Raw genomic sequence first — 72089 nt, forward strand, 5'->3', positions numbered from 1 at the left:
TGCTCTCTTTTCTCATAAAGAATTCGTTCTAATTCTCTTTCCCTTTTTTTTCCATTTTAATAATCGTTGAGCATGTAACTGTTTTTCTCTAGTAGAATCCATGACCCCCCACAGGCAGGGAGCTGGCTCTGACTGTAGAATGAGCTGAAAGTAGGAGAAAAGCTGTATTTATACAGTGGATGACGTCACAATGCATAGGTAAGCATATTTTTTGCACACGGCCCTAAACAAACTTGACTCGCTGCCAAGTATTACCTGTATAGTCATAAAAAAAAAACGTAGGTCTATCGTATTTTTTGCACAGGGCTCTTACAATGATGCAACAGGTATAAAAGTCGCTGCCAAAATCGTAGTAGCAGCGTATATGTATAATGTTGTAAACACACGTATTTAGTGGGATTATATGTACTGAATTGAACCGGCTATCCCCCACAGACCCCCCCTAATCTGCACTTTACCTATCCCCTCCAGGGGCTGCACTGGCTTGACCCAGCTATCCCTCAGCCCCAAGCTGCACTCAGTTGACCCAATCTCCCCCAGCCCCAAAAGTGCACTCAGTTGACCCAGTATAGGTAAGTCAGCATATTTTTTGCACACACTGCACCTCTTGAAACAAACTTGAATCACAGGGGCCTATTGTGAAGTGCGCATATTTTTTGACCCGCCTATCCCCCCACAGGGGCTGCACTCTCTTGACCCGGCTATCCCCACAGGGGCTGCACTCTCTTGAACCGCCTATCCCCAGCCCCAAAGTGCACTCAGTTCATTGACCCGCCTATCCAGACCCTTATACTACTCCCCCAGCCCCAAAAGGTGAAAGCCTTATACTACTAAGGTGAAAGCAAAATTTAATACATTTAATAATATTTTGATCGATGGGCTATTCTCTTTATAATTCGTTCCGTAACAAAAAACATTTTAGATCAAGTAGAACACAAGGCTTGGTGTAAAGATCTGATTTAGTTTGCGATGTAAATTTAAATACCTGTAGCTATCCTATCACACACAAATTAGTATTATTTTTATTCAATAATGAATCTTTAATAAAGAATTATATCAGCAAATAAATTAAACGAATTAAATACCCCCGTTTCCCCCACTTTCACTGCAATTTAAAAAAATGACTTGAGAAAACTCTATGACCGGGCGAAAATGCATGAGGAATGGTGTCTCGTTTTTCAAATATAATTTTGAGCCGTAGTGTATGCCGGTCCATCAACTTGAAATCTTCTTTTTCTAGGTTTATCACTGTGCGATGAATTTATTTTGTTGTAATATATCATTCACGATTTCTACGGGAAAATTAGTTAAATGAAAAAGAACATTTAACAGATGGGCAAAAGCTCCGGGCGGAATAAAGAGCGTTGCACTTGTTATTTATACTACTTTTTACTGTAACACTGTAACACAAATTGTACGAAACAGCTTTTAACACAATTGTATGTTTTATGATGGGGGGGGGGGGGTACTCTCCTTAACAAAGTACTTATTCGGAAATTCTTATCAAAGACATTTTGAAATTGATGTGGTTTTTATTTTTTCCCGCCAAATGTGTAAAATTTCACTGTTTATATTAACTTAAACTATATTGAAATCATTGTCAGTTTGCATACAAAGAGAATATTCAGATATAACAAGAGATTATAGTTTAAGAGAAATTCCGTTTTGTGGGTGTTGAGAGATAGCCTTGTCAATAGAAGACATTGTTTACAAAATAAAAAAAGAGCTTAAAGTTTAAAGAGAAATTCCGTTTTGTGGGTGTTGGGAGAAAGCCTTGTCAATAGACGTTATTGTTTACAAAATTAAAAAAAAAATTTTTAAGAGAGGGGAGGCCAGTATATTGAATACTTGATAAATAAAAGATTTTTACATGGGTTTAAATTAAACACAATTTTAACTTTATCAGCTATATTTTGTACATAAAATACTTACAAACTCATTCAATAACTAGATTCTTACTGGTTTAAAAGTCCTTGTGGTATTTTTTAAATATTAAGGCATTAATTTTATTAATTGCAGTTATTTATCTTTTTTCGATACGGGAAAATTTATAGAAAAATGTTGAAAAAGTGAACATCTGTGCTAATTAATACCCTATAGGGAAAAAAAGTATGAAATTAGATTAATCAAAATCCATAATTCATTTAATTGTGTCTATCTATCTTAATTTTGTGATCATGTTTGCGTGTCTGTTTATATTGCAGATATATTAAATGGTAAGCACATTGCATCCTGTCTGTCTATCTGTCTGTATCAGACAGGAGGAGAATCACCGGGACTCAGCTCGAAAAATAAGGTCACAGTGGTCTACTTTTGAATTTGATTTGTATTCTTTGTGATATTGCTTTCAAGAACTGAGTTCATTAATCAAAAACGCGCTATTAATATTATCAAGTTTTTTTTTATAATTTATGCAAAATGGGGCCCAAGACATCTTGAACCAAAGTAGGTCACAATGAGCTATCAAATATCTAAAAATTAGCTGCTATTCATTTTTAGAATGCTTCAAGTGCATATTTTGGGCATTGTGAAGCATAGGTCTTTGACATATTGTCAATCGATATGCATGTAGTTTGAACCATGAAAACCTTTTACCAAAATATATGTTTTCATGTTAAATTGATATTAATACTGTACTACATAATATAGAAAAAAATATGCATGCCTCAAAGAATACAATGGGTTTCTTACAGTTTGAATTCTACTGAACAGCAAGGGCTATTTGTTGAACTAAAGCTGCAGGATTCATTTGACCTTCAGAGGAAGTAGTTCTTTAAATCCAAAAATTGCTTAAACTGCAGAAGAAGCAATCCTATAAAATCCAACGGTTTCGACAGCAGAATAAGAGATCCTATGAAATGGAGCAATCCTATTAACTACAGCATAAGGCATGCAACATATTTATTGAAGCATGCAAGTAAATTATGTTAATATGCAAATACATTATGTTAACAGGAAATTATGCATCCTTAAGAATAGTTTTTGGCCGCAGTGCGGCATTACATTTCTACAATAGAATTTATCTTGAAAAATCTTCATCTCAAGAAATATGGAATCAAAATTTTACATTAAATATTTCGTAAAAAACTTTTAAAATCTTCTCAAAAGCCACTACACCAGAAAAATTGAAAGGCGAATTCATCCAGGGGTAGTGTACATTATTTTCTTATTCAAATCAAGACCCTTAGTGGTAATGTTTATAATGTGGAAAAATCTGGTGAAGAACAGCAGGGCCAAAGTGACTCAGCTAAACGTTGTGGTCCTTGGGCCACTTGTTTTCTTTACTTGTGTCCCTGATGCATAATTTGCTCAGTTCCTTGTTTTACTAATTATCAGTGGTCTGAAGAGTTGTATATTAATTGTTCTACAAATACCCAGAATAAAGTGTTTGCTCAATAATTCTCCAACATATGTTGCCCTGATGTGATGACAGACAATGCATTTTAGCTTTAGTTAACAAAGTTAATTGCCCAGATTATGGGTGAATGTCCAAAAGTTCCTTCACAACGTGAGTGATAGAGTAATTGTTCAAAATTCTCCCAACAATTCCCATAAACATGATTTTCAATATATACGTACATAGTAAAAAAATTGGCAAAATATCAGGCCTAGGGGTATCAGTTGTATTGTTATCATCATACATTTCTATCTGTTGTGTTTTCATTGTGACATCATCCAAAGTCTTCCACAGAACAATTATAAATTACTATGTAGTAAAACCTTTCCACTCGTAATGTTTAAGTTGTTTTTCCCAATTAAAGTAAAAAAAAAATCAAAATAATTTTTTAAAATAATTTTATTGCATTTTTTTTTATTTCAACATTTGTAAACATAATCACAAAAAAAAAAAAATAATAAATATTAATAAAAAGAATTTTCATGACACATGTACAAGTATACATGCATAACGTAACAAGTAATTTTAACACCCTATAAAACTATAACAATAAAAATAAAAAATAAAATTACAATAATAAAATACATATAATTCTAATCTGAACATTTTTCATTAAATACTATAATAATACATATGTTAAAATAAAGGACATCACTGGAGATCTGAACTCAGTTCCGTAAACTCTATCACAATAGAAATATATACAAATAATTTTGACAACAAAGGAACACACACATATATAAAACATAATATGTATAATGATTAATATTAATTGATAAGACCAGACTTACTTCAAAATATTGTTTATTTGCCCTCTCTCTACCCTGCATAAAAAGTTTGCTAACTGTAAAGATGGAGAAAAAATTCCACATAAAATATTAACATCAATGCAGATCTTTCTTATTTTCTCAGAATCTATTATCAGGGATGGATATAAAATTGTTTCCAGGAGGTTAAAAATGCTTTGAGTAAGACCATTTTTAGCCAGTCGCTAAAAGTTGGTATAAAGGTGGGACAAAAAAATATCCACATAAAATTTCAAAATCAATGCTGATCTTTCTTAATTTCTTAGAATCTGTTGTCAGGGATGCATTAAAAAAATGTTTCCAGGAGGTTACAAATTTTTTTGAGTCGGGCCATTTTTAGTCAGTGGGGAGAGGGCAACCGAGCAATTTTTTGAACATGGCCCTAAAAAAACAGCACAACAAATAACAGGAGGTAGTAGTCCACAAGGCTCACCTTAATATCTTCATCAGTCTCACACAAAAAGAATCTTGTACAGTTATTAATTAGTGTCCAAATCATGGCCATCATACAATAGAGAATTCTTCTGCTAAAAATCATTAACTTTACTCATTCTAAACTTCATCATAAAACGCATTGCTTCAGAGTAAAAAAAAAACAAATTGTATCATATTTTTGGATCTCTAATAAGGATAAAGTACCTTGTTGACTAAACAATGTCTTTGTCAGTTTGAGTTGTCTGCCAAGGCAATAACCTAGAAAAAAATTCCTGAAATTTGAAATGCCAACAACAGATTTAAAAAAAGACTGCCTTTGGCCTCCTGATCAAATGCTTTTTCTGTTTTTATTCTATTCTTGCTAGAGAACTTGATTATTTGACATCTGGTGATGCCCTTTGACAAATGTAAATGTTATTTCTGTGCAGAGTACAAATTTCAACTGTTTGTCTACTGCAAAGTTAAGGATAAAACAAAAATTTTACAGTTCTGAAATAATACCAGTGACCTTGATCTTGCACAAACAACCTTGCAGTTAAATACTGGTCATTACAGGAGACATTGAACTATATAATATATGATCTTGAATGTAGCCTTTTTGTATTAAGTATTTTTAACTGGTTGTCAACAGCAAAGTTATGTTTGTATTTCGTATATTGTATTGGTGATAAGAAAATACACATTTTCTTTTTTTCATCTTGTGCTTCTAGCACCTGATAGTTCCCTTTCAAAATTACTGGAATTTTAGCCGATAAAACGGATATCTTTTGGCCTTTTGGCATCTTTTAGAATTATAATTATGCTATAGCACAAACCAAAATTTCTAAATTCAATTTAGCTTAACTCCTTCCTGGTCATTTTCTTTATTAAATTTTTGATTTTTGTTCACATATACGCACACATAAATATATATTTATATGTTGATATTCAAAAATGTATGTACTTATCTGTTTGCTAATAATTATGTTTAATGCCAAGGTTATTATTCCTGTATGCTTTTAACTTTGTACAGTACTATTGCTAATTTTTTAAAACCTTATCTAAAATTTAATTTTAATCGGTATAAGCGGCAATTTTATACGATTTTTCAAGCTAAATAAAAACAATATAGCAAAACTAGATTATTTAACCCCCCCCCCCTTCCTTGTATCATTTTAAAGCTAATTTTATACACTTACACACCTTCCAAATATGTATTTGACCCCCCTTCTCATTTTAATTTATATTTAAATTATGTTCAGAAGTTATTGAACAAAATCACCCCCCCCCCCTTTTTTTGTTCCTATTTGCAATTTTCCTCACCTCATCTTCATTTTCTCTTTATATTATTTTAACATTTAACTACACGTATGGTCGGCCACCAAAAATGATTGTAGCAACACGGTGGTTTATTTATTTATTCATCATTTATTTATTTTTAGAAAATAATTAGTAGATGTACAACGTATGTCTACACAATCATACGGAGGCCTGTTCTCCTTATGAGAGCAGAGAATTGAGGCTGGAAGCACTAGGTGAAAAAAAGGAAATGTGTGTTTTCTTATCACCAATACAATATACTAAATACGAACTTAATTATATGATTTTGAATGTAGCCTTCTGTGTTAAGTATTTTTAACTGGTTGTCAACAGCAAAGTTATGGATAAGACAAAAATACTCAGTTTTCCTACAAATGATCTTGATCTTGCAGAAATGATCTAGATTTATGATCACATAGTGTCACGTAATAAAGTGTCTTTGGTCTATAATTAGGTCAAAATGAATCTTTGACATATCAGCAGGTCGAAAATAGTCTTTGATCTATGACCAAGACAAAAAAAATCTTTAATAACATGAGTAGGACAAAATTAATCTTTGAAAACATAAGCAGGAAAATAGGATTCTTTGATATCTAAGCCGATCAAATGGAATCATTGATATATGAGCAATATTTTTAATGAAATTTAAGACGTATAATTGAGATTGAGCGTATCTAGCACTGCTCACTTTAGTACAACAAAATATATTTCTTATATTTTTTTTTCTTACATGTTAGTGATTCTAAATTAGTTTGCCTTTTATTATATTTACTTTTCCTTATGTTACCTCTACCAGATTGTTGACTATGTTCACTTTTTTAATGTTTGAATTATGAATGTCGATGAGAGATTTATTTGCAAGTCAGAATGAATGTGAGCAGATAAATTATAAACCTGAGCACTTTGGTGTAAAGAAAAGCAAAAATTCGTTAAAGGTCAAAAAGTTTAAAAGAAATACATAAAAAGTCCTCCTTTAGGAACAATTGAGCTAAAATGTCTTGTCTAAAATGTTAAATGATTTGTGATTCTTTGGTTTTACAATTTTGATTTAATCAGCTGTTATTTTGTTGAAATATAATGACTTCAAATAAAAACGTAGGACCAGTGTCTGTTTATTGAAGGGCTCATTTAAAGAAATAAAAATCTTTTCTATATCCTATCTAAAAAAAGCATTCTTTATTCAAATTATTTGCTGCATGCAAATACCAAAAGGACAAGATCCAAAATCTGAAGAACTTGTAGTTTTGCTTAATGCATTTGTACTGTTAATCACAATATCTTCACAAGAATTTCATTTTCATATGATTACATGAGATTCCTAGCAATTTTTTTTTCTTGCCTTTATCAAAGGTAATATGCAACAATAATAAAAAAAAATGGACTTAAAAATTACCTTTCGCTTATAAATAAAAAAAGTAGATAATAAAAAACATGAAAATTAGCCGTGGCTTTAAATTGGCAATATACATTAAATTACACATCTCACACTAAAGAAATAAGAGTCCAATCATGAACATGATCACCTGTACTTTGTTGAACAATCCAGTCTTCGTCTCCAAGAAAAAAAAAACAAATAGAGACATGTCCAAAATTGCACTGATGTCCAATATTGCACTGATGTTCAATACTGCACTGATATCCAATATTGCACTGATCCCAAATATCGCACTAACACTAACATCCAATATTCTACTTTATGAACTTGGTTTTTCCTCTGTCCCAACATTGCCCTCATTGATCATTGAAAAGTACCTTTAATAATTGTGAAATTATTTGATTAGTTTTTCATCCATATCATTTTTTATCAAGTTGTATCTAATATTTACAGGTATAAAATATTGTTTTTCAAATTGCGTTTGTGTGTTTTTAAAATTCTGGCAATACTTTTTAAACCTGTAACATTGAACATAATTATCCAATATTCCAATGAACTTAAGTCACAGGCAGCTGTGTCTAAGTATAGACTTTTAATGTTTCTCTTTTCAAAGCTAGAACAATAATCTAAGATTTATCCTCAGATTTTCAACTGTAAGTCTAACAACCTGGGGACAGGGTCAAAACACAGCTAGTAAAAAGGTACCTTTTTGATGACTCGAATGTTCCATGCTAATTTTCAGGCAATTTTTTTAAATACACAGTTGACTCTTGACTTCTTATTGATAATACGTTAGCAATATATGTTAGGCCACTTTTTTTATTAGTTGTTTTTCAAGATCGCCGACTTAAAATTTGAGAAATTGAAAAAAAAATAAAATTTTTATTAGGCTTTTTTTTAACAATTGAAATTGTCGCCAAAAAATACGAAGCTAAACTTTGGGGAAAAATTTGTCACATGCTGCAAAAATGGTGACGACCATGGAAAGGAGCATGTCATCAATACAGTGTTTCCAAAAACCATTTGTCCTACAGGCAAAACTGATAGAAAATCGAAATGTCTGAGATCAAATTACACATACATCTTGTACCTCCCGGTACCGTCCATATGACCGACTGGGTTGAAGACTTGTCCTGATTAATTAATTGTCCTCTGATCTAATGTTATGTCTTCAATAAATGAAAATTTTTAATGCAGTATGCTTCTATTCTTCGTAAATATCCACAATCTTATCTATTTTGCAATTCTGCTTGACTTGTTTACTTCCAAAAATGATCGTTTTTTCTCTATTCCGAATTTCCTCCATTCCTCTGTTAATGGTAAATACATGCAGTATATAGGTCATGAAGTGCAATTCCCACTGAGAAAACATGATAATGATTTAAATCTATTAATTTTATTTTGAATTTCTATCAAAACTGCTATTTAAATATGATTCAATTTTACAAGTGAGAATTAAACTTTTGAAATTTATTTAATTGCCATATTTATATAAATAATGGTAGTTGCAATCAACTAAATTTTTTTCATCAAAAATTAAATTAATTGAATAACGTAAATATTTTTCACATTAACAGGGAACCATTCCAAGTTAAATTAGATCAGGATTATAACGATAAATCACAACATCAAATCAAAAATTAAAATTATTAAACTATATTTAACTAAGGAGAACATACATCTTTTGTTTAAAATATAATGATGTTAAACTAAAGTAGAATGACATACAAAAGGCAGTTTAATTTGCATGTAGAAGTTTTTGAAATATTTAATACTAGTGTACTCTAAAGTACTTTATCGTAATCTGTTTAGTACGACAATTTTTCAACTGTCTTTTTTTTTTTTTTTTACGACCGACCGACCTTATTTTAAAAAAAAAAAGTCTTGAAAAACAACTAATAAAAAAAAAATGGCCTTAGCAATATATAAGTTGATAGGGGATGCTTACTCCTCAAAGTCACCTGATCCCACCTCTGTTTTTTCAAGAGGTCCGCTTTGTGCCCTGTCCATGATTTTATTTTCTTTCCTGAATTTATGAAATTTATCTTTATTTAAGGATATACGATCATCAGCCAGGAAGGATAACTCTTTAATTTATTATTTAATTCAAAAAGTCTTCAAATGAAGCTTGAAATTGAAATTTTTTCATGCAACAATTTTCATTTTATGCCTCTACATATGATTCAATGTTCTTTGAAGTTTTAACAAACGGTATTTAAAAAGTTGACATTTGTACCTAATAAAATTAGGTAAAATTGCATATTTTAAAAAAATCGGATTTCTTTTAATTTAGCCTTAGTTACCAATGTTTATAAGCATGATTTGAAATTAGAAGTGATTTACGGTGTTTTCTTTAAAAGGAAACACTTCATACACTATGCATTATGAAACGATGGAAGTAAGTAGGAGAAAGTAAAGTACCAAATAAGTGTAAAATTCTAATGCCTGGATACCTATAATTTTTTTTCCCTAAAATGTATTACTTGATCAATTATCAATTTAAAAATATGCAGTAGGTAGTTTAAATCGCATTTCCTGAAAAATTATTTGAGATTTCTAATTTTCCCAATATAATATGATTAAATTTAAAGATGGAGTTAAAAGAATCACTGTGGGTAAAACAATTTAATTTGAGAATTTAGAGACATCTTTGTGAGCATTTTCAATGACTCAATGCCTGATTTTCAGAACCTGAGGATCGGATAACCTTAATATCTTCACCTTTTACATTTGAAACTTAGATCTGCAAGTCAAGAATTTGACTCTTTTTGTGAACATAGTAAGTCATGTTAAATGAAATATTTCGAGCCAAATATAACTTTTTTTTCCTTTAAGTTTTTAAAACATAATATAACTTAAAGATACCCAGTTTCTCAAGTGATATATAAATGTTTATTTTACAAAAATACAAAGAAATCCCTCATTAAAAAATTCAAGAGAAAATTACCATCGAGCCCCTGAAGAAAAAAGTTATTTACAAAAAGAGGGTCAAAACTACAGGTGATTCCAGTATAAATCTCCTCCTCTACACCCTGTCTCTATCCTTATCCTACCTGTTCCCCTATTACATTTGGGTTGGTGTAGTATGGTGGATCTATTTCCTGTCCAGTCACCTGCATGGCACTGTCACTTTGGTTAGAGCATCTGCCCTAGAGTCGCGAGGTAAGGAGTCAATCCTTACTTTGCAGGTTTGAATCCCACTGTTGGACCTGGAGACCAGTCCTTCGGATGAGACAGGATAAACTGAGTCCCTGTGTCGCAGTAGGTGCTGGCACGAAAAAGATCCCTCCCTGCTCAATGGCTTTGAGTCCCGAGTTTGGGACAAAATTTGCCTCTCTAAAACAGCCAGCGGTGGCGTCTCCATATGAGTGCAAAATTCTCGAGAGGGACATTCAAGAATGTATCATTATCAATATTACCTGTCCATTTTTTGGTCGAGCCACTCTTTATGTTTAAGATTCTCCGTCCATGTCTGAGGAATGGCCTCGAGTCCCAGCTTACACCCCAGAAGAGCTCCAGCAACAGAGGCATTGGTATCAGCATCTCCTCCCTAAAAAAGACAACACAACAGAGGTCCAGCAACAGAGCGACATTGGTATCCGCAACTCCTTCCTTTAAATAACAACACATCAATCCTTACACCCAAGGAGAGCTACCGCTACAGAAGCATTGGTATCCGCATCTTCCCCCTATAAATAACAACACATAAATCCTAATACCCCAATAGAGCTCCAGCTACAGAGGCATTGGTGTCCGCATCTCCTCCCTATAAATAACAACAAAACAGAGGCATTGGTGTCCGCATCTCCTCCCTATAAATAACAACAAAACAGAGGCATTGGTGTCCGCATCTCCTCCCTATAAATAACAACAAAACAGAGGCATTGGTGTCCGCATCTCCTCCCTATAAATAACAACAAAACAGAGGCATTGGTGTCCGCATCTCCTCCCTATAAATAACAACAAAACAGAGGCATTGGTGTCCGCATCTCCTCCCTATAAATAACAACAAAACAGAGGCATTGGTGTCCGCATCTCCTCCCTATTAAAGACAACACAACAGAGGCATTGGTGTCCGCATCTCCTCAATATAAAAAACAACACATCAATCCTTATACCACAATAGAGCTCCAGCTACAGAGGCATTGGTGTCAGCATCTCCTCCCTATAAATAACAACACAACAGAGGCATTGGTGTCCGCATCTCCTCCCTATAAATAACAACACAACAGAGGCATTGGAGGCTGCATCTCCTCCCTAGAAATAACAACACATCAATCCTAATAACCCGATAGAGCTCCAGATAGAGAGGCATTGGTGTCCGCATCTCCTCCCTATATATAACAACTCATGAATCCTAATACCCCTATATATCTTAAGATAGAGAGGCATTGGTGTCCGCATCTCCTCCCTATAAATAACAACACAACAGAGGCATTGGAGGCTGCATCTCCTCCCTAGAAATAACAACACATCAATCCTAATAACCCGATAGAGCTCCAGATAGAGAGGCATTGGTGTCCGCATCTCCTCCCTATAAATAACAACACATCAATCCTAATAACCCAATAGAGCTCCAGATAGAGAGGCATTGGTGTCCGCATCTCCTCCCTATAAATAACAACACATCAATCCTAATAACCCAATAGAGCTCCAGATAGAGAGGCATTGGTGTCCGCATCTCCTCCCTATAAATAACAACACATCAATCCTAATAACCCAATAGAGCTCCAGATAGAGAGGCATTGGTGTCCGCATCTCCTCCCTAAAAATAACAACACATCAATCCTAATACCCCAATAGAGCTTCAGATAGAGAGGCATTGGTGTCCGCATCTCCTCCCTATAAATAACAACACATCAATCCTAATACCTCAATAGAGCTCCAGCTACAGAGGCAATGGTATCTGCATCTCCCCCTATAAATAACAACACATAAATCCTTACACCACAACAGAGCTCCCGCTACAGAGGCTCCTCCCTAAATAAGACAACACATCAGTCCTCCGAGCTATTGTCCGTCTCCAGTTACCTGGCCTGGAGACCATAACCTGAGGCCATAAATTGAGAATAGACTAATGTCCAAATTTTGATTTTGAATAGCTTGTCATTTTTTAAAATACATATATCATCCAAAATTTGCAGGATTATATAATATTCAAATTAGAACACATATTAAAATGTTTGCTTGTTATCAAAATCATTTCAAAAGTTATAATTTTATTTTAAGTTTTGACTTAAGTCTGTTCTCAGTTTTTTGTCTTTGTGCAAGATGTGGAGTTTCAATTTTAATTTCAGATTTCAGAAGAATGCACAATCTCTGGATGCTTTGATTCCTCAAGATTTTTAATTTTATTATTTCCTTTATTTAATTCTTTTCTTAAGGACAGATGAGACGTTCCTTAATAACAGATAAAATTTTCTAATGGTTTGTCATTGAAGTATTGCTACTTAAACATGTTTACGCACAAAAAATTGAGGTACCTTACCAGGCATTTCTGCAAGATACGATATGTTTAAGTGTCTGGATTTTTAAAAGACAATTAGAAACTGGTTCCGAAAGCAGAATGAAATTAAAATTTTGAATATTTTTCATATGTTACAAAGATATACAAAACAGATATTGAGGAACGTCTCGTCTGACTTTAAGCTTCATGAACCCTCTGCATCATATAAACTGTTACTTGAACCGTATGATTTTCCTAAAGAAATGTATTTTATGAGTAAAATACAAACAATTATAGCATAGATTGCGGGGCAAAATTGGGCAACAAAGACGCTTTAACTCGCTTTAACTAAAGGAATAATAGACATTTATATCATTAAGGAGTTACCTCTCTTATCAGAATAACAATGAACCTTAAGCTAAGATGATCAATCTCCAGGTAAATTAGCTTAGATTTGACTCACCTGCATGACAATCTTTGTGATGGCTTTGACTCACCTGCATGACAATCTTTGTGATGGCTTTGTCTCACCTGCATGACAATCTTTGTGATGGCTTTGACTCACCTGCATGACAATCTTTGTGATGGCTTTGTCTCACCTGCATGACAATCTTTGTGATGGCTTTGACTCACCTGCATGACAATCTTTGTGATGGCTTTGTCTCACCTGCATGACAATCTTTGTAATGGCTCTGTCTCACCTGCATGACAATCTTTGTGATGGCTTTGTCTCACCTGCATGACAATCTTTGTAATGGCTTTGTCTCACCTGCATGACAATCTTTGTAATGGCTTTGTCTCACCTGCATGACAATCTTTGTGATGGCTTTGTCTCACCTGCATGACAATCTTTGTAATGGCTTTGTCTCACCTGCATGACTATCTTTGTGATGGCTTTGACTCACCTGCATGACAATCTTTGTAATTGCTTTGTCTCACCTGCATGACAATCTTTGTAATTGCTTTGTCTCACCTGCATGACAATCTTTGTGATGGCTTTGTCTCACCCGCATGACAATCTTTGCGATGGCTTTGACTCACCTGCATGACAATCTTTGTAATTGCTTTGTCTCACCTGCATGACAATCTTTGTAATTGGTTTGACTCACCTGCATGACAATCTTTGTGATGGCTTTGTCTCACCTGCATGACAATCTTTGCGATGGCTTTGACTCACCTGCATGACAATCTTTGTAATTGCTTTGTCTCACCTGCATGACAATCTTTGTAATTGCTTTGACTCACCTGCATGACAATCTTTGTAATGGCTTTGTCTCACCTGCATGACAATCTTTGTGATGGCTTTGACTCACCTGCATGACAATCTTTGTAATTGCTTTGACTCACCTGCATGACAATCTTTGTGATGGCTTTGACTCACCTGCATGACAATCTTTGTAATTGCTTTGACTCACCTGCATGACAATCTTTGTAATGGCTTTGACTCACCTGCATGACAATCTTTGTGATGGCTTTGACTCACCTGCATGACAATCTTTGTAATTGCTTTGTCTCACCTGCATGACAATCTTTGTAATTGCTTTGTCTCACCTGCATGACAATCTTTGTAATTGCTTTGACTCACCTGCATGACAATCTTTGTGATGGCTTTGACTCACCTGCATGACAATCTTTGTGATGGCTTTGACTCACCTGCATGACAATATTTGTAATTGCTTTGTCTCACCTGCATGACAATCTTTGTAATAGCTTTGTCTCACCTGCATGACAATCTTTGTGATGGCTTTGTCTCACCTGCATGACAATCTTTGTAATGGCTTTGTCTCACCTGCATGACAATCTTTGTGATGGCTTTGTCTCACCTGCATGACAATCTTTGTGATGGCTTTGACTCACCTGCATTACAATCTTTGTGATGGCTTTGTCTCACCTGCATGACAGTCTTTGTGATGGCTTTGACTCACCTGCATGACAATCTTTGTGATGGCTTTGACTCACCTGCATGACAATCTTTGTAATGGCTTTGTCTCACCTGCATGACAATCTTTGTGATGGCTTTGTCTCACCTGCATGACAATCTTTGTGATGGCTTTGACTCACCTGCATGACAATCTTTGTGATGGCTTTGACTCACCTGCATGGCAATCTTTGTAATGGCTTTGTCTCACCTGCATGACAATCTTTGTGATGGCTTTGCGGAAATCATTCTGCTTGAGTGCCCAGAATCCAGAGCCCATGGTCTTGAACGTGTAACCAATCTCTGGTCCTGATAGTTTTAGTTGTTTTATATCTGAACACTTCATGTAGGTCAGTAGCTCATGTTTCTACCAAGAAAAAAAACAAGATGTGTTTGTGAAATATAAATGCCCCCATATCAGTAATTATGTTCCCCAAACGAAGTTGGGGAACATATTGTTTTTACTCTGTTTCTTATTAAGGTCTTCCGTTTCCAACGGAAGACCTTATTGTTTTCGTTCGGTTTCTTTTTCCCTATTATTATTATTATTATTATTTTTTTTCTTACCGATTTTTGTGCACGCCAGTTCTATGAAACGGCTCGGTCGATTTTCACGAAACTTTCAGATCTGATAGATATTGGTCTGAACCTTATTGGAAATTTTTTATAAGTACGTCGTCACTTCCGGTCGTGAGATATGGACGATTTACTGATTTTAAGAGGGTCAGCTTGTCCGGGCAATCACTAAAAAACGAATGAAGATATTGACTTGAAATTTTCAGTGAAGATAGAGGAAGGATTGCTAAATTGCTTTTTTGAGTCTATATCTTTTCAGCGCAAAAGGCGTTGAAGCTAGCTTGAGCTCGTTATAATTATTATTTTTCTGACCATCACATTTTGTGCGCGTGATTTCTCGAAGACTACTGGATTGATTTTTATGAAATTTGCTGGAACAATGTGTTGCTATCTGCAGTTATTATATCCTGGAGATTTTTTGGAAATTCCTCTCTGGTGCCAAGTTACGGACAATTTTCTGATTTTAAATTGACATCTTGTTCGCGGATAATCTAAAGAACGGTAAAAGATATCACTGTGAAACTTTCAGGGATTATAGATCGTGATAAGTACTATCCAAGACGCGATCTTTTGTACTTCGTCTCTACTTCCTGTCGTAACGGCATGCAAAGAAAAAAAGTCAAATTTTTGAACTTTTTTGATTTTCAATATTTTCAAATCATATTTGTATGGTTGATAGAAACATTTCTCATTAGGCTGAATATATAATTTGTTTGTAAATTGATGAATTCGAACCCGAGATATTAACATTCAAAAGTCTGAAGCGGGATCTTAATGGCGGCGGTCTCTGTCAATTCCGACATTTCGCAATAGGGGTTTATAGAGGCAGCCGAGCGTTTGCTTGAACGAAAGTAACATAAGGAGCAATGAAATGTGTAGGGATACTTGGTTTGTCACGTCGTAGGTTCGTTGCAATTCGGTGTCAAACTACATTTATTATCCAAGGTCTACTTACAAGTCTTCTTTAATTGGTTTTGGTTGTTTCTCAAAGTAGAAATAGAAAAGAATTAATGTGCAAATGAAGTACAATATCTATATCTTTTGTTTTGCATCACGGTAACACATAGCTTAAATCATAGTTATAATAAATAGTTTTTCAAGAATGTAGGAAGTAAAAACGTGACTACTGTTTTCTAATGCACACTTGTGTCATATTAAATCAATAGGAAGGACAACTGTTACAATAAGAACATATTTTATTTTTAAAGATAACAATTTTTCAAAGACTGTTTAATTGACCTATATAAACATTTTATTTTCTTAATGCAAATTATTGAACATAATGGAATCTTATTTCTTGACCCTCGTAAGGGGATCGAGGAATTTTTTCGGTGAAAATTACCACCTTTTTCATGAAAGTGTAAGTAATCGGAATAGTCAACTTTCGTGATTGAAAATTGAAAAATTAACCATTCATAGCTGTTTCACTGCTTTAGTGTTATTTGCCTATATACGATTGATTGATTGATTGTATACTGTTTAACGTCCCTCTCCAGAATATTTCACTGATATGGAGACGGCACCATTGGCGGTGAAGGGCTGCAAATTTAGGCCTATGCTCGGCACTCAGGGCCATTGAGCAGGGAGGGATCTTTATCCTGCCACACCTGCTGTGATACGGGGCCTCGGTCTATACCGTCTCATCCGAAGGACCATGAACATTCCAAGAGAAATTCGCTAAGATTTACTCGTTGCGTTTGGTGCGAAATTATGAATAGTGACCCTTCTTTCATAATTCCAAGACAGATTAACTGTTGCAGAATTATATGTACATACAAGTGAAGTAAGAGTAGTTGTTCAAATAGCGTAATCGATAAGCGTTTTGAATTTACACGCTAGTGACCCGTTTCAATTACCAGTGTGTCCAAAATATGTTTAATCCATTTTCAGCTCGATTTTATGGGTTATTTTTCGGAATCAGACGGAAGACCTACTCGTTGCTTGCAACGAGATCGTTTCTAGTTATTATTATTATTATTTTTCTTCTTCCTGGGAAAATTTTGTCCACGAATGATCTTGCAAACTACACATCCGAGTAAGGCGAAATGTTTTTAGGGTCAGTAGACATGTTATGTAGATTTGCCGAACGAAGGTCATTTTGCGCGCACGTGCTTGCAAGAGCGCGCACGTGCAACATGAAAAATGACCAATATAATTGATAAAGATGTAACTTTTTCAATTTTGGATGAAATGCATTGAAACTCATAATATAAGGACAAATTAGTAGGAAAGACAAGATGCCATGGTCAAAATAGCAAGAACCAACGCGCATGCACGTGCACTTCACTCTGATTGGCTGAAACTAAAGTCTCAATATCTTTCTTGTTTATTGATAAAATCCTTTGAAATTTTGAACATAGTCATATATTTGGGATATCTACAGCATGATATATAAGATGTTATAATGAAAGCATGGGCATGCACGTGTGCTTTGAAGAGCGCGCACGTGCAACACGAGAAATGTCCAATATAATTGATATATAGACGTAACTTTTTCAATTTTTTATGAAATGCTTTGAAACTCATAATATAAGGATAAATTTGAAGCATAGACAAGATGACATGGTCAAAATAGCAAGATCTCACGCGCATGCACGTGCGCTTCGCTCTGATTGGCTGAAACTAAAGTCTCAATATCTTTCTTGCTTTTTAACAAAATCCTCTGAAATTTTGAACATAGCCATGCATTGGGATATCCTACAACGTGATATCTAGCAATTGTCTTGAAAACACGTGCATGCACGTGCGCTGCAATCTGATTGGCTTAAACTTTAAATAGCTATAACTCCCTTGATTTTCAACCAAACAGGATGGGATTTTGAACATAGATAGATATAATAGATTTCTACAAGAAGGTATAGTCAATATGCACATTCATACACGTGCGTGTACGTGCGCTGCAATCTGATTGGCTTAAACTTTAAACAGCTATAACTCCCTTGGTTTTCAACCAAACGGGATAGGATTTAGAACATACATTGATGTAATGGACTTCTACAAGAAGGTATGGTCACCATGCTCATGTATGCACCTGCGTGCACGTGAAATGAGTAAAATCAAAAATAAAATTGAATGAGCGTATTTTTTAATACTTTTGGATTAAATATCTTAATATTTTGTATATTACAATATATAGATTGTGTAGACAAGATGATATGGTCATTACGCACATGCATTCACATCTGCACGCGTGCAATGCTAAAATTTGAATGAATTTGGAACACTTCTTTGTAAACGTTAAAGTCTCAAATGCATAGAGTTTATTTTATTAATGGAGCTTACAGGGAATATGGCACCAAAAGGGAGTTGGGGGCGTTTGGGGAACATCTGTAACGGTCCCCGTTACAATTAGCACTAGTTTAGGTTACATTTTTTTTCTAATCCAAGTTAAACTCTAAAGCAAGACCAAAGGGTAAAAAAAATGGTGGTAACCACTAATAAAAAACTATTTAATGTGAAATATGAAAGTCCACGCAAAAAGCATAAAAAATTATGTCCAAATGTTAATCATTTTCAAAAGTAAGTGAGACTCCAAGTTCATAGTTCAAGAAAAGTTCTTTCAAAAAGAATATAAATATTGATTATTAAAGCCCTAAAAAAAATCACAAAAAATTCCATTTCCTTTAACCATGGCAACTTTGAGTATTGAGATCAAGCCAATTATAAACAGATTTTTTTTAATCTCATAATTTAGTCTACCTGTGTACCAAGTCTTCTTGAGATCTGACCAAAATGAAAAATTAATATTGAAAAATGTTTATGCAGCGACAGTCAGACAGATGGACAGAGAATGAAAACCTTACTAATGCATTGAGATCTGCAAGTAGAGGAAAGAAAGAGGTCAAGGTCATAATACCTGTTCTTTATCTTCAATTCATCTGACAGCAGATTTGTCGCTATCCCTTATTATGGAGCAGGGGTCAAGGTTATAAACATACCTGTTCTTTGTCCTCAATGTATCTGACGGCAATATCATAGCTATCCTTAATGATGGCGCCAACATTGTAGTGACCCCTTCTGTCAAAGTGCTTCTCTTTCTTCTGCAACATTATTGCTAAAGCAACTGACACAGCAACCGCAGAGGCCTGGCATCTATAAAGAATGATATCAATTTTTTGGGTATTTATTGATTTTGTTGATCCTAGCAGAGGTCTGGTATCTTTAAAGATTTCTTATTTATTTTGTTAATCTTGTTATGAGTTTTTATACCCCCCGCTTGAAAAGCGGGAGGGTATATAGTAATCGTTAATTCCGTCCGTCTGTCCGTCCGTCCGTCCGTCTGTTACGCTTTAGGGTACCTATCTCTTATCCGCAACTCCTCTTATACCACTGAGTGAAATTTAATGAAACTTTCACAGAATCTTTATTACATATTGCCATTGTGCACCTCCTATTTTACTTTTTGATCTGACACATATTTTGTGTTTCCCGGCCATGGCAAATCATTGACTTTGTCATCAGTTATAACCATATGGGAGGTGGGGGGTATCATTTAGTGAGCTCATTGCTCACAGTACCTCTAGTTTTTAAATATTCATCAGTTGAGCTTAGTATATATGAACATTGAATATTCATGCAAATATGTCAAAGTGGAAGTCCCAACCACTACCTTAACATCAGATTCTCAATTCATTCACAGCCTTTTCTAAGGATTGGAACTAGTTGGATGTTTCAGTTTTTTTTTATCATTTGTATTTTTTGTATAATTATTGTTTTTATTGATCCCTTTATACTGTGAGCTTTAACTAGCTAATGACATACTTATACAGCTCTTTAAGAATTAAATGTGCTGTGTGGCAACGCACTTTGAAAAAATTACGCACTTTGAAAAAAAAATTTCAAAGTGCGTTAAAATTGGGACAATATCAACGCACTTTGAAAAATTTTTTCAAAGTGCGTTAAGATTCTACATCAATATATTTTACCATGGAGACACTTTACGCACTTTGAAAAAAAAATCATATTTTAGTCATGGAAAGATTTTTTTTGTTATTTTACTTAAACTTATCTTTCAAAAAACTAAGCCTAACTCTAACCTCAAAAATGAATTGATTTACTCCATTGAAAAAAGGAGAAGACGGGTATAAGATCCCCCAGTCCAAATCTTATCTTTCCAGTACATAGGTGTAGGTAACAAACGGGGGAGGGGAGCAATAAACCTATAAAGGGTACGCTGCATTGTCAATGCTTATGTAATGTATATATATCTTTCCAAATTAAGTGGGGGACTTAGACCTGCCCCCCTCCCCTGGCCATTTGCCCAGTCTACATGTCTATGCTTTACTCAAAGCATTCATATAATTAATATGTATTTACCTAACTGTTATGACATTGAAAACTTTCAAAAATAAATGAGTTAATTAAAACAGATGAAAACAAGAAATTTTTAAGTACAGTAAAACGTATGAGAGAGAAAGAATTTTCATAGTTTTGAACAATCAAATTGGCCCCTTTTTATTATGATAAATGCTAAGTTGCTTGAAGCTGTCCTCTGTTAGTGCCCCCTATACATTGTACACCTTTACATCTACTAATCAAAGACTAGAATTAAAAAAAAGAAGAAACGAATTGATGAACTTAAACAATCGTCAATTTTCCCTTTTATTTTATCAAAACCTTAAATATTTAAAACATCAATATCTCAGGTCCTACTGTGACTTTATCATAAAAAAGTTATCAAACCAGAATCCAGTTTTTATCATACCGATTATTTGAAGGAATATTGATCAATCCTTACAATTTTTTTTCAAAGTGCGTTAATATGGTCCCAAATTTTAACGCACTTTGAAAATTTTTTTTCAAAGTGCGCAATTTTTCAAAGTGCTTTGTAACAGTGCTGTAATAGATTTGAACTCGGTGAAGCATACACTAAGAGAGTGCAACATAACATATTTTGTCCTCTATTTGTTTGTAAAGAAAAATACAACGAAAAGTTGTTTCATTAAAAATGAACCATGATAAAATATACAAGAGAATTGCTATCTTTCTAATTGTAACTAGTATTGGTTATTTATATAATTATATAATCATATTTGTAACTTTGATACCTTGCTTAATATGAAATTTTTAATAAGCATTTTGTGCTAGCAATTCTACAAAACCACTCTGACTTCTACATATTTTTTATATGCAAGCAATTGACCATTTACTCAGTAAAGAGTCTTCAGCACTTGTAAGTTAAAACATTTCTGCTGTGTTAGGAAACAGTTTAACTGTTGTTTTACATTTCTAAGCACCTGCAACAATTCAGCTTGACCACAAACTAACCTTAGGTCACAGTTAGAGATTCTTATTTCTGACACAAGTAAGCTTAACCTCAAACTGATCTTAGGTCAGTCAGATATAGCTTGACCTCAAACTGACCTTATGCCATAGTCAATTATTCTAAACCCCTGGCACAACTTACATGTAGCTTGACCTCAAACTGACCTTGGGTCATATTGAGTTATTCTAAGCTCTGATAAAACTTCAACTGGTCTTGGATCATAATGAATTTTTCTAAGCTCTTCTACAACATAGCTTGACCTCAAACTGACCTTGGGTCATAGTGACTTATTCTAAACTCTTCTACAACTTACAATGTAGCTTGACCTCAAACTGACCTTGGGTCACAGTTAGTTATTCTAAGCTCTGACAAAATTTACCTTGACCTCTAACTGACCTTGGGTCAAAGTGAGTGATTCTGGCCACATCTGCTGCGTTCCTGGCCACCTGTTCTAGGTCATGAAACCTGTGGACCCCCAGGATACTGGTCCTCATCACAGCTCCATTAGGGGCCACCTTACACTGGCTCTCCCTCCATACACTCTCCGCCGCCTACAACAGAAGGATAGACCCTGATCATGTCTTAATCATCATTATAACCATGCTGTCATTATCACGTCCTTAGCATGTGAGTATGTCTTAATCTGACATGTGATCATGTCCTATTTATGTAATCATGATACCATGCTGTCCTTGTTATGTGATCATGTCCCTCTCAAGTGATGTTCCTATCATGTACTCATGTTCCTATCATGTGATCCTATCATGTGATCATGTAGGGGTGCAATGATACGCCTACCACACGATATGATACGTATCACAGTATTCAGTTCACGGTACGATATGTATCACGATACAGACATTTGTCATCATATACTTCAAACTCAAATGTTTTATCAAATGCTCATAACACTAACCCTAGGAAAGTGATTACATCCTTCGACCCGTTAAATATCGGACAGGAAACAAGTTTATTTGCCGCTTCTGCAGTTTCATTGAGCCCATGTTTTGTGCGGAAGCCATTTTGAAATTGTAAATGATAAACCAACCAGAAGTCTCTGTTGAGACTGTAGCTCTACTGGTTTGTACTTATATCAAAGGATGAGAAAAAAAGCCAAATACCATCAGACCAAAACTGTAGGATGACTAGCGTTTTTAAGGAATTTCAAAGAAAATTCAATTTTGAGTAACCATTGCAACATCGTACATCGAAATTAAAATCCAATGCACTATTTTATGTATTTTAGTGTAGTCGACTTGTGTGCAAAGTAATATTGAAATCAAATCAAAACTGTAAGAGGAGTAGCTTTTTCAAGAAATTTCAAAGAAAATTCTATTTTTTAGTAACCATGGCAACACCGTTCATCAAAATACACAAATGCACTATTTTATGTATCTTAGTGTACTATACTTGTGTGCCAAGTAAATATTGAAATAAAATCAAAACTGTAGGAGGAGTAGAGTTTTAAAGGAATTTCAAAGAAAATTCTATTTTTAGTAACCATGGCAACACCGTTCACCTAAATCAAAAACCAATGCACTTTTTCATGTATCTTAGTGTAGTCTACTTGTGTGCCAAGTGATATTGAAATCAGACCAAAACTGTAGGAGGAGTAGCGTTTTAAAGGAATTTCAAAGAATAATTTATTTTGAGTAACCATGGCAACACCGTTTACCGAAATCAAAAATCAATGCACTATTTTATGTATCTTTGTGTAGTCTACTTGTGTTCAAAGTAATATTGAAATCAAATCAAAACTGTAGGAGGAGTAGCCTTTTAAAGGAATTTCAAAGAAAATTCTATTTTTAGTTACCAAGGCAACACGTTCACCGAAATCAAAAACCGATGCACTTTTTCATGGATCTTAGTGTAGTCTACTTGTGTGCCAAGTGATATTGAAATCAGACCAAAACTGTAGGAGGAGTAGCGTTTTTAAAGGAATTTCAAAGAAAATTCTATTTTTAGTAACCATGGCAACACCGTTCACCAAAAAAAAAAACAATGCACTAATTTATGTATCTTAGTGTAGTCTACTTGTGTGCAAAGTAATATTGAAATCAAATCAAAACTGTAGGAGGAGTAGCGTTTTTAAGGAATTTCAAAGAATAATTTATTTTGAGTAACCATGGCAACACCGTTCATCGAAATCAAAAACCGATGCACTATTTTATGTATCTTAGTGTAGTCTACTTGTGTGCCGAGTAATATTGAAATCAAATCAAAACTGTAGGAGGAGTAGCGTTTTAAAGGAATATCAAGAAAATTCTATTTTTAGTTACCATGGCAACACCGTTAATTAAAATAAAAAAAAGATGCACTAAATTCTGTATCTTATCTTATCGGACCAAAACTGTAGGAGGAGTAGCGTTTTAATGGAATTTCACAGAAATTTCTTTTTTTAGTAATCATGACAACACCGTTCACCAAAAAAAAAAAACCAATGCACTATTTTATGTATCTTAGTGTAGTCTACTTGTGTGCCAAGTTATATTGAAATCTGATCAAAACTGTAGGAGGAGTAGCGTTTTAAAGGAATTTCACAGAAAATTCTATTTTTAGTAACCATGGCAACACCGTTCATCGAAATAAACAAGAGGCCCAAGGGCCTTGAATCGCTCTTCTGATAAATTGTACAACCTATCACTTGTAATTGAAGCCTCTAACCCTAGGTATCCTGAGACCAAAGTTGCACCACCTGACAAAGTTTGATGATTCTTAGCCAAAAACGACTACTTCTTGGTCTACATTCTTGGAAAACCCCAAATGCATCAACTTACACAGTTTGATTATTCTAAGCCATTAATACCTAAGATACTTAAAAATAGCCATAAAAAGTTGAAAGTAGGTCACTGTAACCTACTTTTTGGTTGACATTCTCCGAAAACCCAAGATGCATCAAATGACAAAGTTTGATGATTCTAAGCCAATAAGTACCAGAGATACTTAAATATAGCCATAAAATGTTGAAAGTAGGTCACCATGACCTACATTTTAGTCTACATTTTTCAGAGTCCAAAGTTGCATCTGCTGACTAAGTTTGATGATTCTAAGCCGATAAATACGTAAGATACTTAAATATAGACATAAAATGTCGAAAGTAGGTCACTGTGACCTAATTTCTGGTCGCCACTCTCTGAAAACCCAAGATGCATCAACTGACAAAGTTTGATGATTCTAAGCCAATAAGTACCGGAGATACTTAAATATAGCCATAAAATGTCAAAAATAGGTCACTGTGACCTAATTTTTGGTCATCACTCTCCGAAAACCCGAGATGCATCAACTGACAAAGTTTGATGATTCTAAGCCAATTTGTAAAGGAAATATTTAAATATAGATATAAATGTCAAAATTAGGTCATCATGATCACCATGTTCTACGAAAACCCAAGATGCATCAAGTCACAAAATTTGATGATTCTAAGCCAATAAATACCGGAGATACTTAAATATAGCCATAAAATATCGAAATTAGGTCACCGTGACCTAAATTTTGGTCAACATTTTTCAGAGTCCCAAGATGCATCTCCTGACCAAGTTTGATGATTGTAGGTCTGAAGGTAATCAAAAAATGGCAATGCCTTTTAAACAATTTGAAAACATATGCCTGCAAAATTCTAAAAGTAGGTCACAGTGACCTACTTTTTCTTAAATATGTTTAAGGTCCCAATATGCAGCAACTTACAAGATTTGATGATTCTAACCCTTTCAGTGCCTGAAATAATGAGATTTAATGTTTTAAAAAGGTTAAGTCATAAGTTCAAAAAGTAGGTCACGGTGACCTACTTTTAGGTTGACGTTGTTTAAGGACCCAAGATGCATCAACTGACTAAGTTTCATGATCATAGGCCTAAAAGTGTCCAAAATATGCCTTCAAATCAATTTGAAAACAAATGCCCGCAAAATTTAAAAAGTAGGTCACCGTGATCTACTTTTGAGTTAACATGATGTGAAGTCTTAAGATGCATCAACTTACAAGATTTGATGATCCTAGCCCGTATAGTAAGCAAAATATAAACATTTTTATTAATTGTTAATTTAGGTCAACTTCAAAGTGACCTTGAGGCCACGCCCTTTGCCCCAGGGTCATGCCTTGAACAATTTTTAATCTTCAACATATCCTGATCCTTGTATGTAAGTTTGGTGAAAATCTGCCTGGCGGTTCTGGAGAAGAAGATTTTTTAGCAACTAGTACTTTTGGTTTTGTTTTCCTGATTATCTCCCCTTGTTTTAGGGTCCCAACCCTTATTTTAGAATAAATGGTAGCCCTTGGGCCAAGGATACCCTTTGGCAAATTTGGTACTGATTGGCCAAGGGGTTCTTGAGCTATGGCCCATATTCTAATAAAGTGCCGCGCCACAGCATGATACGCCCGTCAAAAAATTACAATTTTCTTGAACAGTTTAGGTGGAAGAAAATCACATCAATCTTGATTCTAAGATTTTTTCATTCCTTAAAATATTTATCCATCCCCTGTGATCTAGGCATCAATTCTAATAAATATTACATCACTGATAGATTTCTGTGCTGGTTGTGTTAGACCTTGTCAAATGCCCATCATCAAATTAGTCTTAACAACTTAATCTATTCCAAATTATTAATTTTGAAAAAAAAAAGGCTGGCCATCAAATGACATATGTTATAAACTGACCAGCAGTTCTTCTGTCTAATCCCCAAAGGGCTGCTTAATCACTAATCAGAGCGACTGAGACAGCAAGCCTTCCTTCATTGAACTCATTAATTAATCTTTAACTGGATGCTTGTCTACTCATTACTACCAAGAGATGAATGGGTCTGCACTATCTACTATAATTTTTTTTCAAAAACATATAAAATACTCTCAGATTTTTTTTTTGGTTGAGATTTAATGTCCGACAGGTTTTAGTATGTAATTCATATGGACATGCTGATTCAACCCACCCCTTAAAATTAGTTTTTAAATTAATAATATTACATAATATCAGATTAGTCTATTATGCAATATCAAATTAGTTTTAATTACTTTTCATCAAATTCATTTCAAAACTTAAGCTAGTCAACAAGAGCTATTTTTAATCAAACAGGCTTACCCATTTGCCCAATTCTCAAGGGATATAGATAACACCAATGCTCTGTCAGTTAATTGCTGCACTCAAAACCCATTAATTTCTCTCTAATTTGACATGCAATTTTCTGTTATCAAAATTCTTCTTGACCAGTGCCTGATAATTATACTCATGGGAGACATGGGATTTCTCTAACATACATTATATTTGTTTTAGATTGCTGTCAAGTATATGCTTAAAAAAATAAGTATTTTCTTGATTTAACACTTTTTTTATAAGAACAGTGCAATACTTTTACATTATTTGGGATGTGTAAATGAAGAGTAAAAAAATACATTTTTTAAAAAAAATTCACTTAAATTAAAGGTCACAGTGACCTTGAAATAGGTCGCGACACACCTTCTACCTAAGACGCATAAACTGGCCAAGTTTGATGATTGTAGGTCTTATGGTTTTCTAGTTATGGGCCGGAAAGGATTTTTCCATATTTGGCTCTAACTTCTTAATTAAAGGTCAGAGCGACCTACTTTTTGTGCGCGACACACCTTCTACCCAAGATGCATCAGATGACAAAGTTTGATAATCCTAGGCCTACAGTGCAGGGAAATAATTTTGTTACAGCATCAATGCTGATTTTGGTGCTTCCTATGCTTGCTGATTTTGATGCTTCCTTTGCTTGCTGATTTTGATGCTAGTTATCCTTATCCTGATCCTGGTTTAATCCTTATCCTGATGCTGGTTTGAAACTAGGTCAATGCTAGTAATGCTACCGGAAGTAGGATTATCCTGCCGGAAGTGGATAATTCAAAAACAGCATCGCTATTTTAAGCCATTAAAAATAATTTTTGGGGTAATTTTTATTTGTAATTTGTATTAAATGACTTTCCTTTATCTGTTTTCACTTTGGTCAATGCTAGTTCTATCCTTTCCTTGCTGATGCTGATCCAGGTAATGCTGGTTTTTTAAAAGCTGATGCTGATGCTAGTTCTATCCTGATCCTACTTATGCTGATCCTGATGCTGGTTTATGTAACAAAATTAGTTCCCTGCACTGTAGTAGTATTAAAGTTATGAGCCGGAAACGAAAAAGCTAACAGACAGACGGACAGACGGACAGACGGACGGACACGAAGCCTATAACATAATACGTCCCGTCTTAAGACGGGCGTATAAAAAGTTAACGCACACCACACGACGCACACCGCACAAATGGCCATAGCATTAGCTCTTTGAGCCTTTGGCTCAGAAGAGCTAAAAACCAATGCAATATTTTATGTATCTTAGTGTAGTCTACTTGTGTGCCAAGTAATATTGAAATCAGACCAAAACTGTAGGAGGAGTAGTAGTGTTTTAAAGGAATTTCAAAGAAAATTCTATTTTTAGTAACCATGGCAACACCGTTCACCGAAATCAAAAACCGATGCACTATTTTATGTATCTTAGTGTAGTCTACTTGTGTGCCAAGTTATATTGAAATCAGACCAAAACTGTAGGAGGAGTAGCGTTTTGAAAAATTGTTTACAGACAGGGGACAGACAGACGGACGGACGGACGACGGACACCTTACTATCGCATAAGCTCTTCTGGTCTCTGACCAGTAGAGCTAAAAAGGATGATCCGGATAATTATTGAACTGAACCGTAATATCAGTTTCTAGTATCGTGAACAGAACTGTTGAAAAAAATGAACAGTGGTATACCATCAAACGGTTTATTGTTGCACTCTTATGATTATGTGACTATCATTTTCTATTCATATCATCATGTTCTAATCATGTGATCACATTCTTATCATGTGACCATGTCTTTATCATGATACAATCTTGTCCTAATGCTAATCATGTGACTTTGTTCTGATCATATTATCATGTTTCCATTTTGTCCTCATGCTACATGTGATAAGTATATGTTCTAATCATGTGATCATGTTCTAATCATGTGATCAGAAAGGGACTCAAACTAATGAAATCTGTTGAACTTCCACATGTTAGGAAGATGAATTTTTGAAGATTTAATAAACATTTTGTTAGACATGTACATGTATTGCCAATTTAGTCCTATTTGAATTGCAGTTTTGGTAAAGTGATAGCTGAAATAGTTATCTTACAAAGTTTTAGTCTGCTAGATGTCCAGGAGTACAAAAGATTTTTTTTTTGAAATAGCAGTTTTGAAGTACAAGATGAAATATACAAACTGTGTAAGGATCATCTAGGTAACTTTTGTGGTGTAGAACACGGTCGGTTGTTTTTCCAATTCCCATTCCAACAAAATCCCCCAACTCAGGAAATCCCTTCTTCATCCAGTCCAGAAATCGGTGGGCAATGTCTTTATGATTCACCTAAACACAAAGTGGTCAAACAAACATGATGTTTTGAACATTACTCCTCAAGATTTAAATATGGTCAAGATAATCAACAGCAATCAAATGCAAAAATTCAATGGAACAATATCTCACACAATTGCCCAAGTGACCTTGACCTATAAAATATGTGACCTTAACTCAAAACCATGATTTCGAGATAATAAACAGCAATCAAAGGCAAAAATTAAATGGAAGAATATAAATTTTGAGCAGAGTATACCTGTACACAAAATTTATTGTTGCAGATTGATTTCAAAATGACTATTTGGGTAATAAAAAAATTAGAAAAAATAATAATTGGTTTAAAACTTATGTCAGTATCTCACATAAATTCCCAAGTGACCTTGACCTGTAAAATATGTGATCTTAACTCAATACCATGATTTCGAGAAAAAAGATAAGATATTTAGAGGTAAAATGTACTAGATGAGTGTCATTTAGATATTAATTTAATATCATGACCTTGGCATAAAAGATAACATGTATCTTTAAGAAAAAATATTAAGTGAGTGACAGTTAAATATTAATTTCATTGCATAAAAAACATGCAATTTGGTGAGTTATACTACTAGAATACATCATTTATCGCAGCACAAATGAAAAAGCTTGCTTTCTTCCTATCAATCTGTTTTGAAACTGTTAGCTTTACATACCATTCCATTGTTGTCTGTGAGGGACATCATTATTATAATCATCTGATCGGAGTCATCTGACCAGTCGCCCTCCTTCCAGCGACTCTGATGGGGGTTGTCCACCAGGGACTTGTGTTTATACTCCAAATTGTCCTTCAATTTCCCAAAATACTGAACCAGAACAAAAATATATACCAACAAATATACATGTATTACAGTTCTAGGTCCTTTCAGTTTTTAAAGATTTTAGTGGAATACTATAGAAATACTTTTTTTCTGCGGGATATTACTTAACGCTATGTACGCGGTCACAAATTTGGCAAAATTGGAAATTTGGCCTAGCGTACTTAATATTAATGTAAAGCATATAGTGACAGTTTAAGAATCAGTTTATAATTTTCTACCCGCAGATTAAACAGAAATTGTCATTCGGCAGAATTATGACCTTGCGAAAAAAGTATTTCTACAGTACTGTACTTGATTTTAAAAATTTATCTAATACTGTTTTACATGTAATTTGATTTAAACATGTTTATTTTCAATGCTTTCTATTTCCACTGTGAAAAAATTAAAGTTCTTAGTGCACTGTTTTGTGATGTCAATGAAGAGTAAACCCTAACAAGCATGAATTCAAAATTAAATACTGTTTTTTTGTGAACTTAACATGCATCAGAACTTGACAATAAAGTTTATATTGATATTAAATTTCAATTTATATATAACATTTCAGGCAGTTCTGTTATTGACAAATGTAGAAGGTCCATCTAGAAATACAAATTGATTTCATGGCTTTCATTCTCATCATACGTCTACTTAAGCTCTTCTACACAGAGTGAAAATAATGTCGACGAAATTTTTACCTCGTGAAACTAAGACCTTGCTTTAGTGTACAACATAATAAAAGGGTTTTTTTTGTAAAGGTTACAACGTAAAAGGCATCCCATCATATAAAACGATCACCGTAATAGCGAGATTTGGGTTCCACTGCACTCATTAACCATGTTTACCAGTCAGGGGTGGTACTGAAATCAGTCATTTTTGAAAATGATAATTTTCAGTCATTAAATTGATTTTTAATAATGATGGAAATTCATCATTTTTTAGTAAAATGATGAAAAACAGTCATTTCTATTTTGAAATTTATTTTACTAGAAATAGAGTTATCTCTGATATTAAAAATGACTGTTTTTCATCATTTTTTATCAAATTGTTAGGTCTGGGCGCACTTAATTATCTCATTAGTTTTACGGGGCGCACTAAATTATTTTGGTTTCAATTACTTTTCAAGATGTTTCTCTACACAAGGTTCTATGGCAGGATAGTGTACTATATCTAATTACTGTAGTAAATGGGATGGGAAAATTGACTTGAGAATGGAAATATGATGAAAAGACGTCATATTTACAAAAATCAGAAAATTGTGTACATTATATACTTAGAAGAAATGACCATTATCCATCATTTTCAAAAATGAATGATTTCAGTACCACCCCTGACTGTTTACAGGAATGACAAATACACTTAAAATTTCTAAACTGGAATGTGATCGACATATTTTATATTCTCTGCACTATTATCATGGTTGCATTGCCGCAGTCAGACAATCAGACAGACCTCCAATTTAAAGATTTCCAGTGATGAAAATTGAAAGTTTTAGAAGAATTACCGTGGTAATTATAAATAAAGAGAGAGGACTCATGAAGAGTTGTAAAATAGAAGATTTAATAATGTGCTTGTAAGTTGTTTTCCACAAAAAGACTAAAGGCTTAATAAAATACACAGCCAATTAATGCAATAACTTTAAAGTTTTCTGTGTTCATGGGCTAAGTGCTTGTGGCCTTCTTATGTAGCCTTTTGTTTGGTCAAGTATTTCATCAGAAACCAAAAGCATACCCCACAAATTGTTCATAAAACATATAACATAGGGCCTACTTCTTTTGCCTCATCTTTGGTTAAGAACTCTGTCAGAAGTCCAAGAGCGTCCCCAACACACTGTCCATATAACACAGCCCTGATATGACTTTGTAACTCAGGGCCAAGTATCTGTAAATATAGTATATACATTGTTAGCATATATATGTAGCATCACTCTCACATTGTAGACATATAACACAGCTCTGAAACGACTCTGTATGTCAGGGCCAAGAATCTGTAAATATACATAGAAAGCATATAGCATTATTCACACATTGTAAACATACAACACAGCTCTGATACACCTCTGTACATGTATGTCATCAGAGCAAGAATCAGTAAACATATGTACATGATGTACATTGCAAAACATAATTATTTTATTTTCCTTTTCATCATGTTCATAATTTATATTAAATCATTTAATTTGATTCTAGTGATTTAAATCCACCAGTAGATTGACATGGTTACAGCCTCGAGAGAGAAAAAACATACATTTGATTCAACATCTATCATGATCTAGTGATATCGTATCTGATGAAGAGCATGTATTAGTGTGTATATCTTATGTTTTAAAACTTTATCACTTACATTCAAAGTCGCCATGTCCACAAAAGTATCAGGATATATCAATGTTTAATCCACATAGGTTAAATATTAAATCAATATACCCCGGTAATCAACTGCCTAAAATTAAAAAAATAATCATAAACTAGAGCCGAGCTCGTTGCAAAGCAACGAGTAGGTCTTCCGTTGGAGCTGTGGACAGGAAGTACAGATCTTGGGTCAAGGTCACTGCACTTTCTTATGTCAACAACCTTTCTTCCCAGCATGAGCCTTCAGTAAATTTTAATTATAAAGTAATGCTTAAACACTTTTTTCTTTGTCAGTGACCTTGATTTGCCAGAAAGACATTTGATCAGGGTCATGACAAAACCCCCAATCATTATAAAGTAATCTATGTTTCAAGTATGAGCCTCCAATGATTTTCATTTACTAATTCATAGCGTAGTAAAGAAAATATTTCTTCTGTCAGTGACCTTGATCTTAACAGAATAACCTTGGCTCTGTGTCAAGACAAACACCTTTTAGTGATTAGAAGTTCATAACCCTGACAGGAATTTTACAACTTTTCTGTCATTGGCCGATGAAGATGTTTGAAATTTGCATTATCTCGCACCATTTTGTCACAGGTCAGAAAAACAACACTGAGGTATTTTAAAACATCACCGTATATTAATATTCAAACAACATGGATTTTCTATTTATAAAAGATATCGGGGTTGAAAGTCCTTTCCATACTACGTATTTAAGGGTAATAGCTTTACTTTCAATAAAATTAAACCCAAAACTCCACAAATAAAATATCTTTCCTCATTTATTTCAAAGTTTGGGTAAAGGGGGTGAGGAGCATGGGGATGTCATGATGTATACGTAATATACTGAAAGGAAAAAGAAACGCATACGAACATAATATGGGAATAATTTTTGTCTATGTGGCCGAAAAATATGAAAATTGGTCAGATGAGTATTTTGGTTACTATGCACTAAAATTACTAGTCAAAACTACTCAACCATGAAATGCATGGCGTCACGTAGGGGAAATGATAAAAAGTCAAAACAAGTGCATGTTGATGATGATAATTTTGTGATAAACTTTTGTAATGCCATACGATGCATTTGAGTTGTAGAAATCGTTTTTGCATATTTGCTGTCAGTATTAATTTCTTGCAATCGTGGTATGGCTGACGGAATTTATTGTGGGTTTAGTAATTGAATTCAATATTGCATTAGTGAATAAAAAAACAAAAACATGCTGCTGTACAGATTGTTTTCAACTTTTCAACCAAATAAAAGTTGTCAGAGAGTTAATTTAAAATGTTTCCAGCCAACCATGACGGCAACGTTGGCGCGTAAAAACGTCACAACAAGATAGGGCTTTTCATTATGCCACCTCGGTTATTGTCAAGGCATTATCACCGCAACTGATATTTATACAGCAGACAATCATATTCATTTTTTCATCCTAATTTGACAGAAACTCTCTGCTTTAATTTTGGCCGCGAGCTTGGCCCCTTTACGTCGATTTTACTCTCAAACGCGCACGTACGCGTTGTTTGCGTGATTGTTTTTAGCATGTTTACACTTGAAAAATTTAGTTAGCGTTTGTCGAAACTTTTTTACAAACATCCACGTTTACCAAACCAGCTGGATTCTGTAAATTCTATCCTAAATCGAAAATTCGCATTCGATTGGGCGAGGGGATTTGTTAGCTTTGGAATAATACAGCTAATCTCAGCCATTAAGACTACCGTCGGAAGGGTTGAATAATAATGTTCTGAAAAAGATAACTGCTCTGATGAACTCAATGCACATGAAAATCAAGTGTGTTACTGATGCGAAAGGGAGATGCGTTTCTTAATCCTTTCAGTATATATTCGAGGTTATTATTCTGTTAGACAGGAAGACCCGAGGAGTTGTGATTTGCTGATCATGATCTAAAACACGTTGACAAACCGAAACCACGTGGTTTTATACACGTTATTCAATCAATTCATTCATAATTATTTTCCTTGAAGGAGGAATGCATGGATAAAGGATTAAAGAAAATTCCCGATGTACATTAGCATCCGTGCATGGACTTCATTTTAGTACTACATAATAATATTGTGCTTGAAGTTGAATAAAATCATGAAATAAATTAAATTTAAATAGGAAAGGGAGATTATGTTTAATAGAATAAAAATTAGACAATACTTGATACAGGGACTCGCTGGTAAAAACTTGAATGTACTTGAATAAAATGCCTCTCACTCGTTTTCTCTCGTACGCGTATTTTTTAAACCAAGGAAATTAATTTGCGCTAGATATAAGTTCATCATTTTAAAGAAAATACTGAGTTATATAAGGTAAACGATACAAATGGTTTGACTTTGGTGCCGGTTATGATTTTAACAGTTTAATTTAGGTTGTAAAAGCGTTTAATTACATGATAAGTCTGTAATATTCAGATAACATTGTTACCTCGGTATATAAATTCTTAAATTTTCGATTCTGGACATATGCGGGTTTATTACTACTTGAATGTACATTGTATAACCTGCTACTGATATTTAATCACGGAACAAAATTACAATGTTAGCACACTCTACTTATCATTTATACGGGTTTTGAATAAATTATAAAACAAATTAAGTTCATTGCTTTAAAATCATTATTTCTTGAACTTTACTATAAAACCTGTAATATAAATTAATAGACAGTGTGCAGCACAGAAGTCACTTATGAAGTTTACACGTGCCGGTGTTACTTATCGATGTTTAGTCCATTTCATTGAGCATAATTCTATCTTTACGATTCGGAAGATTCTCTTTAAAAGTTTAAAATTGGTATAGCCATGGTTAATATCTGTGATAAAAAAATGTGTTTCGGAAAACTTGTGTTGAAAACGGATTTATTTGTGTGTGAAAAGAGCAAAGCTTGTGCATTTTAATAAATATTGGTTGAAGTAAAGTAACTGCAGATCGCCAGTCCTTGCGCTATGAATCGTCAAATTACACATGGATCTAACGAATATTTAAGAATTGAAGACTGATTAATGTACATGTAAAATAAATGCCCCAGCGTTTTGTACTAAAGTCAAACTTAAAACATTTTAAGATTTTTTTGAAAGATTTAATTTACTCAGAGAAAATAATATTTTCTTACTGTTGTAGAATGGTTTGTATATACCAATTATTTGCTTATGACTGCGGGGTCAATGGTTCACCGCGGTGTGTCGCTTTAGAATTTCTCGGCAGCGTGTAATCGAAAGATAGATTACGTAATGGTAAACACTTTAAAAAAAGAATCTTGGTTCCAGGTGAATATGAGAATCGCGCAGTAAATAATTGTGTATTATTTGACTCTTAAAAATTTTTTGTATGAAATCCGGGCGTATATTGTTTCCGTTCATATTGTTTATATTCATATTTAAACGAATAAAAGATACTCGTACGTACTTTTTTTCTATAACTCTTTCTCTTGGAAAGATCTTTATTAATAAAAGGAAAAAGATACCATCGAATACTCTAAACAGGAAACAAAGAACACGTTTAAAACCTAATTTAAAAAAGAGATATGATACAGCGCGGTAAAATATTTATTTCTTACGGCAAGTTTATTTCAATTATACGCATAAAGAGTTCTTCAATATCAAAATGAGAACGGAGCTTTGTTTACGGTGAATACGGATCTAGCTTTCTTTCCTACCATACGTAAGACTCGAACAAAATAATATTTTCATGGGACAGAGATAGTATAAGAAGGAACAATTTTATCAAGAATTAATTTAACCATTCTGTGGTGGGTTTTTTGTGTATGACTGTGGGTCGCTGGATCACACACCGATTGATTCCCGGTGACCGACTTTGCCCTGCCGCTATCAAGGGAGGCGCGTTATATAATTGTAAACAAACGAGGTAAATGTTAAAGCCATGCACTTAATGGCTGTGAATAGTATATGTGCTTTTTATTTATGTTTTATTTTCTCACTATATTGTTTGCTTTTATGTGATAAGAAGAAAAGATGATATTTTCTTTCCTTTTTAGTAGACTTGGTTTATACGATTTTTAAAAAAATGAAATAAAAGGGAAAGTTGTCAGTGAATAAACATGATATTTTGTAAGAAAAAAAGCACTAACACTTCGAGAACTTTATTCTGAAGAATATTAGCTTCCAATGTAGCCATGTTTATTATTCATAGTAAGCTTGCTTTGGTTACACGCATGAGGAGCTCTCGTTTACGTGCTGAGTGAAAATAATTACCTGTGCATATATAGGTCATGCACCAGCTCATTTAAAACAAGACTCGAACACAATTACAATTTCATGATATCAGTAAGATGTTAAAGCACCTTTAATTTATAATCGATAGTTATTTCAAAATATTTACCGTTTTTGAGTTATAAAGCAAAAAGTTTCAAGGTCCCTTGATCCCTAATTATAGGGGCCAGCCCCTTTTGAATATTATTATATGAAAGCCCTTGCAATTATGCACAACTTTTGTTCATTATGTCTTAACAAAATATTTTTAGTTTTCAAAATAAAAAGGAAAACATGTGTAAATTTTCGCTCTTTTAGGCGTTCTAATTTTTTACCCCTATATAGCGCCATTGTGAATACAGAAATTGAAAAACAAAAACCGATGTGCACAACTTCAATCCTTCTGTTACCTAAAATCAGTAAAAATTCTGCTTCAGCTTTTTTGGTCTCTGAGCCTTTATCCGGAAACGAAAGCCTATAAATTTTCGTTTAAAGGGAAATAACTCAAAACCGGAAGTGTTTTTTTTGAAATTTTAGTCAGCATTCTGGTAGAGTTTATAAACGTCTATAACCTCTGCAAATTTGAGCGAAATCCGTTGAGAAATGAGTGAGATATGAGGCCTCAAAGTTGCGGTCTAGGAAGTAGAAGAAAAAAAAGAATAATAATCTTTACCATCAGAATCAGTAGAAGGTCTTCCGTTGGAAACGGAAGACCTTAATTATTATGAACGTGCAGATGATGGCTCTCAATTTTTTGACTTTCGATCCCGACATATTTTTTCCTGAATGGTGGTAAATGTAGAAGCATGGGAGAACCGAGTTTCGAAATAATTACAAGATGTGAAGAAAAATCTTAAATATATGGAAAATATAGAAAATGAGAGTGAAAAGCAGGTAAAAGGAAGAATGTGGTATTAACATTCGCCTATTTTGATGGCAAATACTTTTTTAATGATGTCCGCTGTGGCCGGGAAAAAAAAAGGGGGGGGGGGGTCCATAAGTACATATTTGAAAATTCTTCTTCGCTCCTTGGTAAAAAAGAAACAAACCAAATAGATAATTATCAAGACCCGGGGTTAGCAATTTCTTCAGTGGTTTTAGGACAAGGCACTTTTAATAGAAAAGTGAAAATGCATTTAAAATTCTTGACTGTGAATGGCTTGGGTTGGCCGGCTGTACAATCTTTCCTCCTCCTGGGTTTTTAAAAGACAATTAAATTCATTGCACGGTTACATTGTATTTGATGGGTGTTCCCCCACCCCCACCTTTCTTTGAAATATTTTTCATTGTCACAAACTTTATGTCTGGATTATTAAATGCCATTTCCCGGTTTTTTATCTTTCCCTCTGCATGTGTTCTGTGTTGATTCCATTGTTGATTCGTACTCTTCACCTGTATCATAATGACCAAAGCTGCTTGTTCCAAAATTGTAAAATTCATTGCCTTTGGGTTTTAGGTTCTGAGGGAAAGGGGCCTCCAACCATTATATATATAGTAAATGTACATGAATACTTTGAACATTTTATTTCCAACTCATAGGCGTCGGAATCGGGGGGGGGGGGGGGGGGGGGGCTTAGCCCATTGACATTAGACATTGAACATCGCGGCGTCGGTTTAACCTCCGCCCACCACTTTGCACAGACAAATTGTAGTCTAGGTTAAATTCATGTGTAAAGTAAAGTAAAAAAAAACTTTCTGTGCCTTGGTATTATGCATACAATTAAGGGACATGTTTATGATAAGCGAGGGTACTTGAAAAATGTTTCAAAATTTAATGGCCACTGGGTCAGGGGTTCTGGTGTAAGTACTACTAGCTATAGGCTATATTGATTATATTGTGTAAATGCAGTCATTCATTAACAAAAAAAAAATTTTCTGCTCTTTGGACTTGGGTCGCCGCGTGGCGCAGTGATTAGAGCACCAGATGCTTTGGACTTAACGTACCAGGTTCGAATCCCACTGTTGGACGGGGACGTGGAGACTGGTCCTTCGGATGAGACTGTACAAACCAAGGTAGGTACTGGCCCTAGGTCACTTCTCAATCAATCAATCTCTGCTCTTTGGCATATATAAAAGGCAAACAGAGTATATCAAGTTATACTTAGCAGGGGTATTTTCATTCAAATAATTTGAAATTTGCACAACATTATAATTTGTATTATATTGACACTCTGCCATATCAATAGATTTTGTCAATCAGAAATCATCTTTTTGGTGTCAACTTCAGGGTACAAGGTGTGTGCAATCAGAATATTAAAGTTTGTTTTTATCAAAAATACAAGTAATTTTGCATATGACCAATGACCAGGAAAGTAAAGAAGATGGGCGGATAAGGCGGGCAGAATGCCTATAGCGCCAGATAATAAGAAATCACATTTGAGATGTAAATTGAGTATTTAAATTTACATCTCATTATTGAAATTTATGAAATTATGAGGGAAAAAAAAACTTTTTCTGAGAGAAAAAACATTTCTTTAAAAAATTTCATTTATAAAAATATTCCGTTTTATTCGTGGGATTCGAACCCCAGCAATAAAATACCGGTGATTCAGATTGCTTTGAGACTAACGCGCTAACCACTATGCTACATGGCTCATGTGTTGTAGTGGCATTTAAATCATGTTTGCAATATAACCCTTGACTTAATGGACTTGAAGTATTTCTCGGAAAGATGAGAATATTTTGTCATAAAAGTGTACTTTTAAGGTATAGTGGGTCTTCTCTCCATTTTTTGTAAACCAAAAAATATGTATTTAATCGCAAACTTTTAGGATTATCTTTAAAAAAAAAATGGAGGGAAGACCCACTCACATTGAAAATTTTGTTAAAGTGTGAAAAAACGATCGTTTTTGTTCTTTTAAGTCTGTGTATGCTTTTTCATAGGCAAATATTTTCAGTTTTTGATGGATTTTTGTAAATTAAAGAGATTTTACATTAAGTATACTTTAATACTAGATGAGATATGACATAAAATTTGAATATAATTGAGATTTAATATTTTTACTTCTTATCTGTCGCGCTATAGGCATTCTGCCCGCCTTATACGCCCATCTTCCTTACGAATTTCCTTTTATTGAAAATAGTATGGTCCTGATTTTTAAAAAGACGGCTAGAAATAAGTTCTAACGGCAAATAATTATTATTTGGTCCAGCATAGTTTTTTTTGTATAAACCTATTTCGAGTGTGCTGAATGGATTTGGTAAAATCTTGTGATTTCAAATTGTCCAAAAGTTTTTTGAGTATCCACACCTGATTTTCACCACTTATTGAATAAATAGTTGCACAGTACTCTTGAAGTTTTTCCTTCACATATCTAAGCGAGGAGTAAAGAAAAAGGCTTGGTTGAACATTTACTGTGACCCACTATGTATTTTTGTTTGTTAGATTTCATTTTTAAATATTAAAGGGCAAAATTGAATTCCTTTAAACGTTGCTTAAAAGTATCATGATTTTTTAAGTGAAGTGTTTAAAGGGAGGATCTGTCAACTGTTAACAGAGACGTCAAAAGCAAGTTGAAGGGGGGGGGGGGTGCTAATTGAAAGAAGAAAAAGTCCAAACCTGAAAAAATCTTGACAAGCAGAAAAAAAGAAAATTGTCCAAACCAGAAATCCTATTTTTCAGGGAGAGGGGGTAAAACCAACCAAAACAAGCATTCTGAGAGTTTTGCATAAGCAATACATGTCCCCTACCGGGTTCCCCTTTTTCTTCAGGATGTCATTTTTTAATGTGCAAAAGTCATGTCCAAGGTTACACTGAAAAATTTTCAAGTTGTAAATGCCTTAAATCTAATAAAATACTAAACATCAAGACGACAATTAAACTTATTTATCCATCGTCTTTTTCTCGCTTCATATTTTTTGTCGACAATCGGAAGTTAGCACAGTTCAAACCCGATCTTAATTAAGCGATTATGAAAAATATTCAAAATGCCATAATTCTGTCAGAAATCAATGAAGCGAAACGAAATTCAAACTTGATCTGTAACTCATTAAGATACACTCACGTACCAAAATTCAGCTCATTATCTGCAAGCGTTTAGAAAAAAAAGTGCGGAAAACCAAGTGGGAATGAAAAATATTCAAAATGCCATAATTTTATCCATCGTCTTTTTCTCGCTTCATATTTTTTGTCGACAATCGGAAGTTAGCACAGTTCAAACCCGATCTTAATTAAGCGATTATGAAAAATATTCAAAATGCCATAATTCTGTCAGAAATCAATGAAGCGAAACGAAATTCAAACTTGATCTGTAACTCATTAAGATACACTCACGTACCAAAATTCAGCTCATTATCTGCAAGCGTTTAGAAAAAAAAGTGCGGAAAACCAAGTGGGAATGAAAAATATTCAAAATGCCATAATTTTATCCATCGTCTTTTTCTCGCTTCATATTTTTTGTCGACAATCGGAAGTTAGCACAGTTCAAACCCGATCTTAATTAAGCGATTATGAAAAATATTCAAAATGCCATAATTCTGTCAGAAATCAATGAAGCGAAACGAAATTCAAACTTGATCTGTAACTCATTAAGATACACTCACGTACCAAAATTCAGCTCATTATCTGCAAGCGTTTAGAAAAAAAAGTGCGGAAAACCAAGTGGGAATGAAAAATATTCAAAATGCCATAATTCTGTCAAAAATCAATGAAGCGAAACGAAATTCAAACTTGATCTGTAACTCATTTAGATACACTCACATACCAAAATTCAGCTCAATATCTGCAAGCGTTTAGAAAAAAAAGTGCGGAAAACCAAGTGGGACAGACTAACGGGGACGGACAGACGGACGGACGGACGCAGAGGAAACCTATAGTCCCCTCCGGTTTCACCGGTAGGGGACTAATAAAAAATTTTGGGACTACACCTTAATATGCATTGCCTCTATTATATCTATCTTTGTCCATGTTGTAAAAAAAAAAAGAGGAAGTGGGCTTAAAGAGTGTATACGTCTTACCCCCCCCCCCTCCTCGGTTCTGACGCTTACGGCTAGTATTCAAATTTATTAATCTGTTTAGTCTAAATAATAATATTTTAAAAATCATACTAATGTATCCCTATTTATAGGTACACATTATACTTCCTAGATATATAACAGACATGTACATGTAAGTGTTACACTCTGTACCAAAACAGTTTCTATTAAGAAGAGCATTAAACAATTAATAACAATTCGTAAATACAATGTAGCAATGTAATATTGAAAAGGCAAAAAGAATATTCTTTGTTCATCCTATGCGTATACATGTACACCGAGTGACTGAGATGATCACTGGAAAACAGGATAACAGTATTAAGATATAATATCATGCCATAGAAAGAATCGACAAATTTGTAAACTGTATAAAAAGACTACATTTTTTTTTTACATAAAAAGGCTGGGGAAATTATTAGTCCCCTACCGGTGAAACCGGAGGGGACTATAGGTTTCCTCTGCGTCTGTCCGTCCGTCTGTCCGTCCGTCCGTCCGTCTGTCCGTCCCCGTCAGTCTGTCCCACTTGGTTTTCCGCACTTTTTTTCTAAACGCTTGCAGATATTGAGCTGAATTTTGGTACGTGAGTGTATCTTAATGAGTTACAGATCAAGTTTGAATTTCGTTTCGCTTCATTGATTTTTGACAGAATTATGGCATTTTGAATATTTTTCATTCCCACTTGGTTTTCCGCACTTTTTTTCTAAACGCTTGCAGATAATGAGCTGAATTTTGGTACGTGAGTTTATCTTAATGAGTTACAGATCAAGTTTGAATTTCGTTACGCTTCATTGATTTTTGACATAATTATGGCATTTTGAATATTTTTCATTCCCACTTGGTTTTCCGCACTTTTTTTTCTAAACGCTTGCAGATATTGAGCTGAATTTTGGTACGTGAGTGTATCTTAATGAGTTACAGATCAAGTTTGAATTTCGTTACGCTTCATTGATTTTTGACAGAATTTTGGCATTTTAAATATTTTTCATTCCCACTTGGTTTTCCGCACTTTTTTTCTAAACGCTTGCAGATATTGAGCTGAATTTTGGTATGTGAGTGTATCTTAATGAGTTACAGATCAAGTTTGAATTTCGTTTCGCTTCATTGATTTTTGACAGAGTTATGGCATTTTGAATATTTTTCATATTCGCTTAATTAAGATTGGCTTCGAACTGCGCTAACTTCCGATTGTCAACAAAAATATGAAGCGAGGAAAAGACGATGGATAAATGAGTTGAATTGTCGTCTTAATGTTTATTATTTTATTAGATTTAAGGCATTTACAACTTGAAAATCTTTCAGTTTAACCTTGGACATGACTTTTGCACATTTAAAAATGACATCCTGAAGAAAAAGGGGAACCCGGTAGGGGACATGTATTGCTTATGCAATACTCTCAGAATGCTTGTTTTATTAGATAATTTTTCTAGTTTTCAAAAGCATTGATGCAATTTGCTCTGGTTCGCTTCTCTCAACATTGTCAGCGAAATTTGACTAGTAAGAAATCATTTCACTCTATTTCACAATATTTCACTCTGAAATATTTACATCCACTGAATATTTTCTACTTTATTTCTTAAGAAAAACCATTGCGTTAATCGCTGCATGAACTTCATTAGGCATGTCGCCTGTACAGATTTCTTGATCAGTGGCTGTTTCATCAATGAAACGTATAAAGACGTTCGCATCATTAATACAATAATTAATCTTTTTAATCCTACTTTAAATGATTATTTAATTTAACATATATAAATATAAACAATAAAATGTCTTTCTTTGTTTGTTATAATTGGAATTAACGGTCGCAGCTATTGCAGAAAAAAATTTAATTCCAGTAATAACAAACAAAGAAAGCATTTTTTATTGTTTAAAAATCCAGCATACATCAGATTAATAAACAAGAAAACATTGAATCAGATGTAACAATCTATTGTCGCCGGCCGGGAAATATATATAAAGTAAACAATGGAAATGACTTATGATCATCAAACTGCTTCGATATGTGTGAAAAGGCATGCGTCTAATTGATGGAGACGATAGTCGCGAATATTTGAAAAACTTATAGTCGGATAAATGTCGAACAAAAAAGATGAATGATAACAAAAGTTACATATTCATTTTATATATCATTTTAATCAGCATATATTCAAAGTTATTTTTATTGAGTCAGAAGTATGCAACATTCTCCACTACAGTTACTATGGCAACAAATCCTAAAATGTCATTCTCCAAGTGTTTTCCCATCATTGTCCAAAATAACAAAAGAGATTTATGCTTAGAGTTTTGTAAGCTTCATATAATACACGAGCCTTTTCGTGTTTTATACCTGGCTTTTTAGAACCCCCAAAGTGCATATCTATTTGTATCTAAAGTTGCATTTAAATAAATAAGTCATTTCAGAACTACCGGTATGTGTTTAATAGTGTCCACTTCTTTCGTTTTCTTTTAGTAAATCTTACAAACCGAATCTGGACGTTAATCAGGCGCGGATCCAGAAATTTTTTCCAGGGGGGGTCCAACCCAGTCACAAAAAAATCCAATCCCAGAAATTTCTTAACGAGCAAAAAAAAAAAAAAAAAAAACCTTAACTCGTACAAACGTCAAAAACCTATTTCGTGGGAGGGGTGGGGGGGGGGGGGGGTAGTGGTGACTTATATTGCCTCAAATATTTCACTTTACACTTTACATACCCATTTCACAAATATCCGCGTTCATCAGGGGGGTCAGCGTTTTCCAGGGGGGGGGGGGGTCCATGGTAACTTTTTCCTTTTTTTAGTATATATATATATATTTTACCTGGTAAATTCCATGGGGGGTCCTGACCCCCCCCCCCCCCCCTAGATCCGAGCATGTCAATTGGCTTTACAAAATATTGTATGCAGACATACTTAACTCAAATATAAGATTCCTAAATACACTAGATGCACTTACCGGCATTGTTACATGTACAATCCATTTCCCTAAGCTCAGATCTAACTTTCATGAGCTTTTCTCAATGAATGGCTTCACTTTGATTTTGTTCTCAAGTCTTCTTGATATTTTTAAGGGGGCGCAAGATTTAACTGTCTTTCCTCTTACATCTTTACATTATAATCTAGTTAGAACTCTCTAAACATTTTTGATAACATGAAAACTAGACATGTGCAACAATTTCTGGTCTATATATATTTTTCATCATCACATTCTGTACAATATATTTTAGGTTATCGTACTTATAATAAAAGTTTACATCAAATTTTTCTTCAAATTAACTCCATTTTTGGAGCAGCTGAAATTATGACATCACTTCCTATATCATCAGCTACTTCATTGTATATTGAAATTTTCCCGATACTTTGCAATATCGTAATTTTAGATCAATATGCTTCCCAACAGTGTTTTGGTATTTTTGATATCATGCTCGATATTCAGATTACGCCCTTTTAGATGTGTGACATATATATAGTGAAACGCCCACTATAAGTAGAGCTTCACTCTATGGTAACCCTGTACCTGGGACTATAAGATTTACAGTTCTGGTAATGTTACTTCATCTGCTAAATACCCAGAGGTATAGAAGATTTTCAAAGATTTAATGTATTTTCATTATATAATCAAATGAGCCCCACACTAACACCAGAGCCCTTGACCCTGGGACCATAATATTCACAATTTAGGAAAAAGGCATTCTTGCTCATTATAGCTTTGTATTTAGTTTATTTAATATCCAGTGCAGAGAAGACGATTTTCAAAGAATTAATGCATTTTCACTGTATAATCAATAGAGCCCCGTCCTAACACCAGAACAACCAACTCAGGGGCCATAAAATTCACAATTTTGAAAGAGACATTTTTGCTCACCATAACTATGTACTTAGTTAGTTTATTTAAGGTATTCAATGTATAACGACCATATTTTGTACCTTAATGAATAAATGAACTGGTCGTTATTTTTAATCATGGTAGTATTTTGAAGATGTTATAAAATAAAAATGTTCCACCAAAGGAATTTACAAAATTTTGATTATTGTCAAATTTATTTCATCTGGAATTTAACATTGAGGTCTGTGGGCAGTGCATGTTTTATTAAGAGATAAGGTCTTATTTTTTTAGTTTTATTGGGATGTAAAACGGGTTGGTCACGTGATCAAATCCCATAAAGCTCGAAGATTTGATCATGTGCCAACCCGTTTTACATCTCAATACCTTATTACTTATATTTACATTTGTGACTTATACATACTTTAAATTTGCCTTATTGTGACTTTTAATATGTGAAATGCACTATTTTTCAAACCCAACGGCATGTATATGTAATCCACTGAACTTGCGTCGACCCTTTATGGCGTCACTGAGAAATTACGTCGAACGTTTATCCATATGAACATCTATGACCTCTTGACCCCGTACCTGTATTTATACAGTTATAAAAACGCTTGCTTTCAGTGGTGTTATATAAAGGAAAACATTTGCAAATGTAAATATTAAGATATGATAAAAAGTAATTTGAATTTCAAACGAATCTCTTGGTGACTATATGCATAAACTCCCTCCTTATTAAGCCAGGGGCGTAGCTACGTTAGGCTCGAGTAGGCACGTGCCTACACATTGTCACTAAAAAAAAAAAAAAAAAAAAAGCCCATAAATTTTTGCAAAAAATAATTTAGGCCCAATGTTCATACATACAGGTTTTAAAATCGGATATAAAATTATTATTCGTCTGACCTTTTCTTTTTATAATGTTCCTACATGACATTAAGGTGCTTGTCGTAATAGAGAATTAGTACATACACGTCAAGCGTTTAATTGATTATTTAAGTCATGGATAAGTTTATCACCCGGAAAAATTTAAATTCAGTGTGTAGACCAAAATCTGTATCTAATGACAGCAACAGTGCCATAAATAACAGTGATGTGCCTACCTATCCAGATCTTGGTAAAATTATTCCCGAGTCAAAACACCAAATTTCAGATCACTGCAAAGTGGAAATTCTCAAATCTAAATGGCATCAGCATGACTTTGAATTTCCGTCAAGGTTAGTACATACTACAATATGAACACATGAAGAAACCTTACAGTCTTCTAAAATTTGTGAAATATGCTGATGGTGCCGACACCGTGCGAGCGGAGTACTTGTTATTTAAGGCCTAAGGGCCTATAAAGATCAGGCGCGGATCCAAGATTTTTTTTTCCGGGGGGGGGGGGGGGGGTCCAATTCTGTCCAAAAAATTCTACCCTAGACCTTTTCCTCTCCACAACTCATTTAATGAAATAAAAGATGGTCTTCCCAAACCCCAAATTCTCAAAATATTAATTCGGGGGGGGGGGGGGGGGGGCTAGTACTTTTTCAAAGGACAGTAACTCTTTCCAAAATTCTCAAAATCCTAATCGGAGGGTGGGGGTGGGGGTGTGAGAGAGAGAAGAGTTTTTGCTACTCGCTACGTCAATTACATACCCCTCTTCCTTCCACCTTTTACCAATATATTCCGGGGTGGCAAACGAATAATTTTTTGTAATCCACAAATTCCAGTGGGGGGGGGGGGGGGGGGGGGGTCAGAGGTCATTTTTTAGTTACTCTACATTCTCTATTTTGCTATTCCGCAAATTCCAGGGGGGGCCCCTCAACCCCCCCCCTTTAGATCCGCGCCTGAACATGTTAACGCATTCATTTAGGGGTGGTGCATGCTGACGTAGGCCTAACATCGTATTTCATTTGAAATTGAACCAAAACGGGCTAACCTTAGACTATAACTTTACAACTGTTTTAGATATAAAATAGCGACGTTAACAATGTGTTAATGACAAGATTCAAAATATCCTATAGATCTAGTACGTACAGGGTTCAATTTTAACAAATATAATTCTTGTAATGTTTACTACTAGGCCTAAAATAAAATATCGTTTGTTTCCCCTTACCCACCGACCCACCAAAATCGCCGCGACTCAAAAAATTTTATTGCCTCATCTGAGGAAAAAATATTTTTTAAATGATTTCATTCCTATCATACCTGAACTCGGTGGATGTGTCTAATATATTTGCTATTAAACATTGATAAACAAATTTAAACTTAATCAAAAAATTACAAATGATTGAACTTTATTGTCTGATATCTAATAATTGTTGTTGGAAAAAAAATAAAATATTTTTCCTACCTACCGACCCTTAGGTCACAATGCTGAGTCGGAAAGGGGAAACAAACAATATTCTAATTTAGGCCTTATGATAATATATTTATGGGATTCAACATACCTTTCTTTGCATATACGTAAATACTAATAAAAGGTATGTTGAATCCCATTAATCTAATTAAACTTTATCTAATTATGTGCGAGCTCTCTGTGACAGTCCGTGTTGCTTTGAACACAATATTTGCTGCTTTAGCTTCGTACCTAAATATCAGTAAACAATGAATTTATTTACCAAGATCATTGTTCAGATACACATCTACAAACTATAAGAAAGTAGAAAATTATTTTCATTCTAAATATTACCTTTGATCTTTGATATTTAGTCCTCAGACACTTGTGACATGGATCAAGACCCCCACCCCCTATTCCCACCTTATTAAGGTAAAAACTCATATACATGTGTCCTTCTAGCATGAATTACATTGACAGGGTTGCATAGTACTTTACATTGGTTTTCCTTTATTATGTTATCATTTGAATTGTAGATATTTGTACATAAAGCAGTCATATAAAAACAAGTCACACATCAAATTATCAATTTCATCATTTATTTATATTGATATTGGATAGACACATTTAATTTTTCTTGTACTTGCAATATAGATTTAAATCAACCACCCCTTTTTTTGTCTTTGTCAAATTTGGTTTAAAAAATGTTGATAAGATTTGCTGATTACATAACTTTAATAATCCATGTCAGAGACAATAAATAATTTTTTGGGGCTTAAATACAAAAAAAGTCAATCCCAGATTTAAAAAAAAAGAAATAAAAAAAACAAAAAAAGAAGAAATGAAATTAGCTGATTAGAGGAGGGATGGAATATTGATCCAAGTCCCAAGTACCGAACGTAAAATAATAAGCATTGTTGGTGGTTTGCACAAAGAAAATTGAGAGTTGGATGAGTGTACCTGAATGCTGGCTATATTTAAATTTTACAGGTCCTTTGGTACCAAATCTCGGCGATTCCAACCATCTTGGTTGAAAGACCATCATTGGATGCGCTATTCTATTTCCACCGACTCTGTGTTTTGTGCGTACTGTTTCTTATTTGGCAATGCTGATTCGAAAGAAAAATCGTTCTTATCCAGTCCAATGACAGACTGGAAAAATCTGCTATCACTTGCGCGGCGCCATGAAAATTTAGCATTTCATAAGGGTTGTGTAACGGCGGGGGAAGAATTTGTACGAGTAAGTGAAGGGAAGGGAGATACCGTTGTGAGCATGCTATCATCAAGCCACAAAAAACATACTGAGAGAAATAGACATATACTTAAGACAATTATCGAAGTGCTATTACTATGTGGTAGGCAGAACATCCCTATAAGGGGACACACTGAAGATAAGAGTAACTTCATTGCCATCCTTTCTGAATTTGCCAAGAGAGACCCCGTCTTAAGCGACCACCTTGCCACGCGTCACGCGTCACGCTCTACCTACTTATCCCCTGATATCCAAAATGAACTAATCAATCTGCTTGGAAACCAGGTGCGCAAAAACATTGTGGATTCTTGCAGGAATTCTAAGTTTTTGGGCATTATTGCTGACGAATGTACCGATTCCTCTACAAAAGAACAGATGTCTTTGTGCATTAGGTTTCTTGATAGTATCGATGGTTGTCTTGAGATACGAGAAGAGTTTGTTGGCTTTAAATATGCAGAGAGTGTGAAAGGTATGGCAGTTTCCAATATCATCATTGATTTTCTTGCTGAATTGAACCTGAATATTCAGAATCTACGAGCTCAGTGCTACGATGGAGCTGCTAACATGTCGGGGAAATACAGTGGCGTCCAGGCCAGGATACTTCAAGTTGTTCCCGAGGCTTCTTATGTTCACTGCAAAGCACACTCGCTGAATCTTGCATTGATACACAGCAGCAAGGTTATGTGCATTCGAAACATGATGTCAACAGTGCAGGATGTGGCATTTTGTTTTGATTATTCTGCAAAGCGTTTGAAAGCATTCTCCGACGAACTGGCTGAAAACGATGACGTACAGGAGCAGATGGACCGACGAACAAAACTCAGAACACTGTGCGAAACGCGTTGGTCAAGTCGAGCAGATTCACTGTTCACCTTCCGCTCAGCTTTCCCCGTGGTCGTTGCTGCCCTCCAATCACTTGAAGATGCTAAAGATGAGAAGGCATCGCAATACTTAGCTGCTATTTTGAGATTTGAATTTATCATTGCACTAGTTGTAGCGGAACACGTTTTGAGCTCTACAGTAGCCTTAACAAACTATCTTCAAAAAAAGGACATAGACCTTTTAGAAGCAGTAACAGAGGCCAAAGTCGTTATCAGGAGATTAACTGATGAAAGAAACGACATTAGTGTTTGGGATGCATTGTATGGCAGGGCAACTGAAATAGCTGCAGAGCATGACTTGCAGCCATGCGTTCCAAGAAGAGCAGGACGTCAACAACACAGAGAAAATCATCCCCTAAACAACCCGTCGGATTACTGGAGAGTTTCGTTGTATCTCGTCTTTTTAGATCACCTGGTAAACGAAATATCTAGTCGAGTAACAAAGAACGAAGAGAGATTTTTAATTTCGTATTTGCTACCAGCCAAACTGCAAGACCTTACAGCGGATGTTACAGATCGTCTGTACAACGCCTATAAGTCAGACCTCACTAGCAAAGTAGAGTTTGTGGATGAAATAACAAGATGGAGGATTAGATGGAATCTTGCTGGTACCGATACAGGACCGAATAAAATCATCGATCTCCTGAATAAAACCAACAAAGACATTTATCCTGGCATTTTCTGCGTTCTGTCCATTTTCTTGACCATGCCAGTATCCTCGGCCTCTAGTGAGCGTTCGTTTAGTGCGATGCGTAGAGTTAAAAATTATTTGAGAACAACTATGGGAGACGAAAGGATGTCCAATCTTTCTCTGTTGCATGTACAACGTCATATGCCAGTTGACATTGATGCTGTAATTGACAATTTTGTTGCTGTGAAAAACAGAAAAATCAATTTCATTTGAAGGAGAATTTGAATTTTAAAGCAATAAAAAATGATAAAATTTTGTGGATAATCTTTTTAAAATCTTACACTAAATCCTATCAATTTCATATTACATGCACAAGTCATTTTTAATACAACACGTAATACCACATGTCATGACTATGCGTGCAAAATCTGGTACAAAAATTCTTTAAAATTACATCATTTTAAAGATATTTGTAATACAAAATTTAATGTCTATTTCAATATTTTTGATGCTCAGAGTAGTGCAAATGAGTCCTAATATTTCAAAAATTTCTCGGGGGTGACCCCCCGAACCCCCCCAGCGGGAAGGGGGCGACCCCCTCCCGCACCTACCCCCCCTCGGCGCTTCGCGCCTCGGTGAAACCTTCGGTTTCATTCTTCGGCCTACACGTTACAATAGTCCTAGCTACGCCCCTGTAAGCTATGAAATAAAATAAATTATTTACCGTAGAAATATTGAGAAATCATAATTTGTCTTCTTTTCATCACGGGCACGCAGCACAATTAAGGTTACAAATGGAAATATCGGTGATTTTTTAAGATAAAAAATTCATACTTTATTAGGATGGGAGATTCTTTTTGGATTTCAGTGATATAAAAAATGTAATGTAATTTAAATCTACATGTCGGGGACATTTAGATTTTTTATTTAGACTTCTCACGTGATTTCGACGTCACATAATTTTAGCAATTATACTTGCAGTTTAGAGGTCATCTATAAATTCCAATATTGCAAGGTCATAACCAAGTTAAAAATCTTAGTTTAATTTATAATCCTTTTCAACACAACATGTTGTTTGTGATAAGTGCTGCGAACTTATATAGATTTCTTATTTTAATTGCTAAAAATTTATTGTTGGACTTTAGGTTGAATGTTTTGCTGGTCAACAACATTAAATGAAGCTATTATTATTTTATTTGCAAGATTTCGTGAGGTTCGCAGCACTTTTCAAATATCTTAATGCTTCTGTAGTTTATATGTAAAAACTTGTCAAGATACGTTGAGGGTATATGCCCTTGTAATAAATCGATTTATTAGGGCCGTTCCATTCCTTTTACAATGAATCTGCATACAAACACACGACAGTATCACTTGTCTGGAGAATGTACGGACAGTTTATAAATAAAATGCTAAAATAAAAATGGCATCCAATTTAACGGACTTTTATTTAATTGCAAATAATATTTTATTTGAGAACAAAAGACATTTTTCATGTTCAAAATATGACTTGATCAGCCTCTCTCTGTGTACAAACTGCGTCATTTTTGCGAGATGACGTCACATTGACAAGTGCATGGCGATCGATGCATCGATTATATAACCATGGTGCCATCAGATTCAAAATTTTGAAAGAGGCATTTTTCTTCATCATAACCATGTGCTCATTTAGTTTACGTGATACCCAGGAGCAGAGAAGAAGATTTTTAAAGAATAAAGAATATATTTTCAATATATTATCAATAGAACCCTGCCCTATAACACCAGAACCTCTCATCCTGGAACCATAACATAAATAATTTTGAAATATGCACTCTTGTTCATCATAACCATGTACTTAGGTAGTTAATTTTAATACCTGCCCTTACCAAAGTAAAAGTATTGCAGCAATATTGCCACTATATTGCGGCAACATTGCAGCAACACATTTTTGTCACCAGAAGCAAGCTTTTTGGGTTAGTGAAATATCACTGCTAGCAGCAACAACTTCTGGTGATATTCTGGCAATACTGCCGGTAAAAACTTCCTGGCAGTATTGCCAGAATGTCGCCAGAAGATCTATAGGATTACCCATTAGGCAGTTGTGAGCATGGTCAGTCATTTACTTCCTCTTTTTAAATAAAATGGAGGGAATTCAAAGACAAGCATGTTTTGTTTCATTATTGAATGGTATCAAGTTAATTGGAGTTGTTAGTTGTGTACAATAGGATTAGACATGATGACTAGTGAGGCTAAATAATGTGGAATAGCCAGAAAAAAGAATTTCAACAGTTTCCATGGCATGACATTTTGAAAGAATTATATAGGAATGTCTAACTCTGTCTTCATGGTACATATATCAAACTTGGTAAGTCAAAACCATATTCTTTTTTAGATGAATGATTTTATGGAGATAAAAAAAGAAATATTATATGTATTTCAACTAGTGCTTGTGATGCATGTATACTATACATGTATGTATAATATATTTCATACCATTGTTGCAGGTAAAGATGAATGCATGTTATCAATTAAATGCATGATTATATATAATTAATGTATTGCATAAATTTGATTACCTGCAAGAAAATAATGATTTTATATATATGAATTACAAACATTATACTGATTGGCATTGAGGAATATGTGATGGGCAGCTAATTAAGATTATTTGAATTAGAGTTGCTGGACATTTTCACAGTGGCATATTAATTATTAATATTTTTAGATACACATTTTTTATGTGCCCGGATTGATAGATTGGGGTGGATATTGTTTTTTGTCCTGTTTGTAAACTTTAACCTTGGCCATATGTGATAACTTTGAACCTATGAGATATAGAGACTTCATATTTGGTATGCATACTTCACTATCTATTTTACCAACTTTGTCAAAAATTTTTGAAAAGCATATTGCAGATCAAGTACGTGAATTTACAAGAGCCTTTGACCTCATTATGAGCTCACAGTCTGGTTTTAGGGAGTTCCACTCTTGCCAAACAGCACTAACCAAACTCACCGATAACTGGTTGCATGCAATGGATCAAGGGAATTTAATTGGCATAGCTTTTCTAGATTTAAGTAAGGCGTTTGATTTAGTCAGTCATGATATCTTAATAGAGAAATTACGCCATTATAATTTTGATTCACTTGCAGTTAAGTGGTTTCAGTCTTATTTAAACGAAAGGACCCAAAGTGTTAAAATTGGCGCATGTTCTTCCGATATCTTACCTATCACAGCAGGGGTACCACAGGGATCCATTTTAGGTCCGCTTCTATTTTTATTGTATATAAATGATCTACCTTTATGTGTTAATTACTCTAATATTGATATGTTTGCAGACGATGCAACTCTGCATTTACCTAACAGCAATGTACATACTATTGAAACACATTTAAATTCTGATTTATGTGAAATTGAAAACTGGTGTATACAGAATCAGATGATACTGAACACAGACAAATCAAAATGCATGCTTATGTGTACCCAACAAAAGAGATTAAATAACCCAGTACTTTATGCAAAAATTTCTGGCAAAAACGTGGAAAACGTTGAAGTTGAAAAACCCCTAGGTATTCAGATAGATCAATCCCTTCAATATAATTGTCATGTTGATACAGTTTGTAAATCATTAAGATACAAGTTATTTACGCTCCGTAAAATTAAGAAATTTCTTCCATTAAGTACAAGAAAACTCTTCTATAATGCATACATTTTGCCTTCAATAAACTATTGTCTTACAGTCTGGGGTAATACGTCCAAATCTAACATCGAGAGAATCCATAAACTTCAAAAACGTGCTGCTAGAATGATTCTTGATGCAGCACCTGACCATCCATCTAAGCCTTTAATGTTTGAAAAACTAGGATGGTTAAATGTTTTTGAGTTAGTTACGTTTTATAAATGTATTTTATTGTATAAAACTTTTTGTGGTACATGTATGAGCCCAGAATATATCCGGGATCTTTTTATTTTTCACAGTTCCGATTCCTACTCATTGCGTTCAGAATTGAATTATAATCTTCGATTACCAAAGCATCGAACAATCCTATTTACAAACTCTTTTCAATATTCAGGTGTACATTTATGGAATAATCTACCATTACATGTTAAATTATCACCATCTTTGCCTGTTTTTAGAATGAATTTGGAAAAAGTTATAATCAGCCAACGTCTATAATTTTCATTATTATAGATGTCCTTGTTATTGTTATTAATACGTCTTTTAAACTTTGTATATTGACTTATTTATTGTCCTATATTTCCAGTAGTTTAATTTGTACATTACATCCGATTATGAAGATATAAAATGAGCTTATCATTGTTCATGTACTGTGTATATATGTTTGAATGTACAATTTTATGTATATCGTTTGTATTGTAGAAGGCCCCGGGGAAGAATAGTACTTTGTACTTATCGGGTTACCTTCTTTAAATAAAGCATTATTATTATTATTATTATTACTTATTAAGTCCTTTCAAATGACACCAAGGTCAATGACCTGGTGACCTTTACTATGAACTCTATGCTAAGAATAGTTTTTTTAATTGAATATTCGCCAAAATTTAAGAACCATGAGAAATAGAGACTATATATTTAGTATGCATACTCAACTAATTAAGGTCTTCAAAATGACACCAACGTCTTTGACCTTGTAACCTTGGCTGTGACCCATATGCTTAAAATAGATTTTTTGAACCTTTGACATAACTTTTGAACCATGAAAGATGGCGACCTCATATTTGCTCTCTCAAATGACACCAAGGTCAATGACCTTGTTACCTTTTTCTGTGATCTTTATGCTAAAAATAGCCTTTATAAACCTCCACCATAAATTTTGAACCATAAGAGATACAGACTTTATATTTAGTATGCATATCTTACTAATTAAGTTCTTTCAAATGACACCAAGATCAATGACCTTGTGACTTTGACTGTGACCTATATGCTAAAATTGGTTTTTCAAACTTTGTTGTCATTGGGTGCATAGAGTGTGTCAAAAACAAATCTTTTTTTCAACAAAGTTTTTCTATCTTATCAAAGAATAGCATAAGCTTAAGTAGCTATTTCTTACTGACTTTGTAGCTTAAATTATTTTGCTCTTGATTTTTATGTTCCTCAGCACAGTTTGTTAATTGTTAGATTGATAGATCATTATTTCTATTAGATACCAATTTATATATAGGTAGTATTGCAGTGTTGTCCCAATATTGCTGCAGCAAACCTGAAATAATACATGTTCTGCAATTGCTTTGCAGCAACATTGCCGCAACACCTTTTTGGCAATATTGCTGCTTATCTAATTTACATACGAAAAACGATATTGCCGCAACACTTTTCTGGCAATATTACCGCAAATCTAATTTACATACGAAAAACGATATTGGCGCAATATTGCTGCAATATTGCCAGAATGTTACTACAATATTGCCTTAGCACTTTTCTGGCAATATTTCTGCAAATCTAATTTACATACGAAAAACGCAATAATGCTGCAATGTATTGCCAGATTGTTGCTGCAATATTGCGGCAATGATGCCAGAAGATGTTGCCAGAAGGTGGGATCAGGTGCCATGGAGGAGTGAGCATCCCCTGCCGACCGGTCACACCCGCCTTGTGCTCGTTGTCATAATCAGGAAATAACTGAAAAAATCCGTGGTCAATTCAGTGTATAAATAATGGACTAACAATTGGTATGAAAAACGTCAGTCAGCATTTCATTCAATGATAAATTGTATTTGCTGACAAGGTCATTGTATCGACCATAGAATTTACGAAATGATGACTTTAAACGAGACTGTTGATATTCTTGTTTCATCAACTTGCTTGTCAATAATTTACCTCTTTTAAGAAATTGTTCATACGTAGAGCATGCTCTTGCGTATCGAATCAACTGAGATATAAATACTCCGTATGCAGGTGATGAAGGTATATTGCTGCATAAGTAAGGGAAGTTGACGATAGGAAAGTTAAAGTCATCACGTTTATCATATAGCTTGGTTGTTAGATTACCATTTGTGTCTTTTTCAAGTAAAATATCCAAGTATGAAGCAGAAGTGTCGGACTCTGTGGTATCTTTTATCTCAAGCTCACCAGGATATATCGTGTCGACGTAGGAATGGAAATTATCATTATTAATTGACAATACGTCGTCGATATATCTAAATGTCGAGTTGAAGGCCACAGCAAGTGTTTTTTTCTTTTCACGCAAAAGATTTTGCATAAATTCTGCTTCATATGAATATAAAAATAAGTCTGCTAATAACGGAGCGCAATTTGTACCCATGGGAATTCCAATAGATTGTTGGAATACCTGGTCTCCAAAAACCACATAGATATTGTCAATCAGAAACTCAAGCATCTTCTTGATGTCAACTTCAGAGTACTTGTGTGTGCAATCAGAATCTGTTTTAACAAAATAATTTTTCAAATGACCAATGACGAGGTAAGTAAACTTACGAGTTCCATTTTTGTTGAAGAAGCAGCTGTCAATGATATCAAATAGCCTGGATTTTAATTTGTCGTGCCCAGCAGTAGAGAAGAAGATTTTCAAAGAATTATTACATTTTCACTGTAAAATCAATAGACTCCACCCTAACACAAGAAAGCGCAACTCTGGAGACCCGCCCTAGCACCAGAACCCATGATCTGGGGCTATAAAATTCACAATTTTGGAAGAGGCTTTCTTGCTCATCATAACCATGTACCTTGTTAGTGTTAGTTTTTGTAATATCCAGGAGCAGAGAAAAAGATTTCAAAAAAAAAAAAAATTATGTTTTCTATATATTCTATTTAGCCTCGCCCTAGCACTAGAACCTCTGACCCTGGAGGCATTATAATTTTGGAAGAGGAACTCTTGCTCATTACAATCATGCCAACAGCTTAACTGCTTGATGTCCACAAGTAAAGGTTTTTACAGATTGCATTTATTTAGGTGGTTTTGGCCCTTACCCTCAGGCCCCAGGAGGGCAGGGACCATGAAATTTACGATTTTTGTTCCCCTTCACCGATAGATGCTTTATTAGCTCACCTGAGCTGAAAGCTCAAGTGAGCTTTCCTGATCACATTTTGTCCGGCGTCCGTCTGTCCGTCTAGCTGTCTGTCTGTCTGTCTGTCTGTCTGTAAACTTTTCACATTTTCAACTTCTTCTCAGGAACCGCTGGGCCAATTTACAGCCACTTTGGGTGAAGGGGTTTCAAGTCTGTTCAAATGAAGGGCCACGCCCTCATTCAAGGGGAGATAATTGGAAATAGATGAAAATTACGTGGCATATTTCAAAAAACTTCTTCTCAAGAACCGCTGTGCCAAGAAAGATGAAACTTATGGAAAAACATCATCAGGTAATGTGGATTCTAGTTTCTTCAAATCATGACCCCCGGGGGAAGGGCGGGGCCAGAATGGCAAAAGTTTTACACATAAGTTTTACATAGAAATATATAGGGAAATTCTGTAAAAATCTTCTGAAGAATGACAAAGCCATAATTCATCAATTTATATGGAAGCATGCTCAGGTAGTGCAGATTCAGGTTTGTTCAAATCATAAGCCCCGGGGGAAGGGGGGGGGGGGGGCAAAATGGCCAACCAAAGTTTTACATCGAAATATACGAAATATATATGAAAATTCTCTAAACATCTTCTTCTCAAGAATGACAAAGCTATAATTCATCATATTTATGTGGAAGCATGCTCATGTTGTGTAAATTTGTTAAAATCATGACCTCCAGAGGTGGGGCCAAAATGGCCAACCAAAGTTTTCAATGATATATATAGGAAAATTCTTTTAAAATCAATTTCTAAAAGATAGCATATACCTGATTGGTCATGGGACTACTTTTGGATTTAAACTTTACAAAAACAAAACGATTTTCTACCTTTTCCTCACCGTATTGCTCAGATGAGCGATGTGGCCCATGGGCCTCATGTATTAAAATTGGTTTAAAATGGTTGAGCGGTTACAAAGAAGAAGCTGAAAAATTTCAAATGTTTCAAATATTAATTCACAGTGCACACCGTACGACGCACGATGCAGGACGAAAACAGATAGCAATATCGGGTGACCTTAAATAGCTGCAGCAGGCTTATAAAAGCAATTCAAATACAGGATGGGGAGGACAACTCATAGAAATTTAAATAAAAATCATCAGGCTTCATCATTAAAATCTAACATAATCTGAGAGTTTACAGTTATGATCTTTGTATAGGTTACGTATTTCATAGAAGCCAAGTAGTATTGATTATATCGTTTTCATGGGGCGTGGAAATCGAGGGCGCGGATATAACCAATAGTACGAGGCATCTATGATGTAAGCAACTTGTCCCATGTCTGATGACGTAAATTTCATTGAGAGTTCAATGACGAAAAAAAAGATTCATTTTAAGCTAGCTCTCCAACATGTCGGACGTTCTTAGTGAATTTTACTTTGAAGATTTTGACAATTTATCTTTGATCAAGGCACTCAACAATTATGTAACTGATTCTTAAGCAAATATCAAGGAGTTTAAGGATGTAATGTTTGGAGAATTTACTGTAACTTTCAAAATGGATTCATGGTTTGAACGACTGTAAACTTTCAACCGAGTTAAAGACCTGTATTTTAATTCAGTTAATGGCTAAGAAATAGTAAAACATGTTCATATATCTGTGGTTATGAACTTGTGAACGAAAATCGTTTTTTTTCTTATGACCTGAAGGGGCGTGGAAAGTATTATCGCATATGTGATATATCACCACAGAAAGATCAAAGAAAATCACCGCAGATATGCGACAATTTATATTCTTTATATTCTTTTTTTCGTGTCTTGATTCATATTTAAATATTGTTCTTAAAATAATTTTAAATTTCATTAATCTGTGTATGCGAACTGGGGGGGGGGGGGGGGGGGGTGTATATGAGTATATTGAAATCAGAACAACTGTTATTTGCCATTTTATTTTGTTTTTCCTTCTGCTTAAAATCATACTCGCTCCACAAGTCAGCGTTATAAAGATTTGAAATAATTTTTTAAAAGAAATTTTCTGGTAAATATTTATCACAAACTTTCAATGTATTTTGATGGCTTTTTCCCCATTGACAATAAAGTTGTCGGTTTTTGCTTACCTTCACTCAGAGATCCAAAATCAATAAAATAGGTTCTGTGCTTCCAGAGAAGTGGCTGGCAATGTTCAGATGCTAACGGATGATAACGGAACAAAAAAAAAACAGAATGGAAGGTCATCTGAAAGACTCCGATGACGTACCTAATGGCTGCTGTGCGGACATTCACATTCATCACATTCATTTAGAGACATATTATTTCATCATTATTTGTAATATACAAGTAAACATCTTCAAAAATCCAAAAATATACTTTACTATCATAATTTTGATCTTTTATCGAAAAAAGATAAATCAAAATTTTTAACCAGGCCAAAGAAAAATTTATTACAATACATAAAGATATAGATTGATGGGAGAGGAATATCTAAGTGTTTGGAACTGTGTCCAATCCTTTAGATATATTGTCAATAAAAATAAAGATATAGATAATAAAATCCAGGGATAGGATAAGTAATATTTGAAATACCACTTCATAGTAAGAAATTGTAAATTCAATCTCAAACTATTATCCAGGAAGGGTATTTCACATTATGTTGTCATTGGAAAATAAATATGTTGTTTGTCAAAATATTCAGCACTATAAAATATTGCACAATTTTTACAATAAATGTGACTTAATACCATCATGAAACATCTTTTTTCTGATTGAAATGATTATTGTTGTCAAGTTTATGTTGTCAAATCTTAATATCCACTCAGTTATATTTCCATAATCCTTCTCTTCAAAACACCACCACTGAGTCTTAGAATGGCCTGAAAAGAAATGAGAAAAATCATATAAAAAAGAATAAAATTGGTTTGTTGACAACAAATATAAATAAGAAACTTTTTTAAATTAAATAAACAAAGACGTTAAACGACGTGATTTATTTTTAAAAAGTTTCTTTTATTGTGAAACTACTTTTTGAAGCTGAACAGAACAACAGGCCCAGAGGCCACATCGCACACTTGAGTAACTGGATTGTTGCAGTTCATTTACCAGATTCACCCTCTTGCTACACCTATCATGCCCACTACCCCGTTCCCTTTTATGATTTTAAAACTTTAGAATTTACACTACCCCAGGATGCTTCCACATAAGTTTCAGCTTTCTTGGCCCCAGTGGAGCTTGAGAAGATTTTTAAAAATTTGTTTTATATATTTCTATGTAAAACATGAAATTCCCTATTGTCGCCCCGCCCTACACTAGAGGGTCATGATTCTCACAATTTAATTTCTACACTACCCAAGGATGCTTCCAAAAACTTCCTGGCCCAGTGGTTCTTGTGAAGATGATTTTTTAAAGGTTTGTTCTATATATTTCTAGTAAAACTTGGAATTCTTTATTGTGGACCCACCCTGCACTGGGGGTGATTATTTTAACAATTTAATATCTACACTACCAATGGATACTTCCAAATAAGTTTCAGCTTTCCTGGCCCAGTGATTCTTGAGAAGATTTTTTAGTGACACACCCCTATTTTTGTCTTTTCTTGATTATCCCCCCTTGATCCTTAATTTTAACAATTTAAACTCCCCTTTACCCAGGAATGCTTTCTATATTAAGTTTGGTTAAAATTGGCCCATTGGTTCTTGAGAAGAAGTCGAAATGTGAAAGTTTACAGACGGACAGAAAGACGGACGAAGAACAAAATGTGATCAGAAAAGCTCACTTTTGCCTTCGGCCAGGTGAGCTAAAAGAAACAAAATGGCATAAATGAGGAAATAGTTGCATTTTGCAAATATACATACATGTAAATACAGAAAGGATTGTTTTAAGCAGATATAATTTTTTGCCCCCTTGAAATTTATTCATTTTTCTTTTGTATAATCTGTTTTGCGTTATTTTCTAATGAGTGATGTATGCTCAAAAGACAGGATTAATAAAAAAATGTTAGCCCCCTTGAGGTTTGTTTTTGTTTTTACTGAATATATTGATTTGCGCTAGCTAATTTCTTCTGATGTATGCTTAAACATTATTTCATTGCTAGATATAAAAATGGTCCCATGATGTTTTACATAAGCTCTTATCGCTAATGAATGACCTGTCTAACAAGAACAAATAAACATTTACAGTCAAAATAATTCACAACTAAAATCAGAATTGTCTCATTCAATTTTACCTACTATTGGAATTAAGCAAAATAGTCCTCGATGTATAGTGGTTTCATACCTTAGAAAGATCATCCCAGATTATGTGAAAGACACCATCACTCATTACGGTACTACTTTCTGAAGTATGACTGTATTTATTTCTATACAAACGGATTCTTTCTATGTCGTCACTCTCTGTGATGTCCACTATTCTAGGTTCTTTTCCCCATCCATTCCCAGGGGGAGCAATGTCCGAGAAATTCCTCAACAGTTTATACATGATGGTAACGTCCATAGATAAAGATGATACACCAGTGTTGGATCCACCTTCAAAAAATTAAATTACTTACAGATGTATGTCTGAGATGGATAAAGTAGAAATAAAGGTTTAACTCTTCACTCATATATTGAAATTACCCATACTTTATATGTACAATCTAACCTGCCCTGGGAGTATATCGTGTTTTGAATTTCATTGACAATCACTAGCAAAATGTTTAAATTTTTTTTTAGCTCGTCAAATACGCCAATACAATAGTCTTTCAGCGCTCTTAATCTTTCAATTTCATAAAAATAGGTCAAAATAGCTTTGAAATGAAGATTTTAGTATATTTTGATATATATAGTTTATTTATTGTAAATGTCTTTTTGTTACATAGATGGTTAGACTTTCAGCACAAAAACTGAAAAAAAGGTTTGTTTGTTAATTTGTTAATTGCACTATTTTATTGAATGAAAAACGTTGATTCGAAGCAAAATATTACTTTTGATATTTCTATTTCAACACCTTAATAAAAAAGATGATTATATATCATTTTGTTTTTTAAAGTTTATTCCTAATTTTATGACTTATGTTGTATTGAAACAATTGTAAGTAATTTTCTTTTCTTGGGAACATTAAATTAATTAAATATGCTACTGAAACCACTGTTAAGATCTTTAAGAAATAGATTGTATTTTGAGAAATTCTTGAAATGTGCTGTAGTGCATATATTGTATGAGAAATCTAAATTAACAAACAAGAGGCCCACGGGCCTTATAGGTAACCTGAGTATCATGTAACAACTTTCCAGGGATTGTATTTGGTTCGTGTTTTAATCCATAAGCCATGAAAATCACAAATTTTGAAAAAGGCACCATTGCTTATCAAAGGGCAGATTTCAAAGCATTTATTTTTAGTCAAAGTACCCCCCTGGTACCCCTGACCCAGCAGCCCTGAAATTATCTATTTTGAAAGAGGCCTCTTTCTTCATTATAAGGCCAGCATTTTTTTTTATGTTTAGGTTTAGTTATGAACATGAGAATAAAAAAGTCCCGAAGGAGATGGAAATAAAATTTTTCTTTTGATAAATCAGTTATTAACATTTGTACATTCTTTTCTGTGCTATCCTAATAGGCTCCTTCCAACTGGACACATAATGCTTACAAATAGGAAAGTAGAACATTTAATTGCTTATTTCATCATCTGCCAGTTTGGGCCAGTTATATAAATTTTGTGATGTTGATCAAAATATATTTTTAAAAATCAATTCTTTAAAAGTCTTTCAATATGTCTTCATTTTTTAATATGTGTAGACATTGTTCGAAAATTTGCTTGATGCCTAAAATTATAATTCCTATCTTATAACAGACAGGGAGTATTGGGGAGTAGGGTCAACATTTTTTCAATTAAGTGTAAAATAATTTTTCTGACTGATACAAATGATACTACATGCCTGCAGTATATATTTGTATAATCTTGCTTTTTAATAGTTAAATTTTTTTTATTTCTTCAGGTTATTGTTTATTTCTTCCTCAAATGGACTTCATTTCTCCCATATTTTTATTCATTACATCTGATGCATAAGCAACCCTTTTCTGAAGAATGATGCTTAGACTGTAAGCTATAACAGAGACCTAAACAATGTCCCTGGCAATATGCAATAGCTACCACGGGCAGTTTAAAACCTGGGGGAGGAAAATAATTTACAGTTAGTAGCTTTTGAAACGAATACATAATTATCTCACCAGCATGTCATTGTGCAACAAAGTCGTCAGCATTTTATTTGTCCTTTGAACGGGTGAAACGTTTTGAATGGCACTCTTATCGATGAATTTTACACTAAACCAAGGTATCTTCTCAGATCTAGCTTTAAAGTTTATTTACCCGCCGTTTCATCGTAAAACCGGAAGTGCAAGTTCGTAAATTTGAAATCTCGATCCCGACTCAAATTTTACATCGGAAAGAAAAAAAATTGTTTTATTCTATTCTGAAAATTCAAAACATTGAGCGGAGGGTTTGAAATACTGAAAATAAAATAAATCCTGGCCTTAAATATGTAATTAGATCATTAGCATATTAACCAGGAGCAAAGGATAAGATGTTCAAAGAATTCAGGCATTTCACTATACTGTATAGGGGATTAATTTCTCGGGTTGTAATTTTCACAGTTTTCTCTCATCTGACACGATCGCGGTTTCTTGAATTCGTGGAATTTGGTATGTAATAAAAGTTTCTTCCCTTGTCTCCATTTAATTCATACCATAGCTACATGTAAACAACATTAATCAGCGTTATGTCTTTATTTCACGAACAACAGGGTAAGTTATTATAAAATTGTTAAATTTTATAAATAATTAACACAAATGCAGCTATTAATAATCTCTAAACGTTAAATGACTTTCCTATATGCTATTACGATGAGTGCATGTGTACCCGAGATCTTCAATACAACGCAGCGAATAACTACTTGACGGAAATAAAACTTTTTATGTAGTTCTACTAAATAATATGATCCTTCCACACTTCCTTCGTCAGTAAGTTCGATATTTATTTGAATGATTTTTTAAAACCAAAATGTAGATAAAAACTAGATGAACTAACAATCATGAGAATGCAGGTAACAAATACATTTATAGTTACGCACGGGTAATCAAAACCCATGGTCCACGTTGTTTTGATTGATAAAACATGTAGCGTTGGCTATTAAAACAGCTTTTGAACAAACACAGGTTATTATCTGCTGATTTGAATTAAAGTAAAGCGTGATAATTAAAATTAATTGAATGCCAGTACTACTCGCAATTATTGATATGACCATGGACTGCACGAACACCTATATAAATCTATCGTAGTCTATTCTCAATTTTCCAAATAAAACATGGAGATTATTGAAAATTTATTCACTGTTTCTTGAATTCACGGATTTGTTAACACCGTGAATATAGCGAATATTAACACAGGGAGTTATTTTACCCCTATACAGTATATAATCATTAGAGCCCCACCCTAAAACAAGAACCCCTGACCCTGGGGCCATAAAATTCACAATTTTGGTAGAGGCACTCTTGCTCATCATATCTATGTACTTTGTTAGTTTATTTAATACCCAGGAGCAGAGAAAAAGATTTTTAAAGAATTCATGTATTTTCACTATATAATCAATAGAGCCCCGCCCTAACACCAGAACCCCTGACCCTGGGGCCATAAAATTCACAATTTCGGTAGAGGCACTCTTGCTCATCATAACTATGTACTTAGTTGGTTTATTTGATACCCAGGAGCAGAGAAGAAGATTTTCAAAGAAATAATGCATTTTCACTACCTACTTATATAGCCCCGCCCTGGCACTAGAACCCCTGACCCCAGGGCCATGAATTTCACAATTTTGGTAGAGGACTTATTGCTTATTACAATCATGCAAACAGTTTGACTGCTTGATGTCCAGGAGTAAAGAAGAAGATTTTTAAAGATTGCATTAATTTTAGTGGTTTTGGCCCCACTTCTCAGGCCCCAGGGGGGCAGGGATCATGAAATTCACAATTTTTGTTCCTCTTTACCCATAGACGCTTTGTGCTAAATTTGGTTGAAATTGGTTCAGTGGTTGCAGAGAAGAAGCTGAAAATGTTCAAATGTTAACACACGACGAACGAAAACAGATAGCAATGGGTCACCTGAGTTTACTCAGGTGACCTAAAAAGACATTTAATTTTCGTCTTTATGTGGATTATTTTTTTTAGGTTAATGGCATGCACAACCAACAAGAGGCTCACGGGCCTTATAGGTCACCTGAGCATCATGCAACAACTTTCAGATGATTGAATTTGTTTCATGTTTTAAGCTAGATGCTTAGGCATTTACAATTTTGGAAGAGGCACTCTTGCTCAAAATACCTATGTACTTTGTTAGTTTATTTAAAACCTGTGAGCAAAGAAGAAGATTTTCAAAGATTTAATGCATTTTCACTATATAATCAATAGAGCACCGCCCTAACACCAGAACCTCTGACCCCTGGGGCCATAAAATTCACAATTTTGGTAGAGGCACTCTTGCTCATTATAACTATGTACTTAGTTAGTTTATTTAAAACCTAGGAGCAGAGAAGATTTTCAAAGATTTAATGCATTTTCACTATAATCAATAGAGCCCCGCCCTAACACCAGAACCCCAGACCCTGAGGCCATGAATTTCAGAATTTTGGTAGAGGCACTCTTGCTCATCATAATTATTTACTGAATTAGTATATTTAATACGTAGGAGCAGAGAAGAAGATTTTCAAAGATTTAATGCATTTTCAAAAAATAATCAATATAGAGCCCCACCCTAACACCAGAACCCCTGACCCTGGGGCCATAAAATTCACAATTTATGAAGATACACTCTTGCTCATCATAACTATGTGCTTAATTAGTTTATTTAATACTCAGGAACAGAGAAGAAGATTTTCAAAGAAATAATGCATTTTCACTATATAATCAATAGAGCCCCGCCCTAACACCAGAACCCCTGACCCTGGGGCCATGAATTTCACAATTTTGGTAGAGGACTCAATGCTGATTACAATCATACCAACAGTTTGACTGCTTGATGTCCGGGAGTAAAGAAGAAGATTTTTAAAGATTGCACTATTTTTAGTGGTTTTTGCCCCCTCCCCCAGGCCCCATGGGAGCGGGGACCACCAAATTCACAATTTTTGTTCCCCTTCACCCATAAATGCTATATGCCAAATTTGGTTGAAATTGGTTCAGTGGTTTCAGAGAAGAAGCTAAAAATGTTTAAATGTTAACGCACGACGCACAACGCACGACGGACGACGACGGACAAAAACGGATAGCAATAGGTCACCTGAGTTTACTCAGGTGACCTAAAAATGTAATAGTTCCAGACTAGGTTATTGGCATTTTTATTTCTTTTTAACAGACAAAAATGGACACAATTTTTACTCAAAGTATCGAGGCAATATATTCTTTTTTTCCCTGCATAAATCATGAAAATGTAGCAGTTGCTTTATTTCCTGAAGTCATGATCTAACATATGTCATCATGGTTTATAGAAATATTCAGTGTCTTGAAGTCTGTAGATATTCCACTGATTTATGGTATTAATTTAATTATATGTTTCTCCATCATACTTTGACTTTGGTCATTATGTATATAGTCCCTACAATCTTCGGTAACCTTAAATTAATGCAGAGTTATACTTTCCCATTCTTGTTTGATACCAAGAAATGCTTAATATATTTTATTGGTAGATTTTTCACAATTATTTATTACTTTTATTGCTGTTTACTTTTTTGTTTATTCTTTTATCCAATACTATTTTAAAATGAATACTTTGTTATGGAATAAGAGATTCTTGTTATTATACTAAGTGATGTGTTATATACTGTAAAATTATAACTTTTTTAGGGCAAAATTTTCTGGGTTCGAGAAAATTTTTTATAATTTTTTCATTGTTAAAGGAGATACATTATGTAGTGCATTGTACATAATTTTTTTTAATCATAACAAAAATCTTTTAACAGACCATTATTTTTCATTATGCCAAAAATATTTTAAGAAGCATAATTTTTATCATTAAAGAAAGAAAACCAATAAGTACCTTGAGGAGTGAAGAGAATCTCTAGTTGAGGTTGTTGGAATCGGAACGGTCCTCTTCTCATGTCTGTTTCATTGTCTTTCAGAGTCTTCTCTAAATCCTCTTTAGGGAGGAATTTATCGAAGCAGATTCTTACTGCATCAGTTCCAACTTGCAATAACTTTACTATCTTGGCAAAATTATCTATATAAATATAGCCCAAGTATGTTAATTAATGACACTATAGTAAATATGAATACCATGTATGATTATAGTAAATGAAAGAAAAAAGAAATCATTTCAATCTTTCTCCAACATGTCAAATAAAAAAAATAAATAAAAGGGAATTTACTTAATCTATTATGACGAGAAAAAGCATTTACCTTTCTCTCATAAAAACTTCTGATCAATAATCAGTAAACGATTGTTCTTAAAGCTTACTTTTGTATGTAATTGTTTGAGGTTGATTTTGTTTTATACATGCATTTCAATTTGTATACAGGATACACACGAAATAAAAGAAGGGTGTGGGTCTGTCAAGAGATTTACTTTTAATGGACTTATCTATAGGTCACTTCAAAGCAGTGCAAAGTTTAAACTTATTAATAAGTTTCCTTTTTTACAAATTTAATGGTAAGTCTGTCATTTTTAATGAGAATTTACATACATACCTTCGTGCATGACATAATTATATTCGTTGATTGGAAATATTAATATGTACATCAAAACTAGTCGTTAATTAAAGTAATATACGCCGTATGGATGCCGATTTGTATGTGAAACAAAATGATTAAATGATTTGAAACACATAAAGTGTAATGAAAAAATAATATTTCCACAAAATTTAACTATAAAACTAGTTGTAATAACAGAACGATAAAGCAATATCTGCAATCAAGAATTCAGTCTTTTCATGAATATTGATAAAGGAAGTGCGTAAACAGTAGGTCTAAATATAGACACGTATGTCCAAGGGAAATTATAGACAACGAGGTACGTTGCATTTTGACAACGATTATTAATAAAAGGTTAATATGCGTCATAACAGAGTCTAGATTTTTGATACTGATTACATTTAAAGATAAGTTATATTAATAGTAACACGCCATCCATGTCAAAAGTGAGTTGTATCTCAAAGGGCTTACCTCGTTTACTTGACGCCGTGTTTGTTTATCAATCTAAAAGTAGCCACGGCGTCACGTGGTGGATTTACTTAAAAATAGACATTATTCTCCTTGCAGGATAATAAATAATTATAATTTGATAACTTTATAACGAATTTTATTTAAATGGTGTAATTTACAGCATTTTCGTAACTTTTATTGGTAAACAAAATATATAAATTTCTAGCCGTATTTTAAAATGGCGCACCTTATAGCGTATATTACTTTAAGGAATCACTGTCTAGTTTTGAGAGTATGCCAGGGCATCAACAATAGTGGGAAACATGGGATAATTTGCATAACGGGCGAAGCCCGTTATGCTAAAATTATCCCATGTTTTCCACTATTGTTGATGTCCCTGGCATACTCTCAAAACTAGACAGTGATTCCTTATATTTCCATTTCATTGTGAAATAAAATTGTAGATTTAGACTTTGAAAATGTAGACATAGACTTAAATCACACGAGGACTTCCATGCTAATTTCAATAGTCCTCGCCCACTGATGCAAACACAAAGGCAGCCGCACGAGATTTACATGCATATTTGGCCTCCTTAGCGTCGGACACAGAGACAGATGCGCACGAGATTTGCATGCGTATTAGGCCTCCTTAGCTCCTGACCTATCGACCTGCCTAATTTACATTCCGGCAGAATTATCAAGAAATAAACTCCGACAACTTTCAAAGAGTTATCACAGAGAAAAAAATTAGAAATGGAAATATTATTGTATAACCTGTGTTATATTAAATCGAGGATAACGTGAAAAAGAATTTAATCTCAGATTTAGTTGAGGTACCTTTTGGATGTGATTCACTTGGTCCAACACTCTCTAACGGTGAACTTTTAGATATACCTTTAACTTCCAAGGGCTCAACTTCATCATGATATACCTTTAACATGAAAATAATGACATTAAAACTGTTGTGCTCATTATGAATGATCATATAAGATTTAATAATGCTACAAACAAAATTTCCTGAATGCAAAACAGTGAAACGATATGAAACAAACACTTGATAAACTCTCACATTATATAATTATGTATTTCTTGCAATACAAATGACTGTTTACGTGAAAACAATAAGTTATTAATTAAAATGCCCAACTGTTGGATTATTGCTCAAGATTTTCAGCTATTGTATTGACAAAAATACATATACTTGAGTACCCGGTTACTCGGATGATTTATTCATTTTCATATATCATTCATCTCATCCTTTGCTCATCGGCATAATAAAACACAGATGTATTGTGAATGATCTTTACTTAAAAACTTCATTAAAGATACACGCGCATGCAAAAGAAAGAATTTTGATATATATGTAATTATAGTTAAAAAAAATTAAATCAGAAGAAGAAAAATAGATAATTTTTGACCCCCGATATACGTAATGATCAAGGAGAATAATTGCTTAGAATTTTGAAGTCACAGCTGTACACGATGACTCCAATTCAAAATTACATTCCACAGGAATCGAATCAGCAGTTCTTTATAAATACTTCCAAGTTTTATATGTCTTTGGTGGCACCTTGTTAAATTTTTTAATGAGGTCATCATAATTCAGGTCTTCAAAACTTGTATAACCTGCTGACGATCAAAGCTATCAATTAACTGTTAAAAACAATCGAAACAAATCGTTCATATCAGTGAATCACTAGATCATTAATTCTAACGGTAAATAAAATTAGAGAAATATTTACGTTTAGTCTCATAAAAAAATATATATTTTAAATTTTTACGAAATAAGATGCATTTTATCCGAGTAACCGAATAGCAGTTTTATTAACCGATACTCGCATCATTCGACGGTTAACCGGGTACTTGTTGCCAACACTAATACTTACAAATCTATTAAATGCTAAAGAAATGAACACACTTTAAGAAAAATATCTAAAACTCTTACTAGTATTTAATCCAAAATGAACCAAACGGGCATTGTTTTCTCTCCCCTCCCTACTCAATGTAGGAATTATGATTTGAACAAGTATAAATCTAAATTGCATAATTATTTTATATATTTCTCTAAAAAGCTCTTTATAAACCAATGTGGATTATTTTTCTGATATCATCCAATTTCTTTATTTTAGTAAAGAAGAAGGTATGGTTTCCATACAAATTTTGCCCTGTGGTTTTCTAAAAAATGAAACTCGTGTAAAAGCTGAAAACTCATGCATTTTAAATAATTGAAATTCAATGCAGAAAAATCATACAAGTCATTTTTCACACATGTGTTTTTATATGCTAATTATGACGTCATAAACATGTGCATTTTCCCGTATTTTCTTGAAAAGTTGCAGAAGACACCAATTTTCAATGGAATTTTCTTTCAGATGACATTGTCCACAGGCATCGCCCACAAAGATCTTGAGATATATGATTTGTTATTGAATTTTGCACAAAATATCAAAAAATTAACATGGGCGACGGCTGTGGACACTGTCTTCTACAGGAAAATTACTCTTGAAATGTGCCATTTTTAAGCTTTTTCTGTTGAAAATAGAGAAATGCTTCACATTTATGACGTCATATTTGCAGAATGGTTAACCTTCATGCCATATTCTTTCCTGATTTATCAGAGTCATTTATTTAACTAATATTCAAGCCAGTTTCAAAACTTTTTGATGTCATTACATTTTTAGGGCGCAATAAAGCTAAAACCATGCATACCTTCTTCTTATTTAAGGAACTCCGATCCTAAGCCAGGAAGGACAACTCTTTAATTTATAAATTAATTAAAAAAGTCTCAAAATGAAGCTTAAAAATTTAAACTTTTCATGCAACAATTTTCATTATATACCTCCTGAGGTGCTTCAAGGCTCTTTAAATTTCTCAGAAAGGTCTAATAAAAAGTCGAAAATTTTACCATGTACATGTATAAGTATTTTAAAATTACATATATCAAGAAATTGATGTTCATTTCAATCTAACCATAGATACCAATGTTTTAAAATATAATATGAAATTAGAAGTGATTGATGGTGCTCTACAATGACAGGATAATCTTTATAAACTTTGAATTTTAAAATGATCGAAGTAAATAAGAGAAATTAAAGTACATTTATTTATATGTATGAAAATTGTGGAATTTCTTCAAAAGCCTGGATACCTATGATTTATATTTTCAAAATGTGTTAAATGATCAAATTTGAATTGGAAAATGCATAGCAGGTGTTTTAATTCGCAATTCCAGAAATTATATTCAAGATTTATTAATTTTCTCTACATAATATGATTAACTTGAAAGATGAATTTTGAAGAGTTATTGTGGGAAAAACACGTTACTTTGAAAATTCAGAGACATTTTTGTGAGCATTTTCAATTAGTCAATGCTTGATTTCAGAACCTGAGGATCGGAGTACCTTAAACAACTTGTATTTACTATCAATGAAGATCTTTCTCTTTTATTTTATTATTTTTTTTTTTTGTAAAAAAAAAAATTCCTCTTTATTGAAAATTAAAATTGCAGTACTATTTTTTATGTCCATTATTTGAAACACTAATTCTACAATCGATTTGAAAGCTGCACTTTCTAAAAAGTTTATGATGTTTAATTGAATTGACTGAAGTCTCTGAAATACAGATATTACCCATGTAGCCAACTGAAGAACATATATTTACAAGAGTCAAGCTATGATCCAATATCATAAATTTCTACAGTAACTAGATTTTCCAGTTTTTCTTTTTTTATGATTTAGAACAACTATTACAATAAAATACATGTACCTGTACCCAATATTTCGTGATATTCTTTGAGTTGATTATGTGCTTTCTCCCTATTGGACAGGAAGGACACTGAAAAATTGCCTTTGTAAATT

At 33.9% G+C, this 72089-nt stretch overlaps 3 protein-coding genes across 7 annotated transcripts in view; 1 reads left to right on the top strand and 2 right to left on the bottom strand.

The window, feature by feature from the left end:
• Nucleotides 1–2770: 2770 nt before the first annotated feature.
• On the bottom strand, nt 2771–32171 carry LOC134253727 (ADP-ribosyl-[dinitrogen reductase] glycohydrolase-like). Of its 5 annotated transcripts, none has more exons than XM_062736306.1 (9): nt 32059–32171; nt 31486–31596; nt 29575–29724; nt 28754–28897; nt 21914–22068; nt 19191–19344; nt 14888–15043; nt 10732–10862; nt 2771–2851 (listed from the first exon to the last, which is right to left on the bottom strand). In XM_062736306.1, exons 1-9 carry the CDS (start codon nt 32071–32073, stop codon nt 2791–2793), a joined length of 1077 nt encoding a protein of 358 aa, XP_062592290.1. In that variant the 5' UTR covers nt 32074–32171; the 3' UTR covers nt 2771–2790. The 5 variants fall into 5 exon arrangements, with proteins under 5 accessions (XP_062592290.1, XP_062592291.1, XP_062592293.1 ...); XM_062736307.1 differs by lacking the exon at nt 2771–2851 and adding an exon at nt 6133–7689; XM_062736309.1 differs by lacking the exons at nt 2771–2851; nt 10732–10862 and adding an exon at nt 10949–11078.
• A 16153-nt stretch (nt 32172–48324) lies between these two features.
• LOC134253728 (52 kDa repressor of the inhibitor of the protein kinase-like) lies at nt 48325–52360 on the top strand. Its single transcript, XM_062736312.1, has 2 exons — nt 48325–50221; nt 52329–52360. Exons 1-2 carry the CDS (start codon nt 48325–48327, stop codon nt 52358–52360), a joined length of 1929 nt encoding a protein of 642 aa, XP_062592296.1.
• A 7179-nt stretch (nt 52361–59539) lies between these two features.
• LOC134253724 (probable serine/threonine-protein kinase pats1) overlaps nt 59540–72089 on the bottom strand; it is a 23049-nt gene continuing 10499 nt past the window's right edge. Inside the window, exons 4-8 of the mRNA XM_062736305.1 lie at nt 71998–72089; nt 69070–69163; nt 67133–67312; nt 61352–61599; nt 59540–59952 (exon numbers count right to left, since the gene is read on the bottom strand). The exon at nt 71998–72089 is cut by the window's right edge and continues 1072 nt beyond it. Coding sequence (XP_062592289.1) covers nt 59899–59952; nt 61352–61599; nt 67133–67312; nt 69070–69163; nt 71998–72089 — 668 coding nt within the window. The 3' untranslated portion in view covers nt 59540–59898. The remainder of the gene's footprint in view (nt 59953–61351; nt 61600–67132; nt 67313–69069; nt 69164–71997) is intronic.

Source organism: Saccostrea cucullata, unplaced genomic scaffold (genome assembly GCF_032062105.1).
Source record: "Saccostrea cucullata isolate Sc308-1 unplaced genomic scaffold, CSIRO_AGI_Scuc_v1 ctg1569, whole genome shotgun sequence".
Classification (NCBI taxonomy): Eukaryota; Metazoa; Mollusca; class Bivalvia; order Ostreida; family Ostreidae; genus Saccostrea; species Saccostrea cuccullata.

Bases quoted from the DNA above. Each gene is read 5' to 3' on its own strand.
- LOC134253727 (XM_062736306.1), bottom strand. The intron at 28,898-29,574 runs GTATGTAAAGCT...CTTTGTGTTTAG, and splicing joins TCACAGACAACAATGGAATG to GTGAATCATAAAGACATTGC. The intron at 15,044-19,190 runs GTATGTTTATAA...TTTTCTTGGTAG, and splicing joins ACATTGAGGACAAAGAACAG to AAACATGAGCTACTGACCTA.
- LOC134253728 (XM_062736312.1), top strand. From the start codon at position 48,325: ATGCTGGCTATATTTAAATTTTACAGGTCCTTTGGTACCAAATCTCGG. The intron at 50,222-52,328 runs GTGAGCGTTCGT...TGTGTACAATAG, and splicing joins GCCAGTATCCTCGGCCTCTA to GATTAGACATGATGACTAGT.